Genomic DNA, 72,089 nt, shown 5'->3' on the forward strand with positions numbered 1-72,089 from the left:
AAATTAAGAAATGATAAGTTCCCAAACGTGGTTTATCGTAGAATAACCCGAGTTTTGAGTTCTTATGCGTAAGAATATATCACGAAGGCTTTTGATACCCATATTTTATACAATAAAATGATACCTCAAAATAGCAACTCGCATCTCAGTTCAAATTCAAACGTTAATGTTGCAAACCAAGGCCTACAATAATAAAAATTTAAATGTGCCTAACCTTTGACAAAACCAGCTTATCTAGGTCGTATAATATATTTACCTTCCATTGTTGTTCTACCCATTTGAAATTGGCGTGATCATTTCAAAGTTCAAAAAAGTAACAATATGATAACTTCACGTCATTTGAACGACTTTCGAGCTTGTGGGAGATATCTTAAAATAAAATCAGTCCTCAAAACGTGACAGTCAAGGTTTTCTACGAAAAGTATTTTTAAACTATCAAATTCATCTTCAGATCAGAAACTTTTACAGTGTAAATGAACCCTCTTACCTATACCTAGATGAACCTGGTGTATGTTTGTTAATGATGACCAAAGGTTAAGAGCCCTGGTACTCCTTCAAAAACCGTTCCCAATCACTCTTAAAAATAGCCGTTGTGGAACGAGCTATTCTCTCATATTAAAGGGATTCCAATGACGCTTCATACAAAGTGGGCCGCCCTGGGGCTTCCAACAACCTTCTGCAAAAACATTTTTTAACAAAGTCAGTTTAGATTTTGTAAAAGGTTGCTGTAAAACTTATTTAAAAGATCATCACGAAGTGCAAATATGCGTGATATATGTTGTTCTTGACTAGATTAACGCTGTACCATGAAACTACCATTCCGACTGCAAAACGTATGTTGCGCTAAATGCTTCAACATTATGAAAGGCATTCTAATGAAGCGTCATACACATGCTAGTAATCAATATGACATGTAGCAGTTCTTTTCAACATTTTTCCGGAATGGACTAATGGTGAAGGGTACCCATGTGCTTATGATCTCTAGTGTGGTTTTAATCACGATCACCGGGAAGTGTAGAGGGACATAACATATTTCTCTAGGGTAGGCAGAAATGAAGGCTCCCATATTTACTATCTTCATACCCCTATAAAAATATTACGTTTTTGCCACAAAATGTCTTCATTCCTCGGGAAAAGAGGTAATTAGGAATGAGTGACGGTTTCATTTTTTTGCGACCTGAATCGTAAGCAAATTATCCGAACCAGTCAAAATTCCAGAAAGGTTACGATTTAGAACGAAGCTGTATGTAGACGTTTGCATTTTCGCTACTCGCTATTTTGCATCATTTTGATCTGGCCGATCTTCGTAGTATTTTTTCGGTAAAATGAAGTCCGTATTTTCAAACGCGAAGTCGTAGAAGCGTTGTTATAAACAGGTCAAGTGTGTTCGCCGACAAGTGCCTAGAATGTAATTAGGACTCATCCGCGAAGTCCTGCGGAAGAATTAACGTACTGCACATATCTTATTCGGGTCATTTAAAATGAAGCTGTCATAATTCAATTTCATCGATGTGGTAAACTCGTTGATAAAAGACATTCCAATGATTTCAGAGGTACCCGACTCAATAAAATTCTAATAGTATGTTCTGACACTATATTTTGTCTTTCGCTGGATGTTACGCAAGCTTGGTAAACCTGTGCGATTAATGAAATGCACAGCGGAACAAATTTGTTATCTGCGCAATGATTTTAAAGATCATTTTTTGAAACGGACAAGGTAACGAATGTATAATATGGCTAATAAGTTAACATGCAGTTTTTATTTTAATTTGTGAACATCATATTTGCTATTTTGTGACAAAAGGGCATAAAATTAGTCACCATAATCATATGCGTAAATGTATTACCAAATCCTGCAGAATCGCTATTCGTGTGTTATAATGCTTAATGAGTTATCGCGGAAGAAATACGTGACTTTATTCGAGTATTGCACAATTACACTTCATAAATTTGAGAGATTACATATATTATGATTTTCAGAAGAATGAATTTCAATAAATGCTTCAGGTACAGTCGGCGAACGATAATAAAAATGGCGCGAAAATGTCAGGCGAGTCTAAGACATGTATTTACTATCGTTCTCGTTTTAGTTCATTAATTTTCCTTATAAGGAAAGTAGGTTAAATTTACGTACCTGACCTGTGCTTATATAAGGCACAGAATAGGCGGGAATAGGTTATTCGAGATTCAACGGGCAAACGGTTTTGTTCTATTGATTTGAATTATGGATAGCAGCCATGATGGGAGGGGTAACACGTTGACCTTGCCAGAGTACGAGGAACTTCAGCATTTGAGAGCTTTTGTCGCTGAGAAAGAGTCTTCAAAAGACGATAGACATTGTGGGAGCGAGTGCACAAACGACGCAGAGGCTTCACATAGCCGTAACGGTAAGTCCCCGGGAGATAATTGTCGTTCTGACGCTTTTGAAGCTTTTGATTTATTTCGGACTTACCTTGTCGCACAGCTTTAAGATTTCAAGAAAGATTTAAATATCAGATCTGTAAAGAAAGCCGAAGAAGTAAAATTCAAAAAGGAATCCAACCGTATTCAATACGAATTCAATTCTGACATTCTTCAAAGACTAGAAGTGGTAGTAGGGCTTTCAAATTCTCCTGAAATTACAGAGATTGTAACAGAGGTAGTTGCTAAATTAAAACACAGGATTAAATTAATCAAGGTTGCAGATAGTTCCCCCGGGGGCTGGTTGACAGTAAACGAGTATAACAAACCTAAACTTGGCAGTGATAGCGATGATGACAAGAAGATTAAACAGGCCGAGTATAGGGCGGTCAAAAGGCTTAAAACTACCACTTCTAGTACTAGAGAGTCATCTTTTTACAATCCTTACAAGCGTTCTTCTTATTTCATGGGGAGAAACAATGCAAGCGCTACGAACATGGCCTCAAGATTCCCAGGATCATCCACTGGTACCACACCTAATTGGCTTTTTCGAGGCCCCAGGCAGGCTACCCAGAAAGACGTGTGTTTCAGCTGCGGTTATAGGGGACACTTCCGGAAAGACTGTAAATTCAGCGGAAGCAGACAAATTACGCCTTCATACAACAACTTCAAACTGTCCGAACCAGAGTTTACAGCCACAAGAGCAGACAAAGATAAATGATAAGTATTTTAGTTATTATTCTGATATAGAATTTTTTAAAGAACAAGAATGTAAGTTCGAACTTGATTGTACAAAAACTTGCAAAAATGTCAAAGGTCGGTTGAAAAGTCATGTTTCTTTCTGGGAAAATATTGGGTCGAACGCAGATATTATTGAAACTATAAAATATGGGTATAAATTGCCTTTATTAGAAACGCCAGAAAGTTCGTTTTCTAAAAACAACAAGTCTGCGTTAGAAAATTTGGACTTTGTCGAACAATCCGTGGAAGATTTATTATTAAATCACTGTATTATAGAAACCCCTTTTATTCAACACATAGTTAATCCGTTAAGCGTCTCTATTAATAAACAGGGCAAGAAACGTTTGATCTTAGATCTGAGAAAAGTTAACAGATTCATATGGAAATATAGTTTCACTTTTGAAGACTGGAAATTGGGAATAGAGTATTTCGAAGAAGATGCCTTTTGTTTCAAATTTGATCTTTCAAAAGGTTATCATCATTTGGATATTTTCCCTGCTCACCAAACGTTCTTGGGTTTCAATGTAAAGGGGAAAAACTATTGTTTTACTGTGTTACCATTTGGTCTGAGTAGCGCCTCTTTTATTTTTAGTAAGTGTTTGCGTCAAATGGTTAAATATTGGAGAAGCAACGGCATCAAAATTATCATGTTTCTGGATGATGGTTGGGGTACAAATAAAACGTACGACCTTACTTTGTCAGATTCAGTTTTTGTTAAGAAAAGCCTTATTGAAGCAGGTTTCGTCATAAATGATGAAAAATCTATTTGGGTACCGGCGCAAATTTTAGAATGGATAGGAATCTGTTGGAACAGTGTCGATTTTTCTATCAGCATACCTAGCAGACGGGTAAACGATTGTATTTTAACCTTAGATACAATTCTGAATCGGATACCTTTGGTTACAGCAAGGCTTTTAGCACAATGTGCAGGTAAAATAATCTCCCTTTCGCCTGTGTTTGGGAATTTAACTCGTCTAATGACTAGATATTTATACTTAGAAATAGAAACCAGGAAGTCTTGGGACGGCACCTATAAATTGTCACCCACAAGTCCCGGTGTCACAGAAATTAAATTCTGGCGCTCTAATTTGCGCAGTCTGAACAAAAGATTTTTATCTGGTTATTCTCCCACGTGTACTCTTGTATATTCTGATGCTTCCCATGTAGCAGCTGGATCTTACATTGTCAATTGCAAAGACAGTGTTTTTCATAATATATGGTCAGATTATGAAAAAGGGAAGAGTTCTACTTTTAGGGAAATAAGAGCAGTCAAACTTGCATTAAGAGCTTACGGCCAGTTGTTGAAAGGTAAAAGTGTGAAGTGGTTCTCAGATTCACAGTCCTGCGTCCATATTGTACAGTCGGGTAGCACAAAGCCCGAATTACAGGAAGAGTCTTTAAAAATCTTTGAATTGTGTTTAAAATGGAACATAGACATGAAAATACAATGGGTCCCAAGGGAACAAAATTCTGTAGCTGATGATATAAGCAAGCTCAATAACACAGACGAGTGGGAAGTGACTGATGATTTTTTCCGTTTTGTTGACTCGTTATGGGGTCCACATAATGTGGATCGATTTGCTAGTTCCCAAAATAGAAAATTAAAGCTATATAATTCTAAGTTCTTGGATTTTGACACAGAAGCTATAGATGCCTTCACTCAGGATTGGAGTGGATGTAACAACTGGCTTGTTCCACCAATCCGTTTAGTTTCACGTACTATTTTTCATCTTTTACATTATGGAGCTGTTGGTACGCTGATTGTACCGAAATGGCCTAGTGCTTCATTTTGGCCTATTATCTTCAAGAAAAATTTCATGAAACAAGACTTTATTTCTGAGATTTTGGAATTCAAGTCTGGACAAGATATTTTTAAGAATAACAATCAACTTGGAAATTGCATTTTTGACGGTAGAAGATTCAGGGGTAAAGTCTTAGCAGTTCGTATTAATTAACTGTTATTGACATACAGCGTACGCATTCGGATTACATATGTAGTTTTGTTTTCACAGTGATTTATGGAATATTTATATTCTATAAACTCTTTATATCAGATACAGGCATTTTTTGATGAATAGATTGGCACACGTAAATAATTAATGATTTGTCATTGCCTCTACTTTATTGGATAAATCGCCGTTTAGCGACATTTGAGTGAAGAGAAATAAAAGCGGAAGTCAGTTTTTAACTGTGGCCGCGATGTTAATACAGCGTAACGAGTTAAAACAGGGGTCAGTTTTCAATTTGGGTTGCGATATTAACATAGTTTCATAAATTTAAGCATAATTTTAGTATTTAGTAATTTCACATGTGTTTTAAATCGCTAAGAAATATTAGCGGAAGTCAGTTTATACTGTAGCCGCGAAATTGAGATAGTGCCTAGAACCTAAGGCGGAAGTCAGTTTTAAACTGTGGCCGTGATATTGATATAATTTCATAATTCTAAGTAGAATTAAGTTCTAACTGTCAGAGATAGCAGTTAAGTGCCAGAATATAGAAACGGAAGTCGGGTTTTAACCGTGGCCGCGTTATTGATATTTTAGCAGGAATTAGTTTTTAAAACTTTTTCAGAGATGTTATTATAATGGTATGTAATAGAAACGGAAGTCAGTTTAAAACTGTGGCCGTTGACGTAAAATAGTGCCAGAACATAAAGCGGAAGTTATTTTTTGGATTGCGGCTGTGTTATTTTATACAGTGTCAGGATATGTAAGTTGTAGTTAGCTGCGCTTTGAATACAGTGCCAGAAACTTAAATATAAGATTACAGCTGCTTTAATAATTAAGCTCTTTTTATGCTATTTTCTTAAAAATTGTTTCGCGGTTTATGTTCAAATTGTTCATGAATATTTTTGTACTCTACATTTCACAGATTTGTTTAAAGTAGGCATCTGGAGAGAGATGGATACATTACAACTTCACCCAGAACTCAAGACTATATTTAAAAATTTAAAAAGGCTGTCATACAATGCAAAGTCGCAAAATACAATTAAATCATATGAAATGTATTTTAAACATTTTTGCACATGGTGTAGCAAATACAACCTTGTTTCGGTTCCTGCAAAAGATTATTACGTAGCTTTATACCTTTCTTCTTTAGAGAGTTCTCGCCCTTCAGAGTCAAAAATAAATAACATTCTCTATGGCATTAAATGGGCACACAACCTGGCTGGATTTCCGGATCCTTGTAGTTCCACTTTTGTTATTAACATTAAAAACGGGTTATTAAGGTCTGTTGCAAAAGAACGTGTATCAAAAGAACCTGTGCATAGCTCGGATTTGCGCGCTATAGTTGAACATTTCGGACAGGATAGCTGTGTCTTGAATGCTAGGTTTATTGCTATGACACTCTTGAGTTTTTCAGGTTTTCTTAGATTTAGCGAGGTGGTTTCTTTAAAACGTAATCACATTACTTTTGAATCTAATCACATTGAGTTGAAAATCGTAAAATCAAAAACCGATCAGCTGAGTAAAGGGTCAAAAGTTCTTATAAGTAGAACCGACAATATCACATGTCCTGTAAAAGCATTAGAAAAATATTTACGTTTAGCAGGAATTGCAGAAACGTCCGATGAATATTTGTTCAGAAAAGTAGCGTTTTGTAAGAAAAACAATTCTTACAAGTTAAGAGACGGAAATCATATTTCTTATACAAGAGCAAGAGAAATATTTTTAGACAATATTTGCAAAATAGGTCTTGACAAATCGAAGTTTGGTTTACATTCTTTGAGATCGGGAGGGGCTACTTGTGCAGCTGATAAAGGCGTCCCTGATAGACTTATTAAAAAACATGGCCGGTGGAAAACTGACATTGCTAAGGATGGTTATATCAGAGAAAGTACTGAGCAAAAACAGTCTGTATCTTTAAATCTCGGTTTATAAAAAAAAAAAAAAAAAAAAAAAAAAATCTCCAGGTTACAAAACATTGCTGTATTTTCATTTATTCTCTTATTTGACATTTAATAAATTTAATACACCCCGTTCTTTTCCGTTCGATAAATTAGTTTGCCTGTTGACCACTCCTATCTTTTGTTTGTTGTTTATTATTCAAAGGTTACTTGAGTTAGATGGTAAATTATTTATGTTTGTCTGAATGGAATGAAAGAAAACATAAATGTATTTACTATCGTTCTCGTTTTAGTTCATTAATTTTCCTTATAAGGAAAGTAGGTTAAATTTACGTACCTGACCTGTGCTTATATAAGGCACAGAATAGGCGGGAATAGGTTATTCGAGGTTCAACGGGCAAACGGTTTTGTTCTATTGATTTCCCTCCCGCCCACCCGTACGTTTAATTATCATTTTTGTTTTATCTCGCATTTGTTTAAAGAGACTGAGTTTTCATAAATAACAATACTTTGTTAATAACATGAATTGAGTAAATATATTATTATTTTCCAAAGTATTTGATAAGTTCACGGGCTATGTTTATGTTCTCTCGTATACGGATTACCTAATAGTATTAATTCACTGTTTGTTTCATTCTTTGTCTAAAATTAGAATTCATTATTTGTTAAGTAAAAATAATGTTAATTTTTACTAATTTGTGGTTTAATGGATTCGATGTATACATATACTGTATTTTGCTTTCTCTTTTGTAGATAAACGAATTTTTGTCGTTTACAAGTTGTGAGAGGATTTACGTTTATATTGGATAAGAGAGGATGGTTTCTGAGACATTTCTTTTATTTATTCTGTTTCTCAACTTATGTTAAGTGCATGGACACAATAACACAATCAGTGTTTTCCTGGATACAGAAGCCATCGGTTGGATGTGGTTAGTGAGTTAGAGTGGTATACTGGGACAGAACTTTGATACATCTTGTATCATGTTTTTTCCGTATAATTTATTTGTATAAGTGAATGGACACACTTACCACATTCTGTGGATTTTTTTTTTCACCCAATACCATTGTGTACGAGTGAATAATATGTTTAATAATTGAAATAAATTAGTTTGCCTGTTGACCACTCCTATCTTTTGTTTGTTGTTTATTATTCAAAGGTTACTTGAGTTAGATGGTAAATTATTTATGTTTGTCTGAATGGAATGAAAGAAAACATAAAGATAATTTAGGTTGGTCAAATGTCACAGTAAAATAGATAGGAATTCGTATGATACTTGTCAAATAAAAATCAACATTTACTTGACTGGCGAAATAACTCAGGTGGCTAAGCTGTCTAGATATTAGAGTTATTATTTCTTCTATTCTATTACTTCTAGATCTATTACTAGAAGTATATAGGCGGTTACCTTTTGTTACTAATGTTACAAAGGAACCCGTAGAGGAAAGTATATTTTACTTTTATAACTATATGTCTGCATGGTTCTGATGTTACATTTTGTTACTAAGACACAGAACATTTATTACTGGAAACAAAAATACTAGGGTATGTAGCAACCACCAAATTTAGGCCATATATGAAGCTGTCGGTTTTCAAATGCAGTGCGAAAATAGTAGGACGAGTTCTAAACTCGCAAGAGGTCTATTTTTTAAGGAAAAGTTTTATGTAGCTCTGCTTTATGTTTGTTTTATTTCAGTTTGATTCTCAGTTTGTCTTTTTTTTCTTTTTATCTTATTACGTTTATTTCTTTTTTTTTTTATTATTTCTTTTTCTATTTTGTTTTTACTTGTTTTAATATCTATGAAATTTCAATCAGTAAAATTGATTTCATTTCCGGCTCGTCCGCTGTATCTGTTGCAGAGATGTCAGTTGTGTCCTTTTCAGAATTTCAGAATAATGAAATCGCTCATCAGAAGCTTTTTTCAATGTTCGCCATTTCGAGCTATCGAATGGAATGTTAGTGTATAATGTCGGGGTACTGTACTTACATTCCATCGGTAAAAATTGGACGTTCACAAAGAACCCGTGTATGCTGTATTACCGCATTATTATATAAAGCCAATTGAAAAAACCGGTATTGTATCTATGCTGAAAAAAAGTAAAAAGTATACTTCAATCCAGTATCGAACTCCGGACCTCGGTTGTCATACCTAGCGGCCTAACCCATTGCGCTAATACAGTACTTCGTTCATCGAGTCTCAGTTTGAGATACTAATCCATATCGTCTATGCGTGATTTACCTAAACTGGTAAATAATAAGGTCGGCTGCGTTTGTTTACAAATATCAAATTATCCTTCGATTACTGTACATGTACCGATCATTCATTGTTATTAAACAAAACAGCAGAACCATTAATATATCTGATGTCTTCAGATAACAAACTTTCAAACCAAAGCCTTCATTGATTAACTGATATTATAGTGTGCCTAAATGTAAACTGGAAACTATACAAAATGTCGACCGTACTTATGTCTTAAAACTAAGATTCTCACAACCTATGTGACAGGATATTGAGTGATCAAAGGTGGAAAACTTAAATGTTACCTCTGAAGATCATGTCAAGGTTAGAAAAGATTGGACATGTCATTTGAACGAATTTGTGCGCTATCATCTTCGTAGGGCATGTTTTGAACCAATACAGACTGATAATGATTATCCTTAAAGAGAGACTATTTTAACTGCAGAACTAAAGGTGTCATTTGCAAATAGAGATTTCTTTTCAGATTACAGAATACAATAGAACACCACTGACAGGCGTAATCAATAAGAATTCAACTTGCATACAATGTTCACATAAATTAGGAATTCTTTGGGTTTTTAAATGTAACCTCTAAAAAGTCCGTAACACACAATAAACCAGGCTTATAGCTATGTTTTGGAACCATTGGTGATTATAGTAACAAAGCATAACAAATGATTAGTACATTTAATTTTGTTTAAAGAGAAGTATGACACTTCAAAACTTTATAATTTACAAATATCAAGCATTATGAAAAACGATAACATAACTATCAAGTATTAATTAAACCTGTCCAATGATAATAATAAATATATACAATAAAATATTGTAACGTTTAAAAACGTTCATATGGTCAATTTATATCTGTTACTTATAATTCTCTCAGAAATTCTCTCCTGAATGTTAAGGATTTATCTTCGTAAAGAACTGACACCTTTTGGTTCCCTTATGGCCACGAACCTCAAAGACCAAGGTCATTGGGGTAAGATTTTGTGATAGCGTTGGTTAAACATTTATGACACGCTTCTCAATTCTGTTTCTTAGAACCAGTATCCCTTATATACTTCCTCCAAGAAAGAAATCGCTCCTCACACTAACTTATATCTTATATTCTTTCTTAGATCCCCTCATACCGCCACCCCCTCTCCCCATTTTCATCCCTATCACCGCTCTCACCCACCCCTCTCTTATAAAAGCACATTTCTTACATTTGCTCATTTCTCGTATTTCATATGGTTTCTTAGCTTATCCATTGCCCTGCCCCGGCCCATCCACTTTCCTAAGTATTAATTTACATTTCTCACACTTTTATCTCATATGACTCCTCAATATCTGCCGTACCCAGCCCCCATACACACACACCCCGCCCCGCCACACACACACAATTTTCCATTAGTTAATATTTTTCAAAGTAACCTATATCTTATATTGTTGTATTGTTTCATTTATTTCAACAAGTCTGTTTTCTTTAATTATAACGTAACTATGTAGTTTATCAAGCTTATTCTTAAATACAGGGATATTGAAGTTTGTTCAACAAATGTTAGCCCCTAAATGTCGAAAATTAACTCTATAAAGCTATCAACGAGCTTTTAAGATTTGTTGATTAGTTGCTGGTATTTCTTTTATTCGGAAAAGCTTGATTATATCATTCTAATATGATCATTTGCTCCTACGTCATGCAAATATTGTAATTTTTGCGCATTCAACAAAAAAAAAAAAAAAACACATTCATTAATCGTACATCATTTAGATGTAAAAATAACATCCCAACGATCTCATATTTACATGTCTTGAAAATCGACTGAACAAAAGACTTGCTACTTTATCAAGTAGCAAATCTTGAATGACTGAATGCCGCGATATTCTGCGTAGAAAATGAAAATTAAATAAAGCAAAAGAAATCAAGTACCGAAAATGATAATAAGCCTTTTATTACGACCTTAAAACTATAGATTTCGTTGTTTTTGACTGTTTTGCTTGTAGATGCTAGCAACAAGGCATGCAAGCACAATACTGACAGTGGTAGATTTTCTACACAGGGTAGAATTCGTCTTGAAGCACTTGTACATCATAATATCATAACATATTTTAAGAACAATGGAAATGTATCTCTTTTTTATTACAGAATTTTTAACTGTTTGCTGTATGTTTTAATCATTATCTTAATTAATTTACGATTTCAATAATGAGGGAAAACTCACAGGACAATATTATTATTGTCACATTGTATGAACGACAGTTCTATGCTAAAACCTCAGGCGTTTTACACTTAAAAGAATATTTCTCGTTGTATTTAAATAGTTTCAGTAATATCCTAGCGCCACATCGTTTGTTCTAGGTGATTACATGTTGCTCGATCGGCATCACATGCAATTAATGTCATAGAAGTTGAAACACATGGCTTTGTTCTCATATTTCAGATAGTCACTGTTTACACCGCCTCGGTAACTTAATTGTAGAGCGTCCGCTTTGCGTACGGGAGGTCGTGGGTTCGTTCCCTGGCCGCATAATACCAAAATCATAAAAAATGGTACCAGTAGCTTCCTTGCCTGGTGCTCAGCATTAAAGAATAGAGGATAGCCTAATGTCAGTATAATGTGACTGGCTAGGGTGTCACGTTTCTACGGCGTGATATTCCAGTGAAGCAGTACTATAAAATTGGGTATTGTGCTCACTACCATTGTTTTTATGACTGATAAATTGTGGAAAAGACGTTAAACCCGAATACACACAACACAGACAGACACTGTATACTGTACTGTAGTGTATATTTTACAGGTATATGCCTCCACTGAAACAACTTATGCATAACATTTTTCTAATTGATATTTCGTTCTGTAATGTTATCAGTACCAAAATCATTTATATATAATATTTGCAATTAAATATGTCAAGGTCGAGACACAATTATTTCTTTTACTACCGAAGTAAATAAATCTTTTCCATGAACATTTATATACCAGATTAACCTATGACATGTTCTTCCAGCAACAAAAAGGAAAACGGCTTTCAAGGAAAGGCCACATACAATTAATTCGACCTTCTCAAGCAGAGCACCAAGTCAAACGGACCACAAATACTGCTACAGAGCAACCGTTACCGCCTTAAAACGGTCTGCAGTTAAAAGAAGTCCATTCTCACTCGTGTCTGTGGAAAAATCTAAAACACTAATTACAAGAATAAATAGTCTAACATTTTAAGTTTTGTCCAACTAACAACAGCATATATTGCCAAGTTGTGTAAGGAAGGCAGCCACAATTGTATAGTATATGCATGCATACAACCCCAAAATTAAAATTCAAAATATTTTTAAAAAACGTCGTACTAGCAAAACAACAAGTAAGGTATTGTTCTACTACTGGTTTTCTGTGGCATAAATGTTTGTTTTGAATATCAGAAAAAGATAGATTTCTGGCAAGTACTGGAAAGCTACGTTTAGCTTTTTACTATCTTTTTCAAAAAAGTTGGGGTGTCAAATTCAGAACATGTGTGTCAAAATACAGAACACAGAATTTCTAATCCTATTTCTAAAACAGTCTCGTCGGCCTCGTAGTTATAGTGGTTGAACACCACACATGTGTAGCTCAAAGACAGAAACAAAAAAAAACATCCAGGGTATTTGAACCACAATATCACTGCAGATAGGTAGGGTACTTGATAACATCAATATTTGCTCGTAATTTATTAACAATTTTGGCAATTATTCATAAAATGCTTCTTGCACTGCTTTAGTATGTTATACATGCACGTGAATAAAGAAATGATGCTAATATCTGGTTTAATTGATTTTATTTTAGATAAATGTTTAATACTTTGCTTGATTAAAATCTAAAGGAATCAGCTGATTTTGGCTTAGATTTCTTTTAAGGATTTTTTTCCTGTATTCGCAATTTGCGTAAGTTACCAAAGATTATAAGTCATCAATAAAACTTTATGTTGGAAATCTTTTAAGGTAATATTATTTCTAGTAATGTAACCGGCCTACTTGGTTGAGTTCAACGCTTCCAGCGGCTCTCCTTATAGAGTAATCTAAGCAATCAAAACCATAAATATTGAAAACACATTTATTAAGATGCTTTCAAAATATTTATATTTTGTGAAATAACATAGGACAGAATATCCAGGCAAACAATATAAAATATCTACAAAGTAATAAAAGGACCTCTGTCACTTTTAATATGAGTTGGCCAATAAATGAATTGTCAAGAAATTCTGCCAAATATATCGTTACATGCTTCCAGTTTTATCAAAAATCTAAATTCTTGAATGGTTTGTATAAAATGTTAATATACCAACAACGTTTTTGCTGTCATATCGTAATGAAACATGAATATTATAACGGGGTAATAAAACTTATCATCTTGAATGCACTGTGTAAATATATATATTCTATTCTTTATACGTTATCGATTGCTATTGTTATAGTAGTTTGTGACACATCTTGAAAGATTTTGCTTTTATGACACATCTTTTTGATAAGTCCTCATCATAAGCAAGTCCATGGTGTTTCGAAATAATGTATAAAAAGAATTACTTTAGTACCTGAATAAAACCGTTTTATAATTTAAGAAAAAATATCAACAATGTCATGCAAGGACGACGTAGAAACATACATTAAAGGCAACATAAAATTTGAAAATTAACACTTTTCCAACAGTAACATGATACTATCCACTAATCTTTATGATTCGTATAGACAATATGTCAGTTTTTAAAATGATCCAAAACTACTATATTTATTTCATACATTTTAAACCTAAGCCCGATTTTATACCAAACCTTTCCCTTTTATTGGCATTTATATCACATCGACATAATTTAGGTCAAAAGGGACTGGGTGTAGAAGAACATAAAAGCTAGTTGCTCCTCCTGGCATTACTTAAAACACAGGTATAACAGTAAAAAAAAGCCTTTATATGATAGTTGCTCTAAAAATGTCAGATATTATACGAGAGTATGGCTTATTTTATGTACAACCTATTTTCCATATCAGGTCAACGAGTTTATTCTTCTGATATCATTTCTGCAATTCTTTTACGCAATGGGTTGTACATTTTTGTATTTCCGTTAACGCAACCACTCGCATCACATTCAAATATTTGCCAGCCTTTGTTCACCTTGACAACAGAGCACATAATTACATCCTGGCTGCGCAAGGCATGACTGAAGGTTGTGCCGCAAAGATTTGTCTCTGGCTGTGAAGCCTCATAAAACTGAAGCCTAGGATTCGAGAAGCTAGCCAGTGTCGGTGCCCTCCAAGAACTCAATGTGAAGTACAAATGCGTCATTTTGCTGGGAACTTTCTTTAAATAAACGTGAATTGATTGATGCCCTACTCGGCCACCTGAAGTTGTAACATTCTTTGCTGCGTGTTTTATCGAACCTAAAGTGAACAAAAATTAATTTCTGTTGTAACAGAAAATAAATCATTCATAAAAAACAATAACACATTGGGGACATTGTATTAAAACATAGGATATATTATTTTCTAAGTTGATCAAGTATGTATAGTGAATCAAATATATTAAGACAATTATGTCCAAGCAATATATTATATAAGCAATATATTTCCCGTAAAACGTAATTACTTACTTGATAAGACACCAACAGACCGTCATAGATTAAATCACACAACCGTTATTATACTAAGGCATTTTGAACAAAATATGCTTGAAAACCATGATTTCAAAAGGGACGGGGCTTAAATTTCAAACGTTATTACCTTTCAAATAATATTCGTTTCCTGCATGGTTCCAGTCAATGACTTGAACAAATTCAGTGCCATCGAACACCAAACAAGATGCATCAAGAAAGTCCACCTTTGATTTCGGGAACTCCCAAGACAAGTCAAAAACCACGTGGTCAAGGTCCTCTGGGATACAATATAATGGTACTATCACATTCAAAGAATCATTTTGCGATATTCTATAGTCTGTCAACGTATATGGCTGTCCGGAGGCTTTGTTTACCTACAAAATAGCAATATGCTTACGATATATCATTTTACCAGATTTAGACATCGCTTTTTTTCATGATAAACACGTTCAAAGGCGCTCTTTATACAAGGGCTGTCCCACAGTTGAGTTATTAAGACTTTATGACAACAGTTATTAAGGATATGTTAAACATGAATGTTATCGGTATACAATATACCTGTGACTTTTTAATTTTATTGGATTTTTACTATCAAGTATAAGCACAACATTACATTACATTACATTGCTAGGATAACTGGCTAATTTAAGCCAGCAACATGCATATCATAAACAAGTCTGCATTACTCACATATCTAATTTGTTTAGCAGTATTTAAGGCAAATGATTTATGTATTCTTATCTCTTCTCCAATTTAAGATATGAGAAATTAAGGCAATAGCTACCTGTTCTGTTACTTCATTGCACTAAATATTAACTTCATTTCACTAAAAATTATGTTAAGTTTGAAAAAGATGAAGGTTGGATTTTGTTCGCCTAGGTCATCTTTTAAAATGACAAAATTAATTACCTCATCGCATAGGCCTCTATAGACTCTTACAAACATGGTAATTCAGGCTCTGATTTAACGGGGAGAGGTGCCTCAAATCCATAGTGCAGTGAAAACTAAGTTCGGTTGATAAATTTAAGAAATGCTCTTACATATATTTATACAGATGCTCCGAAAAATAGTACACAGCCCGATATATATTTCCCAGAAACGTTAAGTTTTTTTTTGTTTTCAAATAAATAGCATCAACGTTGTTTTCCCAATCATTTTTACTTGTATTTTATTGTGCACATTTATCTTGCATAATTTCTCAATTTCATAAACCACATAAACAGGAATTTCCTTCTCTCATACCTAACCCTGAACCCCATTCCTCTCTCCCCGACATCCATCTCCGGAAATAATCTCACGCTTCCTTTAACGAGTCTGTATTTATTCGTTGTGTATGTTATAAATGTTCGAATGAATGTAGGAATGTTCATATGTTACATAAATTATGATCTTTCTGGGGAGAAGTTGTTCCCACGCCCCATTGTGTCCGTCAGTTTTGCTCTGGTTATGGCTTGTTTAAAAGTACTTTAAGTAGTTAATTAGTATCTTTATATTTTTCTTTACCTTTAAATGTTTTTCTTCAAAGAGAATTTTCTGCTGATTTTCTTCTATTCCAAGCTCTCTTTGAACTGCTTGCTTGACCTGTTGTATTGTCATTCTAGGATTGTAATCAATCCAACATGTATCGCCTGTTACTGAAGACACCGTAATGGCATTCCCTTTTGAGGCGAGCAAGGCTTTCCTGTTGGCCTCATACACCTCTGCGTAGTTAATAAACATACTATCCAGTATGGCTTGAAATATCTTGACTCGCATCTGAGAACTACTGTCATCCACTTTAACATTGCATCCAGTTTGAGGGCATTTGCTCCGTTTTGACACATGACTGACGACGCACTGTTAGAATAAAGATGCGACAAATTTAAGAACGCTTAAAATATTTCCAAGTACTTACAAGAAACACACGAATTTTCAGTGCTTTTATCTTACACTTTTGCCTGTTGCCTACCACTAAACAAGTAAACTGTAGTGATTTTACCAAACATGAACACAGTTTCAAATTATTTCTACTCAGATTAACTTTGACAACATTCATTGAGTTACAACATATTGACAATATAACTTGATATACGGAAATCTGAAAAAGAGCTACAGCAGTTTCCTAACTTTAAAATTCTGCAAAATACTGACATAAATCTGGCCCAGTCTAGTGTGCTAAATGAGTCTAATTATACACATATACATAATGTTTTAACTTTTTATTATGATCTCTATTATTAATGAGTTCTGAAAAACTAATTAGAATGTAGTGAAAAACGTTGCCTTAAGTATTTAACATAATCGTGCATATTTAAAGTCGAACGGAAGTAATAATATATATAATAGAGAGATTGAGATTTCAACCTTTGCCTTCCCCTTCAACGTCTGTCATATATATTTGGGGTAAAACGTCACCGATATGCGTGTATTGTATTTATATCAGACGTTGCTACTAAAGTTTTCCATGTAATATCAAGTAAGCTTAAGACTTCTCATTATTACTATGTGAAATAAAAGCTTTGTTTCAGGATTTCTGCTTATTAAGTTATTAGATTATCCATATGTATAATTAGACTAAATTTAATGCGAAACACTATCAATAAGTATTAGAATAATGAAGTTTTGTATGGCTAATAATTTTAACTAAATACATTGAAATGAACCTGGAAGTATGAAGTTATCAACTGATTTTGAGAAGCATTGATATTTTGTTCAAACTTTAACTTCTACGGCATAATTGTGTCCCCAGGCGGTATCGATTATACTAGATGGGCCTTTTTGTCGTATGAAGTGAAGTGATATCACGAAAGTCAAAACTTAAGTCTTTTTTCATCTACTCTGTCCATACTCGGCATCAAAGACTGAAATCTGAATGGAGGCACATGGCAGGGCAGTCATTTTACTTGAAAAATAAATAATTACGCGCGATTATCATTTGATGGAACATTTTATTTTCACTTCCAGAAAAAAACAATCCGTTTCTGTCTGACACTTTATATGACAGTTGCGTTTTATTTATTAACATAATATGGTACTTGTAAGACGGAAAATTCTTCTGAAGTATCAGACAATATCAGATCTATGATATCGTGATGTGAGAAGTTTCCTGTTAGCCGTATTGGATAACTCCATTCTTTATATGCACGGACCCAGAGCCTGGCAGAGGGGCATTGTGGGTCAATCCCCCCTTTGATTCTTACATTTTACAAAGAAAATTGGTCTTGAAACTCGGTGTGAACCCCCTCCCATCCCTCTAAAATGGGTGACCCCCTCTTTAAAGTTGGTGTCCCCCTAACCGTAATTCCTGGATCTGCACATGCTTTACTTATAAAATAGTATATTCAAACAAATACACGTATATGCTCACATGTTATTTTGTGCGACAATTTCCGTCTCAACCTAACATTTCTTGACTGTTTGGCTAGACACATGGCGACTTGGCACGATTATATTGTGCTGTCTGAGAGTTTGGAGTTATACAGAGTCATGCAGAGTGTCATGATGCCAAAATGTATGAAATCATGAGAGTATCTTACATTTGTTTCAATTCGTTTGTTAAATGTTTTCACAACTTGTGTATATTGGCTCATGTTATCAACATATCTTTTAAAAGGTTAAATTTTCATCAGGTACATTGCTTGACTGTCTACAAGTAAAACGCGTCTTTTAAGGAATTCTATGTTCAAAGTACCAATTCCAAGTAAAAAACAAACTTTCAGAAAGAGTCTGAAAGACGTTGAAATACTAGTCAACAGCATGACGGATGAATCTGTCCTTAATATTTTATGGTCATGCCTTTTGTGTTTGCTTTATCGCGTATATTTAACTTGATTTCAAAGTATTTCGACAAATGCATTTGTAATAGTTGGTGTTTCATGTTTTTGTTTGAAAAATATTAACTCCATCATCTTTCAAGAACACCATCAACAGTAAAATACGTTGATATGATTATCATTTTTATTTCCTCTCATGTAAGATTTACATTTGTACAATCGTACATTGTATACTGACATCATTTTATATAAAATCTAAATGTTTGGAGCAACACCAACGAGTTTTTATATTGTTCACAGTGTTTCGCTTTTTTTATCGTAATCGCTAATATCCATGCGATAATTATATTAATTGAAATGTTTTTATTCAATTTTCATTTTTAAAACCTCTTGTAAAAGCCCTGCCCTGTTGGACAATTGAAAAGTATATCAAAATGCACGAAAAAAATGATCATAATTACGGATTGATTGAAAGGGCGGATTAAAGGAAGTAAGGTTCATTCTAAAGTTTGAAATCTCGAGGAATTTTAATCGAACTTCAACTGCATACGTTAACTTCCCAAGAGACGTTGAAGGGGAAGGCGAAGGTTGAAACCTCAATCTCTAATGACAAATACAGTCATACCTGGTAACAAACACTTGGATAATGTTCGCATCTTTCGGAGACAGGTGTAGTTGGAAACTCGTTCGGTGGTTTTTTGGTAACACATCTTGTACAAGTCAGTCCTGTATAATAAAATATCTTTCTGTACCAACTACAATATTTTACCTCTATGGATATTATAAACTAAAAGTTGGTAAATATAATTTGTATTCTTGTGCTCTGTCCTTGCACTATGAACTTCGTCTTCTAAAAATCTGTTTACATTTCAGGTGTCATTAAAATGCCTTTAGCACGTTTGTACTAATGTTCCAACCAAGAAAACTTAACTACATAAAGAAACTCTGTTCAAGATAGAGTTTTGCACTTATTTGTATTGATATCTGCTTATATTCTAAAGATCTTTAAGAGTTCTATTTCGGACGGGAAAAATAGAAACAAGTAAGATAATTTAAAAATTATTTGCGGTAGAGCTATGGTTTGGGAGGTATGCACTTTCTTTCACTGGTTTCCAATTACAATTCATATCACTGACATTTCTTCAGTACTATTTTAGTAATGCTACTAACAAAAATATAACGGTTGGGGAGATTAAAGCGCCATGTATGTTCTCCTCATTTCAGAGAGCATAAAATACAGAAAGTTCAATCTTGGGATTAATAATACTCATTATCTCTCATTAAGTAATTATACTCATGTCAGTTTCCCCGTCATCACTGACACTATAAGATTCGTCGCTGGATTCTACTGGTGGTGGTGGTATCGGTCTTACCCCCGTTACTCCCATCAGCACACTTTCTGCTGAACGTTCAGTATCCTTGAAATAATTTTCACTTTGTTACATTGCATTGCGCCATCCTGCTTATTTCAAAAGGGAGAGTGCAGTGTGGATCGAGTATGGTTGAGTTCGATCCCGGGGCGAGGCGTATGCTCGCCATGACGATTTTCTAACAGACATTGTGCCTGAAATCATTCGGGACCTATCTCTGATTCATGTGGAAAAATGACAGTCACTTGCTGAGAACATGTCAATGAAAGTATAGAATTTAAGAACACTAGTAAGATTAACTAGTTAACTACCAGCCGTTACATGACTGAAATAATATGTTGCGTAGCAAAGCATGTTGATTAATGAAAAAAAAAAATCTCATATGATTTAATAATAAAACATTTTATTGATTTCTAAGGTAAGAAATTATTTGCATAAACGGTTGGACTACCCACTGTATACGGACCATAATGAAATATACAACAAGTTACCTTGGAATTTAAAACAGTTTAATTTATAAAACATCTTCACAACGATTTACTTCTTGTTGATTTAAAGTTATCTTTAATTTTCTCATTTAACATTTTTCTAATTTCTTTTTTGACTTATTTAGGTACTTATATTGGAAACTAATTACCTTTCCAAGTCCCTCTTCACGAAAACAAATTGACATGAGCAATTCTTTGACTTCTTCAAAACTGTCCAGTTTCATATAATAGCCAAATGACTTTGAGGCAATAAATTGGTAAAAGTCGTCAGCAGCTATCTCCAAATTACATTGGACTGCATATATTTTTATTCCCTACAAAAGTTACTAGTTTTTAGTCATACTGCAATTGAAAGATAAGTAATATTGATTGCTGACATTGAATTTTCATGCTGTTACTGTCTCTGTCAGTTGTGTAGGTTAACTTTCACTATTTGCCTTGTTCTCGGTGCTTCCGAGGGATCTACTTTCCAGATTTTATTAGCTAAGGCCATGCAAAATTGATAAGTAGTTCGTCGTAAAATTTTCTGGCACGCGGAATTTCATTTTTTTTTTGTAAGTTTTAATAGGTACATTTCTAATGAAACGTGCTGGGTATGTCTTTATTTCTATAGTTATTTCAACTTATTTAATGACACGTTTCAAAATAATACCACTGTGCATGAAAAGATAATACTTCTTCAACTGCTTAATGAAGGGTGGCTTAAAGAAAAGACTCCCATGCTGTTTCAATATGCGTACAATCTTTTGTTATCAATATGAAAATATTAAGACTATTTTGATTTGCCACAAATATTTTACCATTTTTTAATCAAAACCTAGTTTTTGAGCTCATGTGACCCAGTTTTGAACTTGACCTAGATGTCATCAAGATAAAAAATCTGACCAATTTTCATGAAGATCCATTGCCTCTTGAGAGGTCACAAGGTTTTTCTATTTTTAGACCTACTGACCTAGTTTTTGACCGCACGTGACCCAGTTTCGAACTTGATCTAGATATCATCAAGATGAACATTCAGACTAACGTTCATACAGATCCCATGAAAAATATAGCCTCTGTAGAGGTCACAATGTTTTTCTATTTGACCTAATGACCTAGTTTTTGATGGCACGTGACCCAGTTTCGAACTTGAACTAGATATCATCAAGGTGAACATTCTCACCAATTTTCATGAAGATCCATGAAAAGTATGGCCTCGAGAGAGGTCACAAGGTTTCTCTATTTTTAGACCTACTGACCTAGTTTTTGACCGCACCTGACCCAGTTTCGAACTTGACCTATATATCATCAAGGTGAATATTCTGACCAATTTGCATGAAGATCTATTGAAAAATATGGCCACTAGGGAGGTCAAAAGGATTTTCTTTTTTATATCTACTGACCTAGTTTTGAACTGCACATAACCCAGTTTCAAACTTGACCTAGATATCATCAAGATTAACATTCTGACCAACTTTCATAAAAATCCCATGAAAAATGAGACCTCTAGAGTGGTCACAAGCAAAAGTTTACGCACGTACGGACGGACGGAGCACGGACGACGGACGCCGCGCGATCACAAAAGCTCACCTTGTCACTTTGTGACAGGTGAGCTAAGAACATGAAGCGAGTTTAGACATCCAAAGGATCTTTGTACAGATTTTGTGAAAATAGCATAAGAAGAATACCGTAACTGACACAAAAGTACCGGTAACGTTACTTTTCTCGGTTCGCGTATGATCAATAACTATTATAAAATAAATACTCACTCTATCCCTCAATCGAACCACTTCTTCCTTCCAGTCTAGATGTCGATAGTTTTGTTCTTCATCTTTATCATGAGGAATAGCATCTCCAATCAAAACCAAAGCTTTCTGTGAATCGTCCTTCCAATTCAGTTCCTGAATCTGTCGCATAACGAGCTCATAACATTCGGGCCAATCACCTCCACTTGTCTTTGAAACATCTTTAACAAACTGGCTGAGTTTAGATGAATCAAGCGTAAAGTCAATATGCTTCGTTACATAACGGTTTGGTGTGTCACAATAATCTCCGTGAGCAAATATCGCAATACGCATACTAGGAATCTTTCTATTAAGTTCCTGAACCATTTCTGCCAGTCGTTTTCGAACTTCTTCAAGACAACTATACACCGACCCCGTAGTGTCAAAAGAAAACACTATATCGAAGTTGTCTGCCATAATTGTAGTGCATCTGACTGAAGTTAGATATAAATTGCTTGAAAATCAATTTTTCTGCAGAAAACAAAAATAATTGTTCACTTTTCATAGCATCACCGTGTTAAACCGGTAACGCTGATTTGCGTCAGTGACGATAAATATGAGGTTTATGTAAGTAAGTCGATCATTTTAATTGTGGAATTCCTACCTACTTTGTTTTGTTTGTTTGTTTGTTTTGGGTTTAACGCCTTATTTCAACAGTATTTCAGTCAAGTAACGGGGGGCAATTAACCTAACCAATGTTCCTGGATTTTGTACCAGTACAAACCTGTTCTCCACTAGTAACTGTCAACTTCCCTACATAAATTATCAGAGGTGGAAGAGGAATGACTTCAGACACAATGTCTTTTATCAAATCGTCACGGAGAACATACGCCCCGCCCCGAGATCGAACTCGCGACCCCGCGATCCCTAGACCAACGCTCTCCCTACTCAGCTGAGCGGGCTCTACGTACTTTGTACAAGATAAATTATGTATCAACCTTTAACAAGAAGCTTTGAACATACAAAAGGGAACGGAAAACATATTAAAAGGCCTCTGGTTAAGTGGAAGTGCTGTTTCCTAAATCATTTGTGAAATCAGGCTTTGGTCACAGAGTGTGGCAAGTGTGATTTTTCTGTGCTTCGTTAAAGAATATGAGAAATTTACGCAAATAGAAACGTTTAAAACGCATCTATACCTTACTCCTTTTTTGCAAAAGTATATGAGCTTTTTTTCTTTTTGTCTGTCGTAATATGAATCTTTAAACCTTTAAATATAATTTATAATAATGTATAATGTTTTTAAATATACAGGAGAAAGAATTAACCTCCAGTCCGATATAATCGCCCCTATTGGATATACGCACGTATTAAGTGTTCTATATTCTGACTAAAGGTTAGGGTTAGATTTAACATTGGTTTAATTGTGTACATTCAATACTTGCGTACACTCAAAGCTGGAGAATTAATGCTGAGTCGAAATTAGGAAAGGCAACAACTAGATTTATATAATATTTAGATGCCGATAGTATTTAGATGCCAATGTTTATTGCCTCCGGCTATTTCCCCATTAATGACTAGCGTGTTATTTCATTTTCAGATATATTTTCGATTGAACATTATACGATTTTCAGATTTTATACAGCTCTTCTTTTTTGTGTGGACTGTATTATAGATGTCATCAACGAATGTATTATTCCCCCGGACAAGTCGTCAAAGCTAAAAATATATCAAAATAATATATACTGTATAATAAAACAGCCAATCCGCCTTTTAGACATTATTTAAATTTAAAAATTACTGATAGTGCTTTTTGAAACAAAGCATACATTTATAGAAACATATAGTGTAAATAATATTTCAAAAGCATGGAAGATATGATTTTATTGGTTTAAGGTATTGGACCCGTAAAAGAATACCTCCTTTTTGATTTCAATTCCTACTATAAACCTATTTTGACTGCAATTTTCAGGGGGCGTAGGTTCAAGCCCCACTGGGATCAAAATTTTTTCTCCATATTTTCCTTTTTTCTGGTAAGGTTTTACTTCTTTCAAGACTTATTATAGATGTATTTATCAAAATGGGAAAATTTTCATTTTATAAGCAATTTCTTGCTGTTCAAAGTGAATTTACCTCTGAATCGGGAGGAGTAGAGTTAGACATCTTTAAAAATACTGAGTTACATGCGGTAAAAGTTCTTTATTTTGCCTTCATTCTTTAGATTACAAATTGTGGAAAAATGCAGGTAGGCTTTACTACTGCCCCAAGGTTATTTTTGAATAAAGTGAGCAAAATTCAAAACAGACCCACAGGATTCGACCTTAATCTTTCAATGTTGGAGTTATAATTCTGTTTCATTATATCTGTTTACTTGAGGCAACCAAGAAAAAAATGATATTTACAGTTTTATTTTGTGTTTTATAATTGTTTGACAATAGTTTGATGTTTCTTTTATCAAAAATAATGCTGTAATGAATTCTCTGCAAACGTTTTAGATAGTGGCTATCAAATTGAAATTTGTCTCTACTTGAGCTTGAGGAAATACCATAAACTACTCAAAATTTACAAAAAAAAAACGGCGTGGTAAAAGTTGTTTAAAATGCAACACAGTGCGAAACATGGTCAACTTTAAGAATACCAAGCAAGTGCCATTTTTTTAAACATTAATATTAGGGGTCCAATACCTTAAACAGTATTTATTGATATAGTTACAACTGTTACAGTTTTACAAATATACAAACATAGAGGATTGATAAGGAAGCTCTAAGCTTTTCTAGAAACTCTCTCCCTATACATAATGTAATTTCAATGGTAACAAAATAAATAACCCATAATACATGTTCTGCTTGCAGTTTCTTCGTTTATCTATATGGTATTTGACTTAATGTGTTAACTGTAATTTTAAAATAGGTTAACAAACGAAATTTTTGGATAAGAAAAATGAAATGTTTATATGTACTTAAATCTAAACTGTAAAAACTTTATTTTGTATTCTAACACGACCAGCAAATAACCTACATACATGTAGAGCAAAATCTATCTCGGGTTATTCTGCAATATACCACTCGCGTGCAATGACGTCAACCGATCCTGGTGCGTAACGCGGTCGTAAAAAGTAGTTACTATTTTTTTCTAACACTGTTGATACTAGTATGTCGTGTTAGAATCGAAATAATAAGTTTCCAAGTGTGATTTGTCATAGAATAACCCGAGTTTTTCGTTCTTATGCGAAACAATATATCACTCAGGCCTACGGCCTTCGTGATATATTCTTACGCATAAGAACTCAAAACTCGGGTTATTCTACGATAAACCACGTTTGGGAACTTATTATTTCTTAAATAATATCTAAGAAGATAGGAATAGTAAAGAAAGAAGCAAAATAGACGACATGAGGTTGATAGGACAGGAATGCCACTTTAGACACATGGATTTAGGACTTTCGTTTAAGGTATGTAGAAGGGCTAAAGTGACAAAGAACCTGGAATACAAAGCTATTATCACAGCTGTTAGTGTTCAGGAAATAGATAAATAAAAGAACTACATGTCAAATCTCTTTATCCTCTGTATATATTTATGTACATGTAGAAATATGGAGTTATTTAGTGTGCTTGTAATTGAGGAATCGCCATGTAACAATGCGTTTAGTGTAACAGTGGTTATTGGCCTAATATAGTTTAGTTCTGTGCGCTCTCTTTGATAACTGGGACCGCTGAAAAAGAAATGACGTGTATTTTCCATCACACCACATACACACAGTTGGCTGTTTACATTTTTTTTTACTTTGAAAATAAATGTTCATTAAGAGAGCTAAAATGTGTCCTAAGTCTGCCATGAAGAATCTGGAATATACGTTCACCTACATAATAATGACTTGGGATTTTTAATACATCAGAATAAAGCCGTCTTTTGAAGATGCTTAATGCTTGAGAATTCCTGTGTTCTAACGGTAGTTGATTCCAGTCACTTGATGGCAGAAAGGAGTTAGCAAAGAGCTGAGTGTTACAAAGCAGGTTTCTGGAATCACCGGCATTTCTAACATTGTATACGGATGTTTGTGCAACAGTTTCAGATACCAACGAAGAAACTTACTGTGGAAATGATTTTTCATTTTATAGAAAAGGATGAGTTTGTGTTTTTGTCCACAGTCTTTAAGGGATGGGAAGACAGTCTCTTTATAAAGATTGGCAAAAGAAACAAGTTTGTTGGCTCCTGTGATAATTCTGCATGCTTCAAGTTGGATTTTCTCAAGATCAAGTTCATCGTGCTGGGTTATGTTATCACATATGACATCAGAATACTCTAAAAGAGGCCGTATAAATGGCAAATAAATTCTGTTTTTAGGGTTGAAGTCGACAAGCCACTCATTTGCACACTCGTCTATTTTCATAAGCTATGAATGTAGGGTTTCGGCTGCAGTGACCGGGTTGTCAACAACAATGTAAAAGCTAGTGTCATTAGCAAAGAGTCTGATATTGAGAACAATGTCATTAATAAAGACGATGAAAAGAAGAGGGGGCGGCTCCGAGTGGTTAAGGTCGCTGACTTCAAATCACTTGCCCCTCATCGATGTGGATTGGAGCCTCACTCGGGGCGTTGAATTCTTCATGTAAGGAAGCCATCCAGCTGGCTTACGGAAGGTCGGTGGTTCTACCCAGGTGACCGCTTGTGATGAAATAATGCACGGTGGGGCACCTGGGGTCTTCCACCACCATTAAAAGCTGAAAAGTCGCCGTATGACCTATCATGTGTCGGTGCGACGTTAAATCCAAAACAAAGAGGACCAAGAATAGAACTTTGTGGTACACCTGCTGAGATATAAACCGTTTGAGAAGAACCTCCAGGAAGAACCACTTTCTGCTTTCTCTCAGATAAATAGTCACGAAACCATTTTAACAGACATCCAGATACACCGGCAGATTCCAGCTTGAACATAAGACGTTTGTGCCGTATGCAGTCAAAAGCTTTGGATATATCACAACAAACTGCACGGACTTCTTTACTTTCATCTAATGCTTGACAAAAAGTATTATATACAGAAACAAGTTGGTTGGTAGTTGAGTCATTGGGAACAAATCCAGATTGAAGTGCTGAGATAGTGTTATTTGCTGAAAAGAAGTTAAAAATATGCTTATGAATTATTTTTTCTAGTACTTTGCTGATTGTGCTCAGAAGCGATATAGGTACGCAGTTGGAAATTAGCTGTGGGTCATTTTTCTTAAAAACAGCACATACATGTGCCAATTTCCATTGGGATGGCATTTAACCAGTGTTAATGGATATGTTAAAAAGCTGACAAAGTGGTCTTACAAACCCCTGTGAGAGTTCCTGCAGGATTCTGTTGTTCACGTTATCAGTTCCTGCAGCTTTACATACTGAGAGTGATTTGGGTGTTTCTGTTATTTCTTCCCCTGTGATGTTAACTGAGTCAAGTTTTTGGATGGTTTGTATTTGTCTGCATGTGTGGCAGTGTTATTGTCATTTAGTAATGTTTGAGACTGAAAGAAATTGTTTGCTTTATCTATATCTTCTGAAACTAGAGTACCATTGTCATTTAGTAGTGGAACTGATGTTGTTGTTTTTTTTGGATGGTGATATGAACTGTTTTAGTATCTTCCAATAGTCTTATGTTTTAAGATTTTAAGTTTGTAGTTATTTTGATAATTTTTGCTGAAAGTTGTGTTTTTGCATTTCGTAATAATTGTGTAGTTTTGTTTCTTATTTGTTTGTAAGTGTTCCTGTAATGTTCATTTTGGGATCATTTGGCCTTGTTATATGCTCTCTTTCTCTTTCTTATAAGTTTTCTTATATCATTATGCATCAATGCAGGGTCTGCTTGTCTTATTGTTACTACTTTGTTTGGAATGTGCCTTTTAGACATGGATAGAATTTTATCAGTAATATTTTCTACATATGTATCAATATCATCATCAGCTTGTGAGTCCCAATTAATAGATGCTGCTTCTCTTCTCAGGTTGTCATAGTCCCCCTGGTCGAATTTCCATATATTGCGCTTATACTTTTTTTAACTAGGTTTGGAGCAATTAAGACAACAATAGACGAGGCAACGGAACGAAACAACGCCAAATGTGAAAATATCGTTCTGGCGCGTTCCGGTAGAGCATGCGCAGTGTTGTCATTTTTCGGCAGAGTAACTCGGAGTTACTCCCTTTTTTAAACGAAAGAACGACGTTTTCCTCTTTTGGCGTTGTCTCGTTCTGTCGTTCTGGCGCCCCCGCCATAACGAAAGAACGACGTTTTCCTCTTTTGGCGTTGTTTCGTTCCCTCGTTCTGGTGCCCCCGCCAAAACGATATAACGAAGAATGCAACGCGACAGATCGAAAGAACGACACTTGTAAACGGCGCCCTAAACAACGTCGTCTTGGCGTTCTGTCATTCTGGCGCCCCCGCCACAACGACGGAACGGAACAATGCCAAATGTGAAAATATAGTTCTGGCGTACTAGCGCGTTCCGGTAGAGCATGCGCAGTGTTGTCATGTTTCGGCAAAGTAACTCGGAGTTACTCCCTTTTAGTGGAGACCGCCATTTGGGTTGTTCCAAATCCCCATATCGTAACCGTACCGTACATTCATATTCGGCAATTTTTGATTTTCACGGAGTGTGGCGGAAACATACGACAAAAAAATCTATTTTTAGACATATTTAAGGGGCTGTTGTTGTGGTCTTAGCCGATTTCATCATGTTTATGATATGTATATAATTTAATGTCATTTTGAAAATTGTATCTTAAGGTTCATTATGTTTGCTGCAAATTGATGACCCAGTTTTTCGTCATATTTAAACATGTAGTTCATAAAGGGAGAGGATATAACCACATGTTTTCTCATATTATTATTTTCCATCAAAGCTAGAATGAATGCATTTATAAATAAAACAATATTTACTTATGTTTAGAGTAAAAATATGGCTTAGATGTTTTAAGTATTTGACCGTATAAATATTTAACACTAGATAAAAACTTCCACCGTTTTTATCAGTATGTTTATTTTTTCCAAATTTGAATAACGTGAGTATTATAGTTGGATATATTTGCTAAGTCGCTGTTATTTTCAACTTAAGCTTGAAACAAAACCGGGTGATATGAATGAAATGAAGTGTGAAATATGAAAGATAGGTGCCGTTTCCAAACTTGTATGGATTCCGTGAAAAAGTGTATCTATCTATTTATGAAACAGTAGAAATGGGCTTAAGCAAAATACGAAAATTATGACAACACTGCGCATGCTCTACCGGAACGCGCCATGACGCCAGAACGATATTTTCACATTTGGCGTTGTTTCGTTCCGTCGTTGTGGCGGGCGCCAGAACGACAGAACGCCAAGACGACGTTTATAAGTGTCGTTCTGTCGCGTTGCATTCTTCGTTGTATCTTTTTGGCGGGAGCGCCAGAACGAGGGAACTAAACAACGCCAAAAGAGAAAAACTTCGTTCTTTCGTTACGGCGGAGGCGCCAGAACGACAGAACGAGCACAGAATGACACTGGCAGAAATCAGCCACCATAGTAAACACTACATGCAGAGGATACCAGAGAAAGGTCAATAAGAGAGTGAAATGAGTTGGCTCATTTATGAGCTGGTTCATGTTGCAATGTGATGCTATATCGTTTAGGTTTCTATGTGTTGCTGGTTTTAAAATATCTAAATTATCATTTTATTGATGTTTTACTACCACATCCCATTGTTTAAAAGTAAATAAAAATACATATAAACCTTGTGTTGATAGGAAACGGCTGATTACAAGTTTAAGAAAGAATACAAAGGTGTAGGTTTTGATTTGTTTACTAAAAATGGTAAATATCATACAAATGTCAGTTTAGTAATATTTAAATACAGTTATTGCAAAATAACAACTGGCGGGTTAACTGTTTTGTTCAGTACATATTGAAAGAAAGAAGACATTTTATAATTTTACAGTTTTAGTATCTATTTTGAAACTAAATTAATTGAAAATTTGGATCCGAATATTAGGGTATGTTTACAAAAGAAATCGAATGGAGAATTTGATCCGCCATGGTCAAGTTGATCTATTTTACTTTTTTCCAGTTTATTGGCATTCAGCACATTATTACAATATTTATAGTAACATATTATGACCAGAGAGAAAACATGAAATACTTGAAACTACAAAGGGCCATAACAAATTCTGGAAAAAAAACGATTGCAAATATTTAATTATTTTATAAATAACATGCAAATTAACAAAAAGATTAATACATGTTACAATAATATTTTTAAAACGTGTATCTGTAGCTTATTCTCATACAGTAACCATGATTTTATTTCTCATCCGATCTTCACCAAACTTCAACAAAATGTGTTTGACCAATAGATATCGGCCAGTTTCCATAACTAGACAAATCGGCTTAGGTATTTTAGAGTTGAATTACCGAAAATCTGCCTTTTAGCTCCACTATTCGGAGAATGGGGGGGGGGAGGGGGGGGGGGGGGCGACGTCGGCGAGAGCTTTCTTGGTAAAAGTTTTTCGGCAACCTTTGTTTTCTGTCATATCTTTGTTACCATTACTTACATCTTACTGTACCTTCACATAAACATTGCCCAGCATATAAACAAATTATTGCAGGAGCTGGGCCCCTTATACATAAGGTCGAGGTCACCAAGGTGATATACTTAGGTTATGTTTAAGATTAGATTATGTTTAAGGTTACAGTTTTTCGGCAACCTTTGTTTTTCTGTCATATCTTTGTTATTATTGCTTATATCAAACTATAAATATAATCCGGAAAGTAGATCCCTCGGAAGCACCGAGGACAATGCAAACAGTGAAAATTGCAGACTCGGTTTGATTGAGTCTGTTCATGAGCAGTAATGGAAAATGCAACACTGCCCACGCCCCCCTAGCACCGGCTTAAGCAGTATTCAATTTTCAAATCTAAATTTATTTGAAATCAATGATCCCGAAGGACCAGAAAATATAACAACACTGAGATGAAGTCGGGGCGACTTTTTACGGCCGCCACACAGCACTTAACACACGCTGTTGTGAAGTAAATATAATCCGGAAAGTAGATCCCTCGGAAGCACCGGGGACAATGCAAACAGCGAAAATTGCAGACTCGGTTTGATTGAGTCTGTTCATGAGCAGTAATGGAAAATGCAACATTGCCCACGCCCCCTAGCACCGGCTTAAGCAGTATTCAATTTTCAAATCTAAATAAGTTGAAATCAATGATCCCGAAGGACCAGAAAATATAACAACACTGAGTTGAAGTCGGGGCGACTTTTTACGGCCGCCACACAGCACTTAACACCCGCTGTTGTGAAGTTCAAATAAACATTGTCCAGCAAATAAAGTATTGCAGGGACAGGGCTCATTATTCCCAAGGTCACCAAGGTGTTATACTTAGATTATTGTAAGGTTTAATTTTTTCGGCAACCTTTGCTTTTTTGTCATATCTTTGTTATTATTGCTTATATCTTACTATACGTTTAAACATTGTCCAGCTTACAAACAAAGTATGTGCAGGGGCTGGGCCCATTATACCCAAGGTCAAGGTCACAAAATTGTTTTACTTGGAATTATTTTCATGTTATTTTTTGAAAGCTTTGTATATAGACATACATTTGGTACTTTAAAAGTTGATGACTTGAAATTAAAAATATTTCTTTGTAACCATCATCTGCATGTGTACTTTTAATCCTCATAACTCTAATTGTATTTTTGACAGAATTATGTCCCTTTCATACTTAAAGATGTTTGGCAATCTTCGCTTTCTGGATGTAACTTTGGTACAATATATTAAGATGAAGACTTGAAACTTAAAATGTATCTTTTATCAATATCTAGCTGTGTGGTAACAATGACCATTACTCTGATTTGTATTTTTGACCAGATTATGTCCCTTTCATACTTAAATATTTTGACAAACTGGACAGTCATAGTTTGGTACTATATAAGATAATGTTTTGAAGCTCAAAATATATCTTTACTATCATCATCTGCATGTGTGGTAACAATCCCAATAACTGTAATTTGTGTTCTTGACAGAATTATGCCCCTTGGTGTATCTTCCTTTTAAAGTAGAGGTCCCTTATTTAGACATATATTCATTTTACTGTCAGATCTACAAATAAGGGAGCGCGCTGTCTTATGGACAGCTCTTGTTACTCTTGTCTGCACTATAAGTCAAACATTTCTGATCCAACCTTCACCAAACTTGAACAAAATGTGTTTGACCATAATTCCATAGCCATGTTCGATAACTAGCCAAATCGGCCAAGGCACATCGGAATTACGGCCCTTGAATTACCGAAAATTGGCCTTTTTACTCTTGTCTGCGCGCTCAAAGTCGAACATTTCTCATCCGAAATTCACTAAACTTGAACAAAATGTTTTTGACCTTAAGTCTTCAGTCAAGTTCGATAAGCAGCCAAATCGGCACAGCATTTCAGGATTATGGTCATTGAATTACCGAAAATAGGCCTTTTTACTCTTGTCCGCGCTCTAAGACGAACTTTTCTCATCCGATCTTCACCAGACTTGAACAGAATATGTTTGACTATAAGTCCTCGGCCAAGTTAGATAACTAGCCAAACCGGCCTAGGCACTTCGAAATTATGGCCCTTGAATTACCCAAAATCAGCTCTTTCACTCTTCAAAGGTGTAATTGTAGTGAGTAAACAGTGTATAGAGACTGACTTACTATTTAGATGATTAGGCAGTTGTGGGAGACATGCGCTTTTCTTAAAAGCAGCTCTAGTTTAAGGTTAATTCTGATGCATTTTCACTATATCTCGGTTATTACGAAATGCATTTGTTTCAGACTTGAAGTAGTTATCTTCTTCGGTAGCCAAGAACGGCAGGTGGTGGGTTCAATCCCCGGTCGCGTCATATCAAAGACTTAAAATTCAAGTGAGGCAGCACTATAAAGTTGGACATTGTGCTCACTGCTACATGTAGACACCGTCGAAATTGTTTAATAAGACGTTAAACCCGAAAGCACGCACTCACTATTCCGTATCATCACCCACATCATATGACACCAGGTGCATAACTCTTGCACCAATATTTCCTGAATTATGCTCCCTTTTTGCTAAGAATTATAGTTACATAGTGTTTTAATACACCTCTCTTATTATGTCTCCCCCCCCCCCCCCCCCCCCTCTGGGGGAGACATATTGTTTTTGCCCTGTCCGTCCTTCAGTCCGTACGTACGTCACACTTCATTTCCGAGATATAACTGGAGAACCATTTGACCTAGAACCTTCAAATTTCATAGACTGATAGGGCTTATGGAGGAGACGACCCTATTGTTTTTTGGGTCACTCCGTCAAAGGTCAGGTCACAGGGGCCTGAACATGGAAAACCATTTCCGATCAATAACTCAAGAACAACTTGACCCAGAATGTTGAAACTTTATAGGATGATTAGTCATGCACAGTAGATGACCCCTATAGATTTTGGGATCACTCCGTCAAAGGTCAAGGTCACAGGGGCCTGAACATGGAAAACCATTTCCGATCAATAACTTAAGAACGACTTGACCCAGAATGTTGAAATTTCATAGGATAATTGTCATGCAGAGTAGATGACCTCTATTCATTTTGGGATCACTCTGATGAAGATCAAGGTCACAGGGGCCTGAACATTGAAAACCATTTCTGATCAGTAACTTGAGAACCACTTGTCCCAGAATGTTGAAACTCAATAGGATGATTGGTAATGCAGAGTAGATGACATGACCCTATCAATTTTGGGATCACTCTGTTAAAGGTCAAGGTCACAGGGGCCTGAACATCGAAAACCGTTTCCAGTCAATAACTTAAGAACCTCTCGACCCAGAATATTGAAACTTCATAGGATGATTGTTCCTGCAGAGTAAATGACCCCTATTTGTTTTTGGGGTTACTCCGTTAAAGGTCAAGGTCACATGGGCCTGAACATTGATAACCATTTCCAATCAGTAACTTAAGAGCCTCCTGACCCAGAATGTCGAAACATTATAGGATAATTGAACATGCAGAGTAGATGACCCCTATCGATTTTGGGGTCACTCTGTTCAAGGTCAAGGTCACAGGAGCCTAAACATTGAAAACAATTTCCGATCAATAACTTGAGAACCACTTGACCCAGGATGTTGAAAATTCATAGGATGAATGAACATGCAGAGTAGATGACCTCTATTGATTGTTGGGTCAATCTATTAAGGTTCAAGGTCACAGGGGCCTTGTAATGTAAAATCATTTCCGGAAAATAACTTGAGAACCACTTTACCTAGAATGTTGAAACTTAATCGGATGATTGGACATGCAGAGTAGATGACCCCTATTTATTTTGGGGTCACTTGATCAAAGGTCAATGTCACAGGAGCCTGAACAGTGACTTGAGAACCACTAGGCCAAGAGTGTTGAAACTTAGCGGGATGACTGGACATGCCAAGTAGATGATCCCTATTGCAGCCAACCATCAGTGTCTCTTTGACTTTCGATCTTGACCCCTATTGACTTCTTGCCTATAGGACTTTGCATTGCGGGAGACATGCGCTTTTTTACAAAAGCAATTTCTAGTTATTTGATATTTTTAACAGACTCAAGCTATTGTGCAATATTCATCCACTATGTGAGTCATTAAACACTCCAGTGACAGTCCTTGACAGATTTAAATGGTTTGGTACACAGGTGTAACATCATAAAAAACAGGTAAAGTTCGACCTTGGCCTCAAACAACCACCAATTTTATATGTAGTTTAGGCCCCTTTCCAATTTAAAATTTGCCAAGCTCTTTTCCGGACAGTAAGTCACAAACGGCTTGACAGATTTAGATAAATTATCGTACACATGTGTAACATCATAAAATACTCGTACAGGTCAAAATCGATTCAAATTGCACCTTCTTATGGCCAAGTCTTTCTTATGGTTGCCATTTTCTGTGACAAGACCGTATTGGGGAGTGTGGGTATTCGTCACATCTGTGATAGCTCTAGTTGTAACTTGGCCAACGGTGTATAGCGACAGTTATCCTACTTTTACACTATCTCTGTTGTTGCTCAATGGATGAGCTTCGAACTTGAAAATATTGTTCCTCATCGTCATCCACATCATATGACTCAAGGGGCACCCATAGTTCCTGAATAATGCTCTCTTTACTTTATTTTAGGTTGAAGTTTTGATACACTTTCACTCTATTATTAGAAAATGGATTTGTTTCAAGCTTGAAATACTTCTTACACATCATCCAAATCATATGACACAATGACAATCAAAAGTCAGTGTATCATGAATTATGCCCCCTTTTTACTTTGAATTTCATGCACTTTCACCCTATTTCTTTCGTTACTTAAAGGCACTCGCTACAGTTTTTCCGGACGGGTCGATATTTACCCCAACACCGTGCTAATTTGGTTTCGATGTTGCTCACTGCAGTGTTGGTGCGATCTTCGGCGCATGCCCGGAAGTGATTATCTAATGTCGCGTACGGCAAAAATTTGCAAATTATTGTATGTTCGCATGCATTTAATGTACAAAATGTATAATATACTGACTAAAGGTTAGGGTAAGTATCACCATGGTTACAAAATATATACATTTAAAGTACTTTTAGTTCAAATTGCCTCAATCCGACATATACTGGAGTCTGTTATTTATACCAACGCTCCAACTCTACCGTACCCGTACCGTACATTCGTAAACTAAAGGTTTTGTTAAAGAAAAAAGGCGGAAACTTTCATCGTTCTATGCCATCAAAATGCTTCAGAAACACCTTAAAATCCGATTATTAAGAAATCTGCCGTTTGATAATTTTATATATACATTTCTAAGTCATTTGCTCAAACACTGAAAGAGTATTTCGTGCCAACCTGCGTTGTATAAATACCCACCACACCCCACCTCGTTGTAATTTGATTTAAGCGAAATGTAATATGGTGACCTATCAATTTTCTTTTTGTTTTAGATTAGGTTGACATAACCAAAGATATGTGCAGAGTTTGGTTAAATTCTATTATGTGAAACTAGATAAAATAGCAGAAGTACCAACTTAAAACTAACAAAAATATGCAAAAATAGCCCTTTGGTCTGCTGAACAAGTATTCCTTTCTTTACAAAATCATGTTCTTTTGGTTTCTCTGAGCATGTTTCAAATAGATATATTGTTTTCCGTTATAAAAATGCTTAGATAATCAAATTTATGCTGATTAGTGTACTTTACTGAAATATATTTTAGGATTACAGAAATTTTGAAAATTGTTTAAAATAGCACCATATCTAGGGGTAAGTTAAATTGAAACAAAGCTGGTGACCTAGTATTTTTATTTTATTTTTCAATACATCATAACATGATCTTTTAATACAAAACATTTCATCAAAATCTATTATTGAGAAAAAAATTACGAAACTGTAGCGAGCGTTTTAGTTATACATAAATTTTTCATTATTTTCAGACGGTACCTGGATTTATTTTCTTTTGTCGTTTTATAAAAAATCGGAAATAATGAGACATTTTTTTAAAAGAAAAAATTTGATTAATTAAAAATTCTGTTGTATCTTATCACTTTGTTTGTTTAGCCCTAATTTAATCAGACTTCTAAACTTAATAAATTGAGAAATGGTTTGCTGAAAAGTGAAAAATATCACATGCGATCTATTTGCACAGTAGCTATACATGCAGTAGCTTATTATGATAAACAGAAGCAAGTCTACCAATCCTCCAGTCTTGTATATTTGCCATTACCGCCAATACTGCAAACCATAGTCCAAATACCTTTCATATCAGAATCAGTGTCTTAAATGGATTTGATTCCAATAAAGTTTTTCCAAATCATCACCCGCATCATGTAACTTAAAATTCCATAACTGTGGCACTACTATATTATGCCCCCTCTTTTCTTCCGATATCATGTAAAAGTTTTTATTCATTTTCACTAAGTTTCTTATATCAATACTTGTAAATGGATTTGCTTTGAACTTAAAATAGTACCTCTTCATCATCACCCACTTTATATACCAAAACGATCTTAATTTTGTACCACTTTGTCATAATGTATGTCTATTTTTACTTACAATTTGATATTAAAGTGTTATTACATATGCCTAAAAAGCTTTAACTACTTGTTGAATATTATCCCCGCATCATAAGGTCCAAAACAAACACCAGCGTACATTGTATTTTGAATTATACCTCTCCTTAACTGCTAGTTTCGATGCACTTTTACCAAAAGAGAATATTACATGAGCGCTTTTCATTACTGAATTCATTTAACAAGTTGAATATCATACTAGTAATAAAATGCGAGGCTCTGTTGAGCATTTCGTCAAGTGTATTCAACAAGTTTAATAAATTCATTTTGGAAAGTCGTAAATGTAATATTCTGTTTCTCACATGTTAGCTTTTCCTGCCGAAACATCAATATTCTACTATTAAAAACAAGTCAATTTGACCAACGTCTTCTATACTATTAATGACGTTGACATCAAAACTTTAAAAATTATTACACTGGTGTATTTCATTCAACTCTCTGTCTATTTGTGCTAGTACTTGAAATATTTTTACACATTTCACACAAGAGCCATAACTCTTATATGCTTTTTCTGGGATCGGGAAATGTAGGAGGTGCTCAAATACCTATTTAAATGTTTTGAAGACGATGCAAGTATACGTATTTTATGATTAAATTACATTTAGTTCTTGCTTGAATGAATAAAATTATGTCATATTAAGATATGTCAAAGAATGTATCATTATACCCCCACCAAACATGTTTGTAGGGGTGTATATAGGAATCAGTTTTGTCGCGTCCCGTCCCGTCGCGTGGGGGTATATAGGAGTCAGTTTTGTCGCGTCCCGTCCCGTCGCGTCGCGTCCCGAAATCTATTATCTCAGTTATCTAAATGGATTTGATTCAAACTTAAAATAGATGTTCCACCTTATCACCCACATCATGTGACATATGGTGCTTAACTCTGACACCAAGTTTTCATGAATTATGTCCCCTTTTACTTAGAATTTAAGGTAAATTTTGTTGTATGCTTTTTCTGGGATCGGGAAATGTAGGAGGTGCTCAAATACCTATTTAAATGTTTTGAAGACGATGCAAGTATACGTATTTTATGATTAAATTACATTTAGTTCTTGCTTGAATGAATAAAATTATGTCACATTAAGATATGTCAAAGAATGTATCATTATACCCCCACCAAACATGTTTGTAGGGGTGTATATAGGAGTCAGTTTTGTCGCGTCCCGTCCCGTCGCGTGGGGGTATATAGGAGTCAGTTTTGTCGCGTCCCGTCCCGTCGCGTCCCGAAATCTATTATCTCAGTTATCTAAATGGATTTGATTCAAACTTAAAATAGATGTTCCACCTTATCACCCACATCATGTGACATATGGTGCTTAACTCTGACACCAAGTTTTCATGAATTATGTCCCCTTTTACTTAGAATTTAAGGTTAATTTTGTTGTATTTTCACTATATCTCAGTTATTACTAAATGGATTTGATTCAAACTTAAAATAGTTGTTCCACCTCATCACCCGCATTATGTGACACAAGGTGCATAACTCTGACATAATTTTTTTATGAATTCTGTCTCCTTTTACTTTAAGGTTAATTTTGATGTATTTTCACTATATCTCATTGTGACATTGTGACTGACTTAGAGCCAAAGGGAAGTAACCTTTTTTAACTTTTGTACTGAGTTTCTTCCCCTTAAATTCCAGGAATTAGTCTATTTTCAGAAATCCTATTTTTAGATTTTCAATATTTTAGGTATTTTTCTAACTTTTTTTTATTATAAGTCCTATGTAAAGAGTAAATATATTTTTCTGTGGTAACATTGGTCGGTAAGACATTTTTTGTATTCATTTTTAGTGTATCTCTAATATTAGAGATTTTTTAAATTTACTAGTATTACTATACTAGTATTATACCTTTAGTATTACTTATATGTGGAAGCCCAGGATGAAGTACTCCAAAGACGAGTAAAATTCTTATTAGTATTAAGTTTTATTTGACATTTTTATATTATTCTAAGTATTTTTAAGATTTCTTATGATTGCCATTCTTCTGTGACAAGATCGAATGGTTGGGGTATGAGTCACTCCTGTGACAGTTCTAGTTTTAGCTCACCTGAGCAATGATTATTGTGAGCTATTGTGATCACGCTGTGTCTGTCGTCCGTCGTGCGGCCGTTTGTCAGATTGTCTTCAACAATTGTGTTTAAAAGACATCTCCAAAACCACTGAATGGATTTTGATGAAACTGGGTATGGGTGTTCACTGGATGGTCCTCTGCCAACATTTTCCAAATGGTTCCGCTTGGTTGCACATAGGGAGCATCCAGAGCTAAAAATAGAAAAATCTTCAAACGACACATCTCCTAAACCGATCGTCATATTTTGAAATAATTTCACACAAATGGCCCTTCTGTCATGATATCCTTTACCAAGATTGTTCAAGTTATACCGATTCGTCAAAAACATGGCCGCCAGGGGACATGGTAACTTTTCTCTATATTTACTGCTGGCCCGATTTTGAAATAATTTTACACAAGTGGTCCAGGTGTGACCCTCTACCAAGATTTTTCTCATTATTTTGATTCGTCAAAAACATGGCCGCCAGAGAGCGTGGTCACTTTTCCGTGTATATATATATATATATATATATATATATATATATATATATATATATATATATATATAGTGGAATCTTGTTGTGTGAAATTGCAGGCCCGATTTTAGAATAATTTTACACCAATGGTCCTTGTGTGACCCTCTTCCAAGATTGTTCAGATATTATCGATTTGTCAAAAATCATGGCCGCAAGAGGGCGTTGTCACTTTTCTCTATATTCATATTGTGGAAGCTTTAAAAATCTTCTTGTGTGAAACTGCGAGCCTAATTTTTTAAAATGACTTAACACAAAATTTAATGGTTCTCGTTTGACCTTCTACAAATAGTGTTCGAATTTTTCGACTCGTCAAAAACATGGCCGTCAGAGGGCGTGGTCACTTTCCATTAACAATTTCTGTAAACAATATCTCCTCCAAAACCACTGAATGGATTTTGTTGAAACTTTACACAAATTATCTCAGGGTAGCCCTTTTTCAAAGTTATTCAAATGGTTACGGCTCATTAAATTGCTTTTTGTACTTTTAGCATGTGTAAATGTTGAGTTCTGCTCAACCCGGGGCTAAAGGGCGTGGACGGTATCATGCATGTCCACTACCGTCCATGAACAGGCTCAATCAAACCGAACCTGCAACATTTGCGTTTTTGACGTGTTGAACGATCTGTGGAGTTTCCACTTTTTCTATTTCATTGAACATAAGGATCTGTTTGGTTAAAACCAGACTTTAAAAATCCTTTTCTGTAGAGCTTTGATATTTGGCATGTGATATAAGGGTTCGACTCTCTACCATATTTGTCCAAGTTATTACTCTAAGGTAAAAAATAACGGCCACGCCCCTGTGTCTGGCATGTAAAAAAAAAACACGGTCAAAACTTTTTTATATATAAATAAATTATTTTGAGATTGAAAGATTATTTTAAAATTATTTGCAAAGTGACAAGATATATTTTTATCATAGTCATCTTAATTTTTCATCCCACATAATTATCATTTTAATTTGATTATCTAGAATATATAGACAATTAAATAAACTTGTGTATTTTGATCTAATGTCATAGCAGTAAATGTCATAGCAGTTAAGTACAATTAACAAGATATCCAGAGATTAATCAAATATGTTATGACATGTGCCTGGAGGATACCCCTAATCCCGGAAGGAGTGTAATATCCTGACACTAATTATCAGGTTTTACTAAGTTTTGAAAAAAAATGCTGAAAAAAATAGCTCAGAAATAGAACTGTACCCTTGTCAGACAGACAAAAGATTGTGATGTGATTTCATGATTCAACCTGGATTACCGATAAAATGAAAAGGTAAGCTCTCTCTCATATTCACTAAAAAATTATAGAAAAAATGAATGATTTAAGTGTAAGTTACTGTAAACAATATTCAAAATTAAAGGACGCTGGTATTGGATTTTCATTATTTAGTAAAAATTAAGGACTACTGGAAAATATTAACATCTCTTAATTTTTTTTTAGTCAGAATGAATAATAACTGGTATTGAGAACACTGACAATTTTCAGTATTTATTTAAACAACATTACCATGATTACTGCAAATGAGTGTCACGCGCAAACCCCAGGTCTCTTTCTCAATTAAATTAATTTACTTAAACATGCGGAATATTCAGGAGTGCCAGGTACTGTCCTCCACATCTTTTGCCAACTAATAATAGAGTTTTTAGATATCTGAAAATTAATGCTATATTTCTTAAGAACTTTATAACTGACAGACTATATGTTACGGAAACACATGAGAATTATTTGTTTTCACTAAATTTTACAATGAAAAGTCGAAAATCGTTAGTAACGCTTTACTTGAGGTAGAATCCCTCGATTATAAATATCTATATTCAACGCACATTACCCTTACCCTGCTAAATTTCTACAATAAACTTGCCCATCATTCAGTTATGACATTACCATAACCTGTTAAAAGGGGTGCTTAACAAAAAGATACTGAACTGAATGGCGAACAGTGCAGATCTTGATCAGACTGCACGGATATGCAAGCTAATCGTGCATGATCTGCACTGATTGCAAAGGCAGAACCAATCAATCGCGTACAGCATCATAAGGGTTGAACACTAAATCCTCCATAGCACTATTGGTAGCGACAGCAGAAAAGTTTTCTGTTGCCACGGCGGTCTGGCTTCGATTCCCGGCGCAGTCATCTTTTTTCCTTGATTTGGCATTTTAAATATTTATGAAAGGCAACATATAGGTCCGGGTGTTTAGAATTTGTAATATTTTATATGTATATATCGATGTCATACACAGTTCACATATCTTACTTTTAGCAATTGAAATAAGTTCTTATCAGAAATTCTTATCATTTTCATTTTTAAAAGAAATGTGTCACCATATATCAACTATTCATGCATTTCATGCTTAAGAATAAGTCTTTTTTTATATATGCATTAACCAATTGTTTTATAGTAAAAATATCTTTATAAATCATTTCTATTGTAGATAAAACTTTGTTTCAATTTTTTACTCTTGTTAATAATATTTTATTATCATACTAAACTGGAAAATAAAACTGTTTTTAAAAAGAAAAATGTTTATCTATTTTTACTTATGTATATAAAACAAATAATTTTCTATTGCAAACTCATATAAGAGAAATATGTTTCTCCTTATCATAAGCAATCTAAAGATCATTATCTAATCATGCTTACTATCATGCTGGTTTTTCTCTGCCACAGAGCGAGATGCATGTAATTATAATTATCTATTAATGATGCATGCCCTTGAGGTTACCTGGCTCAAAAAGAGCGATATTTCGGGCAAATTCGTAGCAGTGTAAAATCAATGACCTACATTCAAAAATGTGTGTGGTATGTGTATAATAAAGGCTAACATAGAAGAAACCTCACTCTGCCTTATACACAGGTGAGCGCTTTAGGCTCAATGACCCTCTTATATATCTCTTAATATTGCCGTCGTTAATTTGGTTTAACTGGCATTCTTTCAGCAGTATTTTGCATGAAAATAAACGTGCTAGATATGAAATACCTTAAAAATAATGCTCTTGTTCCCGTAACTGTTTTACAGTTTATTGAAGAGGTGTATATCAACTGTGAAAAGAAAAATCAGAAAATCGAGAATATATTTAGCTGCAGGCATGAATCTGAAAGTTGAAGGGATAAAGTCCAGTTATAATATGCAACTAAACTAGAGGAAATATTTTCAAACACCATTGGACTAATTACCAGTTATTTCTTTATTCTTGTCAAATGGTGTAGGAGATTTACAGTAAACCGGACTATGTTTTTGTTGGGTTTAACGTCGCACACCGACACATATGGCGACTTCCCAGCTTTGATGGTGGAGGAAAACACCAGGTGCTCCTCCGTGCATTATTTCATCACGAGCGGTCACCTGGGTAGAACTACCGACCTTCCGGAAGACAGCTTGATGGCTTCCTCACATAAATATTCCAACGCCCCGAGTGAGGCTCGAACCCACATCGGTAAAGTGCTAGTGATTTTAAGTCAGCGACTTTATGACCACTCGGCCACGAAAGGCCCTACATGACTATGTAACACAACATATATATAACCTGATTAATATGTAAAACAACATATATATATATATATATATATATATATATATAGGGGCCTCCGTGGCCGAGTGGTTAAGGTCGCTGACCTCAAATCACTTGCCCCTCATCGATGTGGGTTCGAGCCTCACTCGGGGCGTTGAATTCTTCATGTGAGGAAGCCATCCAGCTGGCTTACGGAAGGTCGGTGGTTCTACCCAGGTGCCCGCTCGTGATGAAATGATGCACGGAGGGGCACCTGGGGTCTTCCTCCACCATTAAAGCTGGAAAGTCGCCATATGACCTAGCATGTGTCGGTGCGACGTTAAATCCAAACCAAAAAAATATATATATAATATAATTGTTATAATCTTACAAAGCACGTATGCAGCATTTATATATGATTTATATAATTTACAGCAAATATTATTTATTTGAACATTTTAACATAAAATACCATTTTACGTTTGGACAGAAACAGGAACAAGATACATTGAAACTGCGACAGCTTCATTCCACATTCCAACAAAACAGGGCAAGAAATAGACAGTAACGCAAAAGTAATACGAAGAGGTCCAAAGCAGCCCAGTTTAGGGATTTCTAAGGTAAGATGTCCACTTAGAATATGTCTGTATGCATAGAATGAATTTAGATCATTGATAAATGACTGTATGTAGAAACTCTGAAATAAGGATCCATTTTTGTAGTCAATGTGCTTTCATATATTGGGCATAGGTATTTAGAGTGATATTTGAAAATAATAGCCTTTATTAAATGAGTCTTTATATCAAATCGTTATGTTAGAGGACCATATTTTAGACTGGGTATACAGCCATATACGTTATCCGTAAATAAAGTTGTTACTAAAAGCAGTTGTAGTATGACTGATCTACATTCAATACATGTTTATTTGGCAAATAAGTCAAAAATTTGAAAATGTAACTGTGAAAAATTCTGATGTCATGTAAATACATTATAAGTGGAATGGCTTATCGGTCAGTAGTCTAAACTAGTTTTGACTATTGACCGGCAAGCTATGCATTAAGTGTATACAAGATATAATCAGCTAATTACGCGTCTGCTAACTTTTTAGATAACTTATCATTCCAGTGAGAAGTGTTGGTAGTGATTGATTGTTGAAGAGGCGAAGAAGTCCTGAAAACTGTACATAGTAGCAAAATATATCTTGCTCTTTTTCATTTGTGTTAATATTAAATGTATTGGAATGTACTATAAAGTGTACACATATTATTTTCATTATTTTCTGTTTGAAAGTGTGAACTTATTTGTGATCCCAACGAATGTGTAAATGCAAAGAAAGTACTTTTACATCCGTCCATCAGTTCACAATCAATGTTTTGGGTTTATTCTGTATTAGGAATACTTTGTGAATACGCGCTTCATTTGTTTGAACGTATTACTATAATGTTATTAGTCAAGCAATTTCATATTGGCCTTGTTATTTGTCAAAGGGTTGTCGTATTGGCCCGAGGCCGTTATTATTATTCAACTTTCGACTGTTGGCTGTAACAGTACAAGAACTCTGTGAGTTACCTTATTGAAGCTATGCGTGTTCAGGTGAAAAAACCTGACAAGTTGTTTAGACTTATTTTAGAAATCATAATCATTTTCGCCGGTAAAACAGAATGAGTTGTATGTAGGTACTTGAGAATAATTGTGAGAGATATTTTTGATGTGACATAATCAAGAGTAACTAGAACTTACCTTATTTTTGAATTCCTATTTATTTTCTTTAGTGAGTTATCTTAGCATTTGAACTGTGATAAAAACTTCTTTAAAAGTCATTTCCTTTTAGGCTGCAGGCAACGAGACACAAAATTGTACACATATGTGTTGATCAAGATAATAGAACCAACCAAGCACAAATTATACACTCCCATGCCTCGTTTAATTCTTATCCGAAATTGTTGCAGTTCACAACTGACACTCTTGTTCGCTAATTTATTCATCCACTTTCCAGCATTTGAATCCCTATTTATCATTGCACAAATAGTCCACACTATCAAAATGTCTGTTAAAGATAAACCTCATCCTTTTAATTAATCTGAGTTTCCCTATTTTCACATTATTTTCCTTGACAATTGCCCGAATTTCTGACAGGAAACACTTGTATTTTACACAATACCGAATAAGTGAAAGTATCATTGTAATCTATGAAGACGTACATCCCGCTCAGTCATACTTGGTTATTATTACATGAACATGTTAGATGATTTTTTTGTCAAAATGTGAAAAAAATGTAATCTATACCTCTGATGTAAAACAAATGGCGTCATTTAAAAATCTAACGGAAATGACTTCTCCGTATTGGCCCTCTCTTTTGAACCAGTCAAAATGCTTGAATTCCGTATTGGCCCTGTTTTTCTCATATTGGCTCAGTTATGTTTTGTATTAGCTCTGTCTGTTTCATATGATGTTTGCAATTGATCTTATACAGTGTGTAATATTGTAAAGTTGAATAATATATATTGTATTATATGTATGACTTGGCTTGCGTCAATACTTATTGTATTTGTTTCGTTTCTGTATTTTGTCTGTTCCATAGCAGCTTCGTTTTACACATGTCTTCACATTTATTTAAAGGAAAGTACATAGTTGTTGTATAGTATACAAATCATTCATCCGATTTGGTTTCAGATGCATGAAAATGCACAATTTGTTTAAAAGAGACATATTTTAGACTGGCTATTTTGTAACAATACAAGAACTGTTACGTTCATAGCTATTGTATATGCTCATGTTTTCGTGTGCTTGCATTTCAGGTTATAGAGGACTGTATAATATACTGTATTATTTGAATCGACATTCTATGTTTTGTTGTTTTATGAAAATTCTACTCGTAAAACGTATTTTGTATACAGTAATCAATCATTTAGGTAGATATGTACGTATTATAATTGCCGTATCATAGATTTCAAACAAATTCACTCATTTGTGTTACTTTCATGAGTTGCACTGTTGATATATACAAACCTGTGATTCACTATTAGGCTTCCTATTGATTAATTGATATACACTTGTTTTCTTTTTTTGGAAATAATTATTTGTATGATACTTTTGTTTTTTTAACATTTATGTGTTGTGGTCATGCTAGGTGAATTTATTAACTTCGTAATTTTTGACTGAAGTGCAAACATATATTATTTGATTTAAAAAACTGTCTGTATCTGTAAAGTGTTATTTCTATATTATGTATTGTTCAGTTAGAGTGCCATTTTTCTTCTTTTTTCATATAATCATCCTTATTCATATCTGTTGTAAATATTTGATTGAAATCTCTCTTGCAATAGAGTAATGCTGTTATATGAAAGACTAAAGCCTAATATTTGGGCAAATAGACAGACGGAGACGTACCTTCTAATTTGGTGTTATATATATATATATATATATATATATATATATATATATATATATATATATATAGGTAGTAACTCAAGCAATGACACGATATCTATGGTCCCATCTCTTAACTCACGTTCAATTTTCTTCATAATGTAAAGATAAGGTGAAACATGACGACTGTATAAGGAATGCAATTACCAGCCCAGATTTCAACCAAATTCATCGAATTGACTGTATCTTATATTAAACAGGGTTACAACTCTTCGGTCAATTGATCTTTGATCCGTCGAAAGTTGTTAATAAATGTGTACTTGTAAGTCGGTAAATATTATATATTTTATATATTTGTGAATCACTTTGCTACAAACCTCTAACACTTGGGTATGTTGAAACAGACATTACCCCCCTGTTTATGTTCTTGAGTGCCGCTTAGTGCAGTTGAATGCTTGGAGGGTTAACTATTGCACGGCAAAATGTGCCCGATCCTCACCTTTGCACGCGTGTCTGTTGCGTACAATGTATAATTAAACAAATTTACTGAACGGATTCATTTATATATTTAGCTTTAAAATGGTAATGACTTATTTATCAGTTTGTGGAATAGTATTCTCCAGTATTTTATCTTTTCAGTCTCCTAGGTCCACATAGTGGTGTGGGAGACATATTTTACTTATTCCTCTCTCTCTCTCTCTCTCTCTCTCTCTCTCTCTCTCTCTCTTTCTCTCTCTCTCTGTCTGTCACTAAGCTTGTCCGCACTCTAAGATGAACATTTCTCATCCGATCTTCACCAAACTTGACGAAAATTTGTTTGACCATAAGATCTCGGCCAAGTTCGATAACTTGCCAAATCGGCCCAGGCACTTCGGAATTAAGGTCCTTGAAACTTTTATAAGGCAGTCGCGTTATAATCAAAGCACTGAAAGTCTGATAAGGCAGTTGTGAGAGACATGCGCCTTTCTCAAAAGCATCTCTAGTTTAAGAAATAAAACATCGTGGTTATTTACTAATTGTTCTATTTTTATAATTTTGATGGTATCTCCATGATGATGATGTTGATGACGACGTTGGGTTATTAATCATACCTTTAAACGCAAATGTAAAATATGGTGATGATGATGACGGTGGTGGCGGTTATGATGATGATGATTATACTATGCATTTTACTGTACATTGTGTAATAATTACAGCAGTACTATGTTGACCTTCCGAAACTGGAAATGGTTTTAAAAAAAATAATCATGCATTAAGTATTAGATTGCGTCACATTTTGTTCATTATACAGCAGTACAATCTAGTGTTTTGTTTTATTTTTAAGCAGGTATTGAAAGTAACTTTCTTTTGGGCGATGGGTAAAGAAAACGGGCATGTGGACAATAGAATTTTATGCTGGTGTTGGGTAAAGTAGTTAAAATATGTTATTTGGTAGCAATACCTGAAGGTAAGTAGTCAGGTAAAAGCTACATGTTATTAAATCGTTGTCTTTTGTTCTACCATCTAAATCGGTTTATGACCACATTATGTATGTTAACGCTTTTTATCAAAAACTATTTTGATGTGGTTGTTGTAGAAGCGGAATATAGAATTTCGATGTTATTGAAAAGTTGTTTTTTGTCCGTTTTGTTCTACCGTATATGATACAGATTATACATTGGTTTATGTCCACAATATCTATGTTTAAGCTTGTAATTAAATTGTTTTGCTGTTGCTTCTGTTAAATCAAAATTTCTAAGGAGGTTAAATTGATCGAACTGATTTGAACGGCATATTTTGCTTTCGAATTGCGACTTTGACTGCGTTTTCAGTGCTAGATGGTTCCCGTGCATGCATGTATTAAGAAAATATTCCGTATTATACTGCCAGTGGCTTAGTCGTACAGGAATTGCAGTCACATTGATTCTTAAATATTGCACCAGTATGTTATCTTAATGCCGCCATCTAGTTAATAATTTTCGTCCACAGTGCCAAATCTAGGTTGTGCGCTTTATCGTAATAACGAAATCATTCATCAATAATCAAAAGCTATATATAGTATTTCTATCATTTAGTTATTTGATTTCGCGGCGTTAACCCCAACATAATAGATAATAATTTTGATCTTATATTTACTTTTATTTAGGTGCTTGTGTATGCGGCTTCTCTATCCTCTTGTCACAGTCGTTGTGCTGTCGATATATGTTATTATACCGGAGCCAAGGTAGAAGCACTGTTGAGTCAAACAGTACTCAAGGAATAGAAGGGCAGCCTGAGAGCACTGTCGAACCATTTGGTGGATTGCATTAGATACTTTGCTAAATCTAAATATACACTCGGAGTGGCAGGGTGGCATGACCTCGGTAGAGTTCTTTTACCTTAGACTGGTGAAAGTAAATGGAAACTTTGCTAGCAAGTTAAGCAAAACACTTTTAAGTAAAACTTTTGATCTATTCAAATATACGTAATTACATACTTGAATAATGGCTGAATTATAAAGTACGTGTCTTATAAAGATTACCGCCTGACCTAATTCGGGCTAGATCCAACAAATTTATGAGGGGAAACGTAACTGCTGCATAGGGTTTGATTAGATAAAATCAAGAGAAATAATGGTCAAATAGAGTTGAATATAGCTTATATTGCCATCTTTGAAAGTAAATTATCCGAAAAATCAAATCTGGTATCATTAAAGAAATGAACGCTTGCATGTAGCTATCCTCATCACAATTTGCAATTTTGCATTCTCCTTCCATTGTCTAGTACATGTATGCTTATCATAAATTTAGAGCTTCAGCATCATAGCGTTACCTATTTTGTTTCTATGCTTCATTTCATGATACTTCTATCTCATACAATATGCCATGATATTTCATTAATTTTCTGTAATGATATAATAACAAAAGTCACGGCCTTATCCTATTCAATCAGCATTTGTTATTTATTGTCAACAGTCAGAAGCGACAGGCAGCTCTTACTGATATATGGTTAAAATCTAGGTCAGTTCTCGTCATGGTTAAAACAATATGTCTCTCAGAGTGTGGGCGAGTCTGTCGCTTCTTATATTCATGTCCTACTGATAAAATAATGCGGTAGTATTGGGGGATTCTGTTCTCTTTTGTATATATATTTGTACTTTGAAATCTGATATAGAATGCAACATTACTGGATTTTGATTTTTATTTTACGCAAAAACCCAGTACATGTTGTTAGAACTTCTAATTTTAATAATGAATTTGGTTTTATTCAGGTTTTATGTTTATCAAGGTATTCGCAGTTCTATCAATGAGCGAATTAAATCAAATATATCATAGTCTTGTTACAACGATATTTACACGTTGGCGCTGATAAAGCATTGCATTGACTTCTAGTAATTACATCTAGAAGACCATTATTTGGAAACAAAGTATGCAAGCAAACAAAAACTTGCAGACTTGATTTTAATGATTTTGTTCATGAGAAGTAACAAAATATGAAACACCATTTACGCCCCTTGCACTATAGTCTTAACAGACTTCCCTTGTAAAACAATATCAAAAGGACTTCAGTATCCCGAATGACCAGACATAGTTTGTCTCTGGGTCAAAGAACGGGGCGACCCTCTGCAAACGCCACGCAACACATTATATATAGCGAATCAAATATACTGGAAGCATCCAGATATCAAAGAACGGGGCGACCTTTCACAACACAACACATTACAATAGCAGTTGTGTAGACGAATCAAATCTATAGGAAGCACATAGATATCAAAGTATGAAGCAACCTTTTGCAAACGCTACACTGGAATCAAATCTACTGAAAGCATCCTAATATCAAAGAATTGGCCGACTATAAACGGTGTGCCTTGTCTATTTGTATTGCTGAGGTTACTAAGATTCTACCTTTCAGAATAAATTTGAATTTTTATCGTCAATTAATGTCACATTAAACACGCCCGGTAATCTCCAGAATCATAACCTTTCGGTTATGTATGAAAATGCTTCTGCTGTGATTTCCGGTTATGATGGTTTTCACGTAAAAACAGTGACACAGTTAAGGTATTATTACGTTTTCTTTCTAATATTATTATAACTTAAAAATCAGCGAATGCTATTCGATGCACGGTTGAATAATGATTACATACATACCAGATTTTCCGTGCAGTGACAAACTGTTTGCTTCCTGTCAACTTTAGAAGTTGTACACATGATGACATTTTAGCGTTTCTGTGCCACACATACCGCTTTCTGCTATTGTTTTCGAACACATACATTTTCTTGTGGCAAATAGTCGGCGTCAGTCTATCAATTATACACAAACGTTTCAATTTATCCCCACAAAAACGTGTGAGAGCGTCGTTTACGACGGAAATATTGCAGTTTATAAGGTGTTATGATTCGGTTGATGATGTTATGATTCTTCAAAGGGGGTTATGATTCTTCGTTTAACAATATCTGCCGTAGGAAATCCAAAACTTTTCTGTCATGAAAAGCAAAATCAAGCCATGAATCTGCAGATTACCATGACTACATTGAATGTCTTATTTGTTGTTGCTAATATCATTTCCGTTATCTCAGTTGTTTAACGATAAAGTCGCGCTTTAAATTTTCATATTAGAAATTATATCGTAGGAAATTTCAATACTTTCAATTCTCATTACTTCTTTTTTTTAAAGTACCACATATACAATGAAAAGAAAAAAAACACGACATTTAAAGTAAATATTAAAAAATGTGTTCTAAAATTAAGGGACGTGGAATTGAAAAAGATACTCAGCTGCAATGTGTTTGCAGCATGTCTGTCACTGCTGTTTAAAATCTTAGAGGAAGGCATTCATTTATGTTGTAAGGACTTGTTGCCCAGTCGTCTTTGCTTTACATCTTTATGCTGTGTATATGAGCTGTTATTGTAAATATGTAAAATAAAGTATGATTAAACTAAACTACGTCTTTCATTTCCATTTATATATAAGAAAAAGAAAAGAAGTCACAAACTTACAGCTACACAATGAAAATCCATAAAACTTAACCTAAAGTTCATTTTTATACACTTGAAAATGTCTACAGTTCACTTAGGTCACCTCGCAATGTCAAACAGGTTAACTTTCAACCCAGCTTAAAGACATGACAGAGTATTTTTTTTTTTTTTGTAACAACCTGATTTTTTGTGGTCCAACGGACCAGCTAGCTTTCAAGATTCACTTCTCCGAGCGAAAATACACTGTCCCCGGGTCATCGGACCTGCGTTTGTGTGTCGATCCATGCATTTGTGGTTAAATTCCGTTTCGACAGATATTGTTTTACGAAGAATCATAACCCCCTTTGAAGAATCATAACATCATCAACCGAATCATAACACCTAATTAACTACAATATTTTCGTCGTATACAACGCTCTCACACATTTTTGTGGGGATAAATTGAAACGTTTGTGTAACATTGATCGACTGACGCCGACTATTTGCGACAAGAAAACGTATATGTTCGAAAACAATAGCAAAAAGTGGTATGGGTGGCACAGAAACGCTAAAATGTCATCAGGTGTACAACTTCTAAAGTTGACAGTAAGCAAACAGTTGGTAGCTGCACGGAATATCTAGTATGTATGTAATCATTGTTCAATCGTGCATCGAACAGCATTCGCTGATTTTTAATTTATAGTAATATTAGAAGGAAAAACGTAAGAATTCCTTACCTGTGTCACTGTTTTTACGGGAAAACCATCATAACCGGAAATCACAGCAGAAGCATTTTCATACATAACCGAAAGGTTATGATTCTGGAGATTACCGGGCGTGTTAAAATAGTAAATAAATATAGACCAAAGATTAATTCTGTCATCATTTCTGAACATAACCATAATCTAGATATTGTAGAGAAGGAATATTTCAACAGCTAGACCGTAGCGTAGTTGTAGCAGTCGAGACATTTGCCCAAGAGGAAATCTCTAAATAGCCGCGTGTTCTCTTTCTCAAAAACAGTTTAACAGTACTTTTATGCCAAACCAACGCATCACAATGCGTTATTAATGTTTTGTTCTATTTTTTTTTTCTGTCGGAGGTCCCGAGTCCCCACCGACGGGAGGGGGTGGAGTGGGTGACCCCATTCTATGTTTAGTCCCGTTTGCGCTAACGTTGACACGAATTCCCTATTCATTCACATTACCCTGAAAATCATAAAGCAGTGTCCTTTCTCATTTGCTCCGTTCAAATTTAGCCTAGCTTTTAGTACTGACCAAATCGTTTATTCCAGCATAAAACTGATGTTCTTGTCATTTTTCGGGGTGTTTTAATAGGAGAGAATACGTACTGTTATAACACCTTTTTATATATGCGCGTTCCGTGGCAAAGCATAAACGTATTACGGCCCCAAAACGGATAATTCAACATGAAATGACGTCAACGTGAAAAAACAACGTAGACTTTACCGCGCATTTCATGATGAAGTAGATAAAGACCAAACACGCTGTCAATTTCAAAAATTACTTTTCTTTTTTCGCGCATTTCATGGAAATTTAATGACATTGAGAAACAATATATGCATTTTCCTTTTTTTTTAGCGTTTTATTCAAGAACATTCTGAAATAAAACGCTCATAAAAAAATAGTCTTTTTCAACTTACAGCATAGATGCCGACCATAATGAACACTGATTGTTAACTTGTAGCCCAAATAAATTACATGTATTGGAAACAAACATCTGTGAAATACATATACATTATTAAATATAGGTTGTCTAAAAAGAATTGATATTTAATAATTATAATTATATATCTTCATTTGGTTAAAGCAAGGAGCCTTTATGCGGATTAAGGAATAAAGTGCACGGGAGTGTTATTGATGCTACAACTAACCAGGGAACGTTATTTGGAGTGAGCGTTATACAGTTCCACATTTGGAAACCATTCTGATAGCAGATCTAATAATTTCAGTACACTATAAAATATATCAAAAGGACGTTTAGCAATTTTATAAAGGTAATTTTACATAAATTTGCATTGTTGCATTCTTTTTTGATAACTTAAGAAGTGCAATATATATATTACAAGGCAGATGGTCTACATTTCATCGGTTATATCAAATAAGGCGGTCAAGGTCAACAAACAAGCGAAACATCATAAGTAATCGTGAAAGGATTTCAATGAAAATTATATTTAGATGGCTTAAATGGAAATTTCGCATATATTGCATTGATTTTGCAGACATATTTCGTCATGAAACAGAATGTCCTCCAAAACGTTTGATAAAACCATTTTGCTATTTCAATATTACAAAAGAAATCTTAGAATTGCTTTACAAGGAGCTGCCATTTGTTTGATCCACCTTTTTAACAAGGTTTCTCTATACAATAAACACTATTTATTCTATACCTATTTTATCTATCCAATTGCGAACGTTCATTTGAAACACGTGACCGTACAATATATTACGGTATTTGGATGCACGTGCGTACAAAAATCCTGTATTTTCTGTATTTGGACGCACGCGCGTACAAAAAAATCCTGTATTTTCTGTATTTGGACGGTTCAACAGTCCCATGTTAATCATACGATAAAGCCCGAAACGCGTGAAAATGTTCCGAATGTAAAGCGGATAAGTAGGCGCTCTATCTACAGAGTTTGATTATGCGTCTTGAAATCTGGATTTAATTTGAGTTTGTTTGGTTTTTTTTTGTTTACAAAACACAAAAACGATTCAAGGAATAACAATGCTATCTGATTTAGATATTAAAACGTTTGTTAATAATCAAAAACTTAAAAATACAGTAAACAGGATCATCAGATGTTGGAATATTTGAAAAGTCGCTAAAAGAAGCCGTTCCGGACGAAACCTAGAAATTGGTATCAGCCCTAACTGTCTGAATAGCTACCTCAGCAGTTTTGATTTAACGGTTAAGAAACAAAATGGAGAAGATTATGAATGGCAGCGGACGGGCGGTCAGCATCCAAAACATGTCTGCTCTATAATTCAGTTTTCGTCGGATCTTCACCAAACTTGCTGACAATGTTTGTGGGCATTATATCTCGGCCATTTTCGATAACCAGCCAAATTGTACCAGACACTCTTTGATTATAGTCCTTGAATTACTCGAAAAACGGGAAATTTAGCCTTGTCCGCTCTTTGAAGTCGAACAGTTTTCATCCGATCTTCACCAAACTTGCTGACAATGTTTATGGGCATAATAACTCAGCCAAGTATTATTACCACCCAAATCGCCAAATGGCTGTTGTAGGGAGGTTGCACCATATACATTTTTTTAATGATGATACGCAGAAAAAAACAACAATCAATGAATCACGTATATTACGTATGAAGTGAAATAAATATAGAATAAAAAGGTTATTTAAGGTCTAACATTGTTCTGTATAATATATATTTGCACTCATACCAAGCTGGGAAAAACTAGAAAAGGCATTTTTAATTTAAACTATTATTATAGTAAGATAAAATAGATATAGAATAAAAAGGTTATTTAACATTGTACTGTACAATACGAGATATACTTGGACTTGTACCCAGCTGAGAAAACCATATTGAACTCGCCTAGCGGCTCGTCCAATATGGTTTTCTCAGCTGGGTACTCGTCCAAATATCTCTCCGTATTGTACAGAACAATGTTAAATAACCTAATAATATCATCCGAAAGAACGCAGAGTAACAAGGGTTTTTATTTTCAAAATGTCATGATTATTTTGAATTTATTGATCGGGTATGTTCCATTGTAAATTTCGGCTAGTGTGGACTCAAAAAAATGATATTAAATGAACAGAATAAAAAAATAAAATTTTGCCTACATTTCTGATCTTTCTGTCTTTGTTGTCATAAAGCAATATTTTTATACCAAACTTGTAAAATTGCTGTTTTACAAATTCATGATTTTCCCTGATTTGTAAAATGGAAAAATACATTTGACTATACAATTGACATTCTTGAAAATATTTTAAAAATATTTACTACAATTATTAGAACAATTTATACACGAGTTTTTAAAATAAAGCCCATATTTGCGAAACATCCTGTGACGAATTAGATGTATCAAACAGTAATGACAATTATGACTCATTCAAATTGCTTTACCGTCAGTCAGTTCAACCCCTAATGTGCCTAAAAATACAGAGGCATTGTATTAGATATTCATTTTGTAAAAGGCTCGCCGCAAATGCGATTTCAGATATATCTGTTTATAGGAGAAACTTCAGACGCACTTTTGAAAATTAAGCAACTTTACATATATATATTAGTCTCATCACATATACAAACAATAAAAATCACACATATCATACAAGTAAATAGCCATTCTATATAGAATTACAAGAGACTATCTAAAAAAGTACATTACACTATTAAAATCACAGTAAAACTATTTCAAGTGTATTGTGTTGTATTTTGTGTTGTGTTCATTCCAAGTGGTGCGTGTGTGTGTTTGTGTGTGTGTGCGTGTGTGTACTTCAGTTGTGTGTACTGTGTTGTGATTGTGTTGTGCATGCATGTATGTGTGTGTGTGTGTGTGTGTGTGTGCGTGTGCGTGTGCGTGTGTGCGAGCCTGTGTTTGTAAAGTATTACCTCTGACAATAACTGAGGCACTTCCTATGCAAAACTAGTATTTATATTAATATAGAATTACATGAGACTTAATTGTTATCACTGTTAATTTGTACACATACATCTTTTTACATGAACCATTTTTATATGATAAAAACTGAGGAGCAGCCGCTAATTGAAAATTAAAAATGTCTTAAAACTAAAATAAGTTATTAAGAATCTGACCAGTAATATGGGCACTACTGTGCAATTAAGAAATGGTTTAAAAAATCAGATATCACCCTGGATCAGATCAAGGATGAACTAATTAGCAACTACTTCTCAGAGTAGATCAAAATACTCAACTCATACTACAAAGTACAACAAGATGTTACATTAAGACATTATTTATAATGATAAAACATCAGTGTTTTATGCAATGTTAAAAATTATACCTAGTTTTTGCGGTCACAATAGTCATATCTTTGTTGGAGAGTACAAAAACTAGTTTTTCATCTTCTGTTAAATTAACAAAATTCATGTTTATATTAGATGCTTTGTTTAACATTGGTTGCCTTAATTCATTATATGAACAACATTCGAAAAGTACGTGTATTTCATTTTCTACTAACGATTTACAAATGGGACATATTCTGTTTTCAGTAGGGAGGTTTTCATATCTTCCGGTCTCTAATCTAATTGGCGCTACACCACATCTAAATTTAGTGAAAGAGGCTCTGTGTTTTAAAGGCATATTCAAGCTCACGTAATCTTCAGTTTCAAAGTCCTCTTTTAGTAATTTATAAGTCCTTAGTTTATTTTCCCATCTTCTACTTGTACCAGTGTCTCTAACTTCTCTAAACACATAAGATACTCAAATTGCGAACTTCTACATATCTGATCACTTTTCAACATACCTGTATTGAAAACTTTATAATTTACTCTATTAGTTTCCATTTTCATAAATCTATGCTATTGTTGACTAACAGATCTTAACTGTTTCACATGTGGTGGTTGCCAGGCTAATTCCCATAAACAGCAGCATTAGGTGTATACTTTCCGATCCCTAAATAAAATCGCATAAACTGCTTTTATACGTGTAACTAAATCGTTAATGAAAAGGTTAAAAAGCATTGGAGACAAAGAACAACCCTGACATAATCCGCAGTGGACATCAAACCAGTCGGTGTTTAGACCAATTAGTCTTATACAAGAGAATACAGATAATACAGATTGATACAGTGATTGTAATGCCAAAAACATATTGCCATTTATACCAAAATCACCTAATCTTTTCAAAAGAATATTTCTATCTATAAAATCATAGGCCTTCCTACAATCAATAAAAGCACAGAAAATTGACTGTTTAGCCTTTTCCCTCGTATCAATAATATTGGTTAGCGACGATAAATGATCAATTGTACTTCTATTTTTTCTAAAACCATTTTGTTCATCAGATAAAATATAATTATTCTCTGTCCATTTAGACAAACGGTGGTTTAAAATTGAACAATAAATTTTATACATAGTACATGATAACGAGATACCTCTGTATCACATTGGATCCCTTGGATCTATTGTACTGGATTTAGAATAGGACTTATAATAATTTTGCCAAAATCTGACGGAACAATACCTTTATTTAAACATACAGTAAACAATATATGCCAAAAAGATACAGAACAATCATTTTTTAGAATCTCCATTGGAATGTTATCGAAGCCCCACGCTTTATTATTTTTTTGCATTATTGATTGCATTACGTACTTCAAAAATGAATATTTCTTCATTGAGAACATCACCATTTGTATGGATGTAGCTCTCATTATTAAGTAAGTACTGTTTTTCAAAAGTTAATTAATTATCCATTTATGTTTGCTTTTTGTAATTTAATTTTGTATAAATGTTGAAATGTTTTGTTTACCTGTCAGTTTTTTATTCACCATTGTGTACAGTTTATTACCGCTAGCATCACCATTACCGTCATTAATATCTTTATCAGTCATTTATCTATAAAACATTCTTTGAATTATTCTGCAAAACTGCAGTGTTTGGCAAATGGTTATAGCGGCAGTGAAAATTTATCAGCTTCACAGAATTGCCCTGTGAAAGCTCCCAAAGGACATAGAGAAATATCCAAACAAAGCATGCGTAGGTCCAATCTAGAATTTTACTCCATACGTAAAATTGATATTTTTCAACATACCACTACGTCGGCTAAATTATGATAACATTGAAAGTCATTTTTGCAAAAAAAAAAAAATATTTAAGAACTTTATTAGACGCGTGGAAGTGGTGAATCATTTTTAAATGACCCATATTTTACATAATTTACTGGTCCTTAATTTTTATATCAATTACATAAGAACTTAATTAACAAGAAGCATAATATAAGCTTTTGCATGTATCTGAAACAGCCCTGGCCTATATATCAATATATTGAATTGACTCCAGGATCCAAAAGGACTAGAAAATATAACAACACTGAAGATCATATTGAGTAGATACAACATGTTTTATCTGTAATAAAACTTTAATCAAGATTTTGCGATACTTAATACAAAAGTTCTTCATACAGATTTTCTTACTGCTAAAATAAATATTTCCTTCACAAAATATACCATCATCATAGTTATGACATCTTTTCAAAGGATTTTGTCACCTGCATTCATTCAGCAGTCATGTCTTCCTTATTATGTCTTCAGTCGCCATATGTATGACGTAATAATTTTTTCCAATCGAGTACCTAGAAAGACATACATTTCGGAAGCCTATTAGGGACATTTTGTCTTAGTTTTTATGCATAACCTCTTTTGTATGACATATTATGTGTTACGTGCTATCAGTTACCTCTTACATGTTACGTATTACCTCTTAGGTGTTATATCTTGTGTGTTACTTATCAAAAGTTAGATTTGCCTAGTTCTCAATAGGAAAACAAAATTGGCGGATGTTAACGATTACTGCTTGTGGCACTTTACCCCTTTTGGTGATCACTAGAGCTAAAACTAGAAAAAAAGCTTTAAACGACTTCTGCTATGAACAGCTTGATAGATCTTGATCAAACCTGGTCTGTACCACCATTATAAGGTCATTTCTAAATTTGTTTCAAAACGCACAATGATCCCCTCGTAGGGTCCTATAGAGTTAAACAAAGAAATACTTTTAAACATTTTTTTTCATGAAGTTTTTTGCTGAATTTTCATCAAACTTTGTCTGTAGTTTAAACACGGGGCATTTGATCCCTTTCTAAAGCTCTTAAAGACAGAAATAGAAATAACTTTAAACAACTTTTTCTGATAAACACTTGTTTACCATCATAGTAAACATATGTAGGCAAGACTACATAGCTAGGACATGGTCTTTAGCTCAGTCATGGCGTTTTCTTTTGGCATAAAAATTAGTTACGTTTCGCATACAATTCCATATTTTGTCTAAAATGTTTGATATATAACTTCGAAACTTTGAACACTTGCTTACCATCATGGCCACACATTGTCATATAGTGCTAGATATATCCAGATCCACAAATACAGATAGATTGTTTGTCTTGTCTATATTTTTTTCTTTTGTCAGAAAATCTTAATATTGTGAACCCATACTTCCATCAATTCTTCGAATAGTCGAGTGCACTGTCAACAGGCAGCTTTTGTTTCTTGTTGTTTTATGGGAGTCCTAAAATTGTTCTTGTCCGTACGTCTGTCCGAATATATGTCATGTATATCTCAAAAAGTTTTTAAACTAGAGTCATCAGACCTAGGATTGTTATTAAACATGTTACGTTGTACATCTGGTATTGTGGTTTGAGTTTACAAAACCAGACCGTGACTTATTATTATTATTATTATTATTATTATTATACCAGATTTATATAGCGCCCTTTTCATGATCAATTTCACGTTCAAAGGCGCTTTACATAGTTCAAATGCAGCCACATAGGGCGCATAATTCATCCTCTTCTAGTACAGACACAGAGCGATCTGACCAGAGGGGCAGAGTGAGACAAAGCCCCCACGACAGAGAGATCAGAAATCAGATACAGGCTTGTCCGGCTAACTTAGCCTAGCTCGTTTCGAAGAGACAGTCTGGTTCTTTATCGTGCCCAGTGTATAGCACTGATACACTCAATGATTGCCTGGGTTCCTGACCAGTACACCTCTAGTTGGGTGGGAAACACTGAAAAGCGTTTCTGAAAATTCCCGAACCCCCGGCCTCAGGATTGGAAGGCCAGTGTGCAAACCACTGAGCTATCCGTCCACCCAGTTAAAATGACTTAGTTAAAATATACTTATTGTAAAAGGAAGTCGGGGGTTGGCTGTTCCTAAAAATAGAGGATTGCTTAAACTGGTGCAAAAGAACATATGCAGCATTATGTATTTCATTACTGCCCATAAACAGACTCGACAAAACCCATTTATTATTTCCTAGTGATTTATTTAAGTTTGCTGTCTTGAAGCATTATACATTTCATAACTGCCCATAAACAGACTAAATAAAATCTATTTCTTATTTTCTGTTTCATTTTTTTAAGTATATAAGTCCTTAGACATAAGATGAAATACCTAATTCCTAATACCTTTGACATAAGATGAAATACCTAATGCCTAATACCTTAGACATAAGATGTAAGATGAAATACCTAATGCAAAATTATGTACATTTTATATATGCAAGAGCTGATAAATTAGACTTACGTAGGAATTCGCAGTTCGCGCCGCACTAAGGACTGAAGCATTCTTCCAGCGTATTTATAACTTCACCAGTATTAAAAGCCATTTAACACCTGCAAAATTTCAGATGTATTCGTTCTATTTCTTTTGAAAGGATCAATAAGAGTATTAATTTGGAATACTATCATTCACTAAATTAATATCATATGCATGTCATAGGTGAATTATACAAGCGTAACTGTTCCTAGTTATACAAAATACAAAGATCATTTCGTGAAGACAAGAAATCATACAATACGGTTTATTTTTTCAAATGTATAATCGAATGTGGTCGTAGTTTTTGTCCCATTGATAAAACAAGTCGATTAGCTCCCTGATTTCTACGATGTTTGTATCAATAACTGACAGTTAAAATGTTACTTTATTTCAGAAATGGGTGGTAAACCATCGACGCATGTTTACAATAGCTATGAGTACACAGTATTTGTCATGTGTCAATCAGAAAAGATTGTACGTTCTGAGGAAAGTTTTAAGGCTGCCTATAATGCTTCTGTCGGACATGACCATGACATTGATAAAACAAAAATTACAAATGTAAAGGCAGGCGTTAACGTTAATCTTGATACGAGACAAGAGAGGAGACATATCAACGAGGGTTTTGTAAAGATATGTCCTGGAGGAGTTGTCCGGTTTGATGTGGATACCAAAGGCACACAATTTGTATACATAACTATTTATGACGAACACGGCAGTTTGATTTGTGAAAATCTGTCTAAAAAGGTAGATTTTAGCATTATCATAGATTCTCGAAGCCAAGTTGTCGACACGAAGTACCACGAGTTATACAAAGCAGCTATTCCAGCGATGCAACAATATATTTACCCACCGGAGTTCTTTCAGGGAAAGTAAAATAGATGTCTCAAAATCATTTCCGAAAAACAGACAACGCTTTTAGATTCAAGATTAGTCAACAATTATTCTGAATACTACGAAAGACTACGAAAGACACGTGATGACATTTCAGCTTCATTATTACATGCTTTCTGCTTCATGATTGCACGATTTCTACTTCATGAATTCACGAATTCACGATTTCTCCTTTTTGATTTCACGATTTCCACTTCAATGAATAAACTTAACGATTTCAAGATTTCCGCTTCACGAATTCACGATTTTATTATTAAACTTCACAATTTCTTGATTTCACGATTTCCACTTCACGAATTCACGATTTGACGAATTCACAATCTCACCATTTAACTTCACGATTTCACAGTTTTTATCATTACATGTAGGCTGAAACGAGTACCCGGGTACCCGAGGGTAGGGTAGAAAATCGTCAGTATCCGAGTACATATTCATTACCCGTTACCTGATGTATAAATTTGTTATTATGGTATATTAAGTCATTTAACTGGATAGCAAACATGAAAATATGTTCGTTGCTATAGCTAATCAATTTACATGGACGAGGTTTACATCCTGCTGCCTCATGTACAGAATAGTTTTGTGACATCTAAGTTGACATTTTTATGGTGTTAATTCGGAAGAAATATCAACTACTCCCAAACATGGCTATCTGCTCTAAATATCCTCATATGAACGAGAATAACAACCGATGATTATAAGGCACATATGCCGTATTTTCAGTATTAGCCCGGGGACCGACGGGTACCCATGAGTAACTGTTCAACGGGTACCCGGGTACAAAATTTGTTCTTGTTTCGGCCCTAATTACATGTAATTAATGGAGTTGACCTAGAAAACTTAAACAATTTAAGGCCTTGTTTGTAGACCTTGAAAGACTTGATTTTTCAAAAGTGTCGTGTTAATTTGTGATAAAATCAAAGATCAGATATTGGTGAAAAAGTGGGGTTCTTATTTTGAAAATGTTGCAGGCTCGGTTTGATTTAATCCGTTCATGAGACTTCTATACAGTTCGGTAATAGTTTACAGTTACACCTAAAATATTTAATCAATGTCAACACAGAGACGGACGTTGATGATCAAGTATATCGTTGATAACTGACCACCATGGAAAGGTTACGAAGAAAAACACGATTAAAGATTGTTGGCCACATTTTCGAAATAGCATCTATTAAATAAAAATGAGAATGGCCAGTTACTGGCTTATTTATATGGTTGTAACAAGAAGCATATTGTGTACAGTAAACCCCGGTTATAACGAACTCATCGAGACAAGCAAAATGTGCTCTTTTTAGCCTAAATTTGTTATGAAAATATAGCAAACATGTTCGTTATCTAGGCAATATGTGTACAGCCAGCTGATTTTATATAATTATTTGATTCAATGTGCATTGTCTTTGAAATTTTATAACAATTTAGGTACAGTTATGCAATTTAGTTCATTATGCTACTATTTGATTGCTTGTTTTGTAATAATCCTGCCCATGTAAAATATTACATTCATACGTCGTGTATGCTAATTGTTTAAAGAGTCAAATTTCTATAATAAAATTATGAAACAATGTCAAAAATTGATCAAATGTTGGTTCCTGTACGAAAAAAAGGACCTGTTTTACAGCTGTAAAACGTCTGTAAAAGAACTGTATTTTGACATTACAACTGTAAAAGACCTGTAAGTGGAAAACTGATCAGAAATACAGTTAAAATTTTCAGGTGTAAAATATGAAGGTCTCAATTTACAGCTGTAAAAAATTTACTGTTGAAAGTTACAGCTGTAAAATGGTCATGTCTCAAAATTACAGCTGTAACATTTTTGGAGGGAAACATGAGTATTGTCAGCCATCTTTAATGCATTTTGGCGGGATATAACTGAAATTCACACAGACATCAATTTTGGAATTTAAAGCGGTATAGAGTAAGTACAGATGTTTAATTATCTATTATAGTTGTAAAAGGACATGTATAAGTACATACATTAACTATTTACTCTATACTGGAAGCCGATAAGTTTAAAAGAAATAATTACAAGATTGTCATATGTTTTCATGACTGACAAAGAAAGTTTTATAAACGAGATCTGCATATGTTCTACTTTGTATCCTACTCTTGAATTTTGCTGTTGCTATACTGTAATCATACCACATATACTTTACGTACTAGATCATTTATTTTGCCATTTTCATAGTAATTGCTACCTTATCTAGAGATTGCAATTCATCTTAAAACTTTTTGCACCTCTCCTTTCGTCCCTTAAAATAATGCCCTCTTTTTCAATACCTATAATATTTCTACAGCTGTAACTTTTGGGCATTTTTACAGCTGTAACTTTTTTTTCATTTTTACAGCTGTAACTTTTTTTACAGGTGTAGCTCATTTGCATATTTCGAATTGTTTTACAGTCGTTTGACAGCTGTAAATTGAAATCTACAGCTGTAAAATCAATATTGTTATATAAAATCTACAGGTGTAAATTTGGAATAGGCATGACTGTTATTTTGAACAAAAATACAGGTCTTTTACAGCTGTAAAATTTCGTACAGGTTGGAAAATCGGCAAAAAGACATTTTCAAACCGATGTAACACAATGATAGCTCGCAGGTCAGTTTTCAGTTAATTAATCGTTGTGTTTATTTTATCTGTTATTGATTTTGGTAGATGATCCTGATAATTCTTACAAATGATACGCATTCTGTTTACATGCGTAGGTCATTGTTGGTATTTACTACTCAAGCAAATTTCGTAACATCGGAGTGTTTTATCCATTAAGTTTTGGCCTAAATGACTTTGTTTACTATTATTACCGATCAGATATTGCGAAAGTCTCAAAAGAAATTGATTTGGACAGCCTTAATTACTTTATTTTTGTTTTCGATGGAATTTTCATTAATTGGCCAGAAATGTTAATTTCTTTGTTTACCTGTTCAGTATATTGTTGTTGTTTACAATTTATACCAAATGAATCACCGTTGAATGTTTTATCTATTAGATTTGATCCTAATTATTTTGTTTGTTTCGGTAACAGTCATTTATTTACGAAAATACACAATGGTGATTGATTCTACATCTGTTGTTTACTATTATATGAGTACATAATGGACGTTTTGATTGACATGTTTTTGAAATTGCTTTGAATATTTTGAAATACTTGTAAACATGTTATTGCGTTGTAGTTCGTGAAAAAGGTATAAATATTCAGAAAATTAAGAGAAGAGAGGAGAATGGGGAGAGGAGGACCGAGTCAAGAAAAGAGAGGACTGAGTTAAGAAGAGAGAGACAGAATCAGGAAGTTAGAAATGTTTTACAAAAATGGGATCGTATAATAGCAGTTCGGATCGGTTCAGATCAGCTCGGTTAAGTTCAGTTTTGGGCTCGGGTTTAAGAGCGGGTTAAAAATAAGTGTGGAAGATTTAGAACTGATTATTATGTTATAGAACTTTTTGACTTAAGAATACAAATTAATTAAAAGTTTGACGCGGGAAAATACTATTTAAAAAGCTGATGTATTTATACCTGAATTGACTATTAGTATAGTTGTTTGTTCTGTATAACCTTGTAAATAAAACCGAGTGTGAAAAACTGCTGACTTTCTCAATCTATGCAACCAGTGTAGTGTTACACCTAAAAGCTTTTGAATAGGACATTTTGTATAACCCTGCAGACGTAATTTGTCACGCATAATGATTATTACATTGCTTTAAGATACACAGTGAGATAAATATGTTCTTTCTTTAACTGGTGATTACAATTTTTTTCAATGGCCTTATAGATAACTAAAGTATATGTTTTATATTTCAGAAGACCTTAAACAATATTCTAAACAATTATCAAATCAAGATTTCAATGTAATACTTGGTTTTAGATGTCGTTGAGATATCAACAATCACGCTATGTTTTTAATATTTGTTATGATTCAATATTATTGGTACAATGTATACTCAATGCTAATGTTAAAGTCTGTCGTACTTTCGCTTGAATCGTACTTCGCCATCGTGATTTCGCATTTCACGCTTCTCCATCTTGAGCAGGCGATACATAAAACGTTTTATGTATCGAAAGGGCGAAATCATAATGGCGAAGTGCGAGAATATGATGACGAAGCGTAAAATCGAGAAAAGCATGTATAGGTCCAATCTAGAATTTTACTCCATACTTAAAATTGATATTTTTCAACATACCACTACGTCGGCTAAATTATGATAACATTGAAAGTCATTTTTGATAAAAAAAAATGATTTAAGAATTTTATTAGACGCGTGGAAGTGGTGAATCATTTTTAAATGACCCATATTTTACATAATTTACTGGTCCTTAATTTTTATATCAATTACATAAGAACTTAATTAACAGGAAGCATAATATAAGTTTTTTGCATGTATCTGAAACAGTCCTGGCCTAATGTAAATACAATTGTTAATGTATAATAAAATCTGTACAAAGATTCTTTGGAAGTATAGAATGCAACCAAGCAAAATATTAGCAGACTCTATTTGATTGAGTCTGTTCATGAGGGGTAATGGAAAGTACAACACCCCTCACGCACCCTACACTGCAAGAAAAGTTACGTTTAAGTGACAACTAAACGTAACCTAAATGTAATTAATCTCTGAATTTAAGGTCATTTAATTAGATAAAACTGGAAATTATTTTCCGAATTTAAGTCAAATTTACATCGAGTTTAAGCAAAATTATTCTTCCAAATTTAAGTTTCATTTAAGTGGCATCTTATACTCAATTAAAATCCGAATATAAATCAGCTTAAACGTAATATTTTCGTAATGAATAGACCAACTAATATGCAAATTAAACGTGAATTTTGTGTGCTTAAACTCGATATTTAAGAGGGTTTATGTTAGTTTAAATTTTAAATTTATTTTTACTTAAATTTCACATTATACTCAATTAAATTTCGAATTTAAATCAGATTAAACGTAAGGTTTTTGCAATGAATAGTCCAAATAAAATGCAAATTAAACATAATTTTAATTCAATTAAATTTGATTTTTAAGAGTGCTTATGTTAGTTTAAATTTTAAATTTAATTTAACTTAAATTTACATTATATTCAATTAACTTTAAAGCATTTATCCGTTTAAACGTAATGATTTCGCAATGAATAGATCAACTTCAAAACAAATTATGCGTGGATTTTATTTAATTAAATTCAATATTTAAGAGCTTACTATTTATTAGTTTACTCTTGAACTTAATTATAACTTAAATTTAGAATTATAATAGAAAGTTTAAGTTTAAACTTTCACTTACTGAGGCAGTTATTAATCAGAGTAGTTCTTATTTATTTTGAATTGAAAACATTGGGCTGGGCTGGAGCCTGTCTTGAGCAGAAAATTTTCAGGTAAAGAAAGATCATAAGTACTCTGATTAATAATTGCCTGAGAAAATGGAAAGTTTAAACTTCTATAATAATACTTCTACCAGGCAGATAAAACTGCATACATTAAATTTAGTATTTATGGACGTCTGGGGACTTTTTTTTTCATCACACAATCGTATTGTCATGGTGAAGATATGCTTAAAACATTACAAATTTGAAATATCTATTTCATAACATTTATTCATGAAATCAATTTAAGTTCCATTTTCCTAGATTTTCTTGTTTTCCTGTCATTGTGTTTCCTGTCTAATTCTCCTAACAGCCGTTCGCACTCATCACTCCTCCATGGTAATTTCTTAACTTTCATCTTGGCCTCTCCATCGCTTTGTATTTGGTCCTCTGATGACATAACTTCCATTGACAAAATAGCATTTACTCGAGCCTTTTTCTCACCATCCCACGACGTCTTGAAGGACACAGCATTGCGTCGGTTTTCCAGTTTCTGAAAGAAATACAAGGAATGCAAGTCAAGAACGTAACGCCTAGTCGCTTAAACATTTTAACATTTTGACATCACTATCGAATTTCATGCAGGTGATCGCAGGAGTCGTGTGACAACATTATCAGACCATATCATATTTGATTTAACGTCCTTTTTTCGGGTTCTTGTTTGCATTCAGCATTTTACCTGGGTGGACCAGATAACTAAACAACGGCGTTCTTCCTAGATGTGACAAGTACTAGACGCACGTCTGCAACCACAAAGTACCCAGACTATACATTAAATATTTACTTAACGTGGAAATTACAAGTTTTAATTATATTTGTTACATTGGATTTTATGTCTGTTCTGCTCGTGTTTTTGAAATTGTATAATATTTTGTACTTTATAATAAAGATTCATTTATACCCTTTTCTTTCTGCTATAACGGACCATTTTCTCATTGTGCCTCCGCTCCTTCCCCAATGCCACACGGCGGTTTTTGTCTCGCAGAGTGGTGAAGTACCTCTTGATTCCTTCTGGAATAAAAAATATATATGAGCAATTCATAGGTATACATACATGTATATGTATATATAATAATTATCATGTAAATGATCAATTTAGGGCATTGTCTTTTTTTAGAAAGCATGCAAAGATATTTGATTCAGCTCTTTTTTTCAACAACATAAATTCCCTCATATTGGTTTTTCTTCTTGTTTTTGTTTGTTAAAAACCCATTTATTTTGAGCTTATATTCATCAGTTGTAAATAAGAATCATATTTTTGAAAATTGTTTGCGATGATTATCATTATTGTACGGTGGCACAGAGGTGACATAGATGTTTTTATATTAATACGTGCGCACGTAATAACTAATATATGCGCACGTACTAGTACAAAAAACATCATCGTACCTACTATAAAAAACATCTTCGTACGTATAAAGTAATACGTGCGCACGTACTAGTAGAAGAAACATCATAGCACATACTATAAAAAAAACATCTTCTTACGTATGAAGTAACACGTGCGCACGTAAAAGTTTTTATGTGTGCACGTATTTCTTTATACGTACGACGATGTTTTTTATACTAGTACGTGCGCACGTATTACTTTATACGTACTAAGATGGGGTTTTTTTCTATAGAATGTGAGATGATTGTTTTTGTACTAGTACGTGCGCACGTATTACTTTATACGTACGAAGATGTTTTTTTATAGTATGTGCGATGATGTTTTTTGTACTAGTACGTGCGCATGTATTAATATAAAACATCTATGTCACCTCTGTGCCAACGTATTATTGTCTAAGGGTAGACGAAATTATTACCTTTGATGACAATATCTTGAGCGTTTGGATATATTCCCTTGTCCGAGGTTGTTATTTGGCTTGTCATAGCTCTGTTAATACCTGTGTCAAATCTGAAATATAATCAGCTATACTGTACTACTACTGATACAATTATTAAAATCAATGATCAAACGTTTTATGCTCAGTATTCGTGCGCGGCATTTTCTTCCTTTAAAGATGAAAAGTAAAACATACATTTAATTAAATTTCAAATCCGTATATCATAGTAATGTAGATATAAAAGTATCTCATAAACGATACATTGTATGTGTTTTTAACTATTGTTACTTCATTAATGTGGTCTTTCCATCCCGGTTCACTTCGTATGTCCAGTCCATGCCTTCACCTTTAGCATGCGAAAATGCGTCTCGAACTGCAACCTGTAAAATGTATTTTACAATAATCTAAGCACCGGAAGTCTTGAATTTTGTTTAGTCCAACAAATTGACTTGAATTTATCAAAATTGGATTTTTTATGATTTTTTTTCGAACTGGTATCAGCGCAGTGTTGTGGAATTTTCAAATTTACTGTCCCTTGCCCCCATAAGTGAATTCGGCCAAAATTAAATTTCGAAAAATCTCTTGATTTTGCGCGGTTTTAGGTAGTTTAGAACCTCTAGATTGATATTTTAAACTTTCTGGGGACTTAAAACGCTAAATGACGGCACAGCAGCTCAAAAATGTTACGGTGAGGACACATCAAGGCTTGAAAGTCAATATCTGCACAGACGATTTTTTAAAATTCTACCACCATTAACAGTGTTGTAGCACCGTAAAAGCATCGTTTTCATTATTCTTGACCCACGTAGCGCATATTTAGCCAATCATCTCTGCATTCCGTCAATCAGGGGGATGCTTGGAGGGTGGGGACCCCATGAAATAGGCAAATAGGGGTTGGGGGCATTTTATTTTCGCAAAATGATGATGCAAATATGACTTTATTTCATTTTTACTGACGGAATACGTTGAATTACGCCAGAAAATGATAAAAACGGACGTATTTTACATTATTTGTCTCTTAGCGACAAATTGTAAATGTTGGCTCATTTTGCGCGAGAGGGGTGGGCTAGTTTAGAGGCTCACATAGAGACATCTTTTCATGCTACTAAAATTATTTTTGTGTGGTTTTATTCGCAAAAGATGTATTAAAGTTCAGCACCAGTAAAATCCGCTTTTGATCATAAATTGAAAAATCATAAGTGAATTCGGCCAAAATTAAATTTCGAAAAATCTCTTGATTTTGCGCGGTTTTAGGTAGTTTAGAACCTCTAGATCGATATTTTAAACTTTCTGGGGACTTAAAACGCTAAATGACGGCACAGCAGCTCAAAAATGTTACGGTGAGGACACATCAAGGCTTGAAAGTCAATATCTGCACAGACGATTTTTTAAAATTCTACCACCATTAACAGTGTTGTAGCACCGTAAAAGCATCGTTTTCATTATTCTTGACCCACGTAGCGCATATTTGGCCAATCATCTCTGCATTCCGTCAATCAGGGGGGTGCTTGGAGGGTGGGGACCCCATGAAATAGGCAAATAGGTGTTGGGGGCATTTTATTTTCGCAAAATGATGATGCAAATATGACTTTATTTCATTTTTACTGACGGAATACGTTGAATTACGCCAGAAAATGATAAAAACGGACGTATTTTACATTATTTGTCTCGTAGCGACAAATTGTAAATTTTGGGCTCATTTTGCGCGAGAGGGGTGGGCTAGGTTAGAGGCTCACATACAGACATCTTTTCATGCTACTAAAATTATTTGTGTGTGGTTATATTCGCAAAAGATGTATTAAAGTTCAGCACCAGTAAAATCCGCTTTTGGTCATAAATTGAAAAATCATAAGTGAATTCGGCCAAAATTAAATTTCGAAAAATCTCTTGATTTTGCGCGGTTTTATGTAGTTTAGAACCTCTAGATTGATATTTTAAACTTTCTGGGGACTTGAAACGCTAAATGACGGCACAGCAGCTCAAAAATGTTACGGTGAGGACACATCAAGGCTTGAAAGTCAATATCTGCACAGACGACTTTTTAAAATTCTACCACCATTAACAGTGTTGTAGCACCGTAAAAGCATCGTTTTCATTATTCTTGACCCACGTAGCGCATATTTAGCCAATCATCTCTGCATTCCGTCAATCAGGGGGATGCTTGGAGGGTGGGGACCCCATGAAATAGGCAAATAGGGGGTGGGGGCATTTTATTTTCGCAAAAATGATGATGCAAATATGACTTTATTTCATTTTTACTGACGGAATACGTTGAATTACGCCAGAAAATGATAAAAACGGACGTATTTTACATTATTTGCTCTTAGCGACAAATTGTAAATTTTGGCTCATTTTGCGCGAGAGGGGTGGGCTAGTTTAGACGCTCACATACAGACATCTTTTCATGCTACTAAAATTATTTTTGTGTGGTTTTATTCGCAAAAGATGTATTAAAGTTCAGCACCAGTAAAATCCGCTTTTGGTCATAAATTGAAAAATCATAAGTGAATTCGGCCAAAATTAAATTTCGAAAAATATCTTGATTTTGCGCGGTTTTAGGTAGTTTAGAACCTCTAGATTGATATTTTAAACTTTCTGGGGACTTGAAACGCTAAATGACGGCACAGCAGCTCAAAAATGTTACGGTGAGGACACATCAAGGCTTGAAAGTCAATATCTGCACAGACGATTTTTTAAAATTCTACCACCATTAACAGTGTTGTAGCACCGTAAAAGCATCGTTTTCATTATTCTTGACCCACGTAGCGCATATTTAGCCAATCATCTCTGCATTCCGTCAATCAGGGGTGTGCTTGGAGGGTGGGGACCCCATGAAATAGGCAAATAGGGGTTGGGGGCATTTTATTTTCGCAAAATGATGATGCAAATATGACTTTATTTCATTTTTACTGACGGAATACGTTGAATTACGCCAGAAAATGATAAAAACGGACGTATTTTACATTATTTCTCTCGTAACGACAAATTGTAAATTTTGTCTCATTTTGCGCGAGAGGGGTGGGCTAGTTTAGACGCTCACATACAGACATCTTTTCATGCTACTAAAATTATTTTTGTGGGGTTTTATTCGCAGAAGATGTATTAAAGTTCAGCACCAGTAAAATCCGCTTTTGGTCATCAATTGAAAAATCATAAGTGAATTTACCCAAAATTAAATTTCGAAAAATCTCTTGATTTTGCGCGGTT

General features: G+C 34.4%; 1 protein-coding gene and 1 long non-coding RNA gene across 2 annotated transcripts; both read left to right on the plus strand.

The window, feature by feature from the left end:
• Positions 1-3,749: 3,749 nt before the first annotated feature.
• On the plus strand, positions 3,750-5,096 carry LOC123560830 (uncharacterized). The gene has a single exon (XM_045352987.2). It carries the CDS (start codon positions 3,750-3,752, stop codon positions 5,094-5,096), a length of 1,347 nt encoding a protein of 448 aa, XP_045208922.2.
• Positions 5,097-57,819: 52,723 nt separating this feature from the next.
• Positions 57,820-65,293, plus strand: LOC128557785 (uncharacterized). The gene is made up of 2 exons (XR_008371386.1): positions 57,820-57,951; positions 61,220-65,293. It is a non-coding gene; the product is annotated as an uncharacterized LOC128557785 (long non-coding RNA).
• Positions 65,294-72,089: the final 6,796 nt, after the last annotated feature.

Source organism: Mercenaria mercenaria, chromosome 6, assembly GCF_021730395.1.
Source record: "Mercenaria mercenaria strain notata chromosome 6, MADL_Memer_1, whole genome shotgun sequence".
Taxonomy (NCBI): domain Eukaryota; kingdom Metazoa; phylum Mollusca; class Bivalvia; order Venerida; family Veneridae; genus Mercenaria; species Mercenaria mercenaria.

What these genes read in the sequence shown, in the direction of transcription:
- LOC123560830 (XM_045352987.2), top strand. Translation starts at nt 3,750, where the DNA reads ATGGTTAAATATTGGAGAAGCAACGGCATCAAAATTATCATGTTTCTG.